Source organism: Rattus rattus, chromosome 8, assembly GCF_011064425.1.
Source record: "Rattus rattus isolate New Zealand chromosome 8, Rrattus_CSIRO_v1, whole genome shotgun sequence".
Classification (NCBI taxonomy): domain Eukaryota; kingdom Metazoa; phylum Chordata; class Mammalia; order Rodentia; family Muridae; genus Rattus; species Rattus rattus.
Window position 1 is genome coordinate 23,180,894 of NC_046161.1, and position 70,115 is coordinate 23,251,008.

General features: G+C 50.0%; 1 protein-coding gene across 2 annotated transcripts; it reads left to right on the forward strand.

Moving 5' to 3' along the window:
* The first annotated feature begins 10,013 nt into the window (after positions 1 to 10,013).
* Positions 10,014 to 56,481, forward strand: Igsf9b (immunoglobulin superfamily member 9B). Of its 2 annotated transcripts, none has more exons than XM_032909441.1 (20): positions 10,014 to 10,311; positions 20,444 to 20,641; positions 22,521 to 22,667; positions 27,557 to 27,708; positions 28,010 to 28,127; positions 29,393 to 29,534; positions 29,712 to 29,857; positions 32,224 to 32,366; positions 32,667 to 32,807; positions 32,898 to 33,014; positions 33,261 to 33,411; positions 34,300 to 34,423; positions 37,049 to 37,224; positions 38,642 to 38,868; positions 39,639 to 39,723; positions 41,797 to 41,958; positions 42,659 to 42,704; positions 43,242 to 44,897; positions 52,535 to 52,656; positions 55,850 to 56,481. In XM_032909441.1, the coding sequence occupies exons 1-20, from the start codon at positions 10,248 to 10,250 to the stop codon at positions 56,056 to 56,058; spliced, it is 4,326 nt and encodes a 1,441-aa protein (XP_032765332.1). In that variant the 5' UTR covers positions 10,014 to 10,247; the 3' UTR covers positions 56,059 to 56,481. The 2 variants fall into 2 exon arrangements, with proteins under 2 accessions (XP_032765332.1, XP_032765333.1); XM_032909442.1 differs by having other exon boundaries at positions 34,300 to 34,411.
* Positions 56,482 to 70,115: the final 13,634 nt, after the last annotated feature.

The window sequence follows — 70,115 nt, forward strand, 5'->3', positions numbered from 1 at the left end:
CTCAATCTCCTACCAGGCAGCTGTGCCCACACAAGTCCACAGGCTTTTACTAAAAAAGTAAAACTTGATTTCCTAGAAAGGGATTGAGTTTCTCTGTCTCTGTTCACCCCCTCTCTTCCTTTTCTTTTTCTCTCCCTCCACCTCTCCCTTTCTCCCTCCCTCTGTATACAGGCACCTACCTTCTTACCTCTCAGGAGTCAGAGCTCTGGATAAAATTCTTCCCCGTTTCCAAATGCATTGTACCACTATTTATCTTTCTCTTCATCCTACCCACAAGAATATGCCTCACATAGACCACTGTGTCTACAGCTAGGCTTTCATGGGTCCAGCAAACTGTCACCTATGTGGATGAGTCTGCACTCTCCTGCTGTCCCTTGTTTCTAATTACTCAGAATAGATATTGCCTATAGGCAAGCTTTGGGATCTAGCGCTATCCTCTTACTTTCAACTGGAGCTGAAACAGTTACATTCCATGGAGCATTCAGAGCCCACACTGTGTCCTCCTTCTGTGGCATCTGATATGCGTTGGGAACATAGTAGTCCTTGAACTGTGAAACTAGACTGGCTTTCTGTAAATGGCTGAATTTGCACCGTCTTCTGAGCAGCCCTGCTGCTATTAACTGCAAGTTGTGTGAAGGCAGGGACTGTGTGGAGGGGTGGTACACCACAGGCGCCCTGTGTGCTCTTGGTGTGCAAGCTGCTGAATGGGCATTGCAAATTTCAATGACGGTGACTGAATGATGGTCACTGACAGAATTCTTAGCATGCTTTGGGAGCCTAAAAGTCTTACTTAAGGATGTCTAGTTGATGGGGAATGAGACTCAGGGCATGCGACTCTGAGGCCAGCAATCTCTCTCTAGACCTCATTTGCCTTGTGTCCAAGCACCATGGAAACTTGTTGCTGTGGTATGTTTTGTCCTGGATGTTTGCCAAGATTAAATCGGGCTCTGTCTCTAGGTTCCACTGACTCTGCAGCCCAGCAAGAGAAGGACAGAGAGGGAGAGAAGGAAGGGACTGAGAAGAGGGACTCGTGTTAGAAGGGCCATGGAAGGGGAGCAGGGAGAGAGGAGTAGGAGCAGGCAGGAGGATACTGAGGGGAGGGTTGGCGAAAAGGCTTGGGGGAGAGAGGGACTGCTGCTTCCCTCTGCCCTCTGGCTCCTGTCTGGTGCCCAGCCCCTCCCTTCCTGTCTCCCGCACCTGGTGGAGCTCTGTTCATGCCAAGGCTCTGGGGAGGGGAGGCAATGATATAAAGATGCATTGCATCTACTGGCACTCCCACACAAGGCCCTTTTGTGTGGAGTTGAGAGCTAAGCGTGGAAGGGTCCGGGAATGAGAGGTCTGGGGACGAATGGGTGCCAAAAATAGACCCCTGCAAACTCTCCAGCTGTGGCTTCGGGGCCTTTTCTCCTCCCCCCATCCCCAGCCCGTCCATCTGTGGGTCCACAGCAGAATCACAGACTCCTCCTCACACCATTGCAGGGCCCTCTTTGACTCCCAGCCTCTGTGCCTTTGGTTTCATTGGAAAAAAAAGTGACAAGTGACACTGTCTTCTGTGCCCTTGCAGAGGACCAGACCTTATTAGTCATCTCCATAAGCCCTATACTCATCCATTTTATTCTCGTTTACCTAAGTCCTTGGTCTTGCCCTCCCCAGCTGTCCAGGTTTGTCATTTCCTCAACGACTGCTCTATTCTTAACATGGAGGCTTCTTTGCGTTAACAGCTGGCTAGACAGGTCAATTTCTTATTACCTCCACACATTCGCTTGCCATGAACATTTACTGAATGCCCACTCTGAGGTGGACAGTGAGGATGCTCACCATAGGAGCTCCTGCCCCCAACAGCTTACTCCTCAGTAGACTCTTGCTCCCCTCTCTCTCTTTATGGAAGACCGAGCTCAGACCTCCGTCACCTGTACTGTCACATTCTTGGAGCTCTATGGCTGTTTGAGCTTGAGCACTGATGTATGGATGAGGCTTGTTCTTGAAAGGTTCAGGTATTGAATCCTGGCCATGACTGGGCACTATGGAGAGCTGGCGGAACCTTTAAGGTAACACATCCGTGAGAGGAACCAGATCATTGAATGAGTTACCTTGGAAGGGACAAAGGTAGTTCTTGCAGGACCCTGGGCTTTCATGATAGTGTGTTGACTCGCTCTCTGGCCTCTTGTCTTGGAATGTGACCTTTCACTTCTATTCCGACACTATCCAGAATTAGGTCCTGCAAACTTTCACCCAAAAACCGTTTTTAGATTTATATCTCTAAATCAGAGCTAACCAACTCTCTTTTTCAAATAGATTTATTATTATTTTTTATTTATGTGGATGTGTGTATATATGCCACGTGTTTGCTGGTACCAGAAGACATTGGAAGACTGTCAGATCCTCTGGAGCTGGAGTTACTGGTGTCTGTGAGCATCTGATGTGGGTGCTAGAGTTTGGTCTCTAGACGAGCAGTAAGTGCTGTTAACTACTGGACCATCTCTCTGGCCCCCAAGTGTCTCATAGCAGGTGGGACTGAATAGGGAGTAAAATTGCTTGCCAACAAGCTGATGACCAGAGTTCAAGTTCCAGACTCCATGAGGGTGGGAGAGAATTGACCCTTGAAGGTTGTCCTCTATTTTCCACATGTATGTAGTGGCATGTGCTCATACTCATACACACTACACATATGTGCTCTCAATAATAATAATAATAATAATAATAATCACAATAATAACAATAATAACTACAATAATAACAAAACCACTACCCACATTTGCATATTCTGTTATAGTAACCAAAATGGACCAGGCCTCTATCTTTCTTGTGGTGTTGTATTGAGAGGTACTTATAAGAATTGTTCACATGGTCAGACTCTAGTGTCCGGATGCCAAATGGTTTGCCCCTGCTGTGTTCTCCTTATTGCCTAGTGCAGTGTTGATTGGAGATTAGTGTTCAGGGTCTATTTGGCCACTGGGAAGTTATTTCTGCTGATACTTCTGGAGCCCAAGTCCTTGGTCTCGCTATTGCTGGCACTAACCATGACCTGATGGTTTTGTATACTTTTCTGATCCCTGGCTTCCAGAAACCTTTTATTGGTTTCACAATACCAAGTTCTTGAATCCACTGCCCATTGTACTTCTGGGAAAACTTGTTTGTTATGTTTGAATCCCTCATCTTGCAATCCTTTAGGGGGAAAACTCCAGATCCCGTTTGCTTCCTGTACAGTATCACAGGGGGATGGGATTGGGTTATGGAGGAGTCTGTGGATGAGGTACTGCCTGTAACAACACTCAAGTCTTCTCCTGCAGGCTTCAGTGCCTACCACCTTCTACTTTCCCTTCTCTGGTTAGAAGAAGGATAACTTAAATGAAAGGGGATAATCCAAAAACCACAACCTCTTGTAGCCACATCTTGAGCATTCCAGTAGACACTGTATGTTTTGCTGTCTTTTAGACTTCTACATACTAGGGTGTGGAAGTAGCCCATGTCTGCCAGCACCTTACGACCAGATCCTTTAGCCCTAAGCAGCCCAGCCACAGAACACCTAGGAGTACCAGAGTCATCCCCAGGGGCCAAAAATTCGTAAACACCTCACATAATGCAACCTTTAGCAAGATGAGAAATTATTGAAGGGTGATCGTGACATACTCTGGGGGACTGTCCACAGAGAAGGCTATCACTTATATCCCGAGTTCGGTGGGACAAACATCATGTAGAACAGCAAGCAAGTGTTAGTATGGTTGAGGATGCTAGAAACCCCAGTTATAGATGCCGCCCCCTTTCTCTATGGACAGGTAAGAAATGAATACAGCTAGTCTAAAGTTCCACATATTGCTTTCTACTGCACTGCTACAAACATGTTTAAGAACTGTTACTTTACGTTCACCATACAAGCACCTATGCTTGGTTGCATGCCTGGTTATACCTGTTGTGCACATGTGAGGTATGTAAGAGTATCCTATGCATCTGTATTGTGTGCCACACTCACCAACTCTGTCCAAGATAGAACGAGAACATCGAAGAAGCAAATGAAATAGATGGGCTTTGAGCGGACCCTCCTCCTGGGCTCTGGGCTCATCTGCATGGTACAGCGCAGAGTAGTCCCTTAATGGTCAGGACAGGAATGTTTTGCCTGGACAAGTTAGCACCACCTAACTGGGCTGTGACCTTTAGGGTAATTGCAGCTGAGGAGCACAACTCTGGATAGCTGGAGAAGCTTGAGTCATAATCAAGTTTGAGAATATAGAGAAAAGTTGTCAAGGAGACGAAACCTTGTTTTTGAAGAGGCAAAGATGGACAGGTAAGATAGCTACTCTAATCCGTAGAAAGAACTGACCAGAGGCCACAGCCCAAGAGACAAGTGGACAGTGGAAGAGAAAGAAACCAAACAAAGCCTATGTAGTGTGCTGTTTGCATTTTAGTGAAGTGGACATGCCTTATGAACTGAGGGTTTGAGAACCTTGCAGGACTTTTCTTCAATGACCTTAAGATTAGATATTAGAAGTCCAATTTCTTTTATGTTCAGTTCCTCCCCTCCTCCCCCTCTTCTTCCTCCTCTCCTTCCTTTTTTCCCTCTTTTCTTCCTCTCTTTCTTCCCTCCCCCCGTCTCCTCTCTCTCTCTCTCTCTCTCTCTCTCTCTCTCTCTCTCTCTCTCCTCCCTCCCTCCCCCTTCCTGAGACAGATATAACCCTAGTTGGCTTCCAACTAACAGAAATCTACCTGTGTCTGCCTCCCAAATGCCGGAATTAAAGGCACGCTCCAGCAGGCTTTGATACTAGTCTTCTAAAACATTCTGTCTCTCTGTCTCATTTCAAAAAAACAAGGAAGCACCATTGGCTTCTCAAACTGGCTAGATTTTTTTTTTTGCAAGTGTCAAGGGTATAACCCTGGGACTAAGAAACATTGTAGCAGTTTGAATTAGAATGAGAACATTCTTAGAGCCAGATATTGTATGCCAAACCCTTTTGTGATAGTTCATTTTAGGTTATCAGCTCTATTGGCCTAAAGCAGTGGTTTTCAACCTCCCTAATGCTGCAACCCTTCAATATAGTACCTCAAGTTGTGGTGACCTCAACCATAAAATTATTTCATTGCTACTTAATAATTAATTTAGCTACTGTTATGAATCATAATGTAAATATCGGCTATCTGATATGCAACCCCTAAAACAGTCATGGCCCTCAGATTGAGAACTGCTAGGCTAAAGGGTACTCAGATAGCTGCTAAAAAGGTGGTGTGTCTGTGAAGGTATTTCCCAAAGAAATTAGTACTGGGGCTACAGGCTGAGTGAATGTTTGCCTGCAGCACTACGAGTGGGCATCATGTACCCTGTTGAGAGCAAGACCGAAGAACAAGGGTGAATTGCCCCTTTCTCGAGCTGGATTACCCCCTGCCCTTCAGCATGGGAATTTGAGGCTCTCAGGGCTTCAGAGTCCATAACCCACACCTGCTTTTAGACTTACGCTGAATCACACCACCAGCTCTGGTTCTCCGGCTTTTAGACAGCATATTGTTAGACTTCTCAGCTTCCATAATTGCATGAGACAATTTCCATAATATAATTTCTCCAAGAGATTTTTTTTCTAGAGTTCATTTTTTTTTTGCTTTTATTTTGAAGACTGTTTTCACAGCAAATTGTACCATTCCAAAAATGTCTGCCATGCTACCTCCATTCCACAAGCTCATCTCAAGAGTGTGGTGCACACTTAATTACACAGAGAGGCAGAGATCTACACGGTTTCCTTTTTAGCAGGACGGGTAGTCCACATCCGTGGCCGTGAAGCTGTTTTATCCAGGACAGGGGGATTGAAGGGTATTTTTACTTGGTTATGTTGGGACGCTGGCTCTTGGAACCCAGCCGCCAAGCTGTGAGGAAGCCCAGGCTAGTCAATAGAGAAGTCTGTATAATGAGACAGGAAACGTTACCAATAAGCCTGACTAATAACTAGCTAAGAGCCAGGTGTGTGAGCCTCTTGAAAGTACACTGCCCATGCTTCTCCGGAGCTCTGCTCACATAAGTGACTCTTGTTATTTTAAGACATTGTATCATTTTGGAATTTTTTTTTAAACATGGCAAGATAATTAGAACAGTTTTCAAACTGTATAAATGCCAAACACTTTCAAACTTATTTTGAATAAATTCCTTTGCTTTACATCCTCTCCTCTCCTTGTAAGGAGATGCTGCAGCCATTGTCCTACCCCAAATCTTACCCGAGCCCTGAAGAAAGTAAACACAAGCTGCTGTTTTCAGTTTGATTGCTCAGTGGGTGTATAGGGAAACCTTGGTTGCCACTGACTGACTATCTTTTATACATGTCCTCTGAGGGCCTTTGAGCGTGTCAGAGTAAGGAGCTAGTGTGTTTTTATTCTAGGAATAACTGATATGAGGAAAGTTATGTGCTTCCAAAAGAGAAGCTTTTGATGAAGCTAAAAGAGGACAGATAATCTGATACCCAGCATATATAGTGTTAGATAGCTATATTCGTTAGGGGTATCCACAATGAACCAGGTAGGTACACCTATTCAAGGGGATTGTTTTGTGTTTCTCTTTCATTTGCCTCTTGGAAGGGGTCCATGCTGCCTTTGAGTATTCGGAGGCTAGGGATGGAGGGGTTGCCATTCGTTCTGAATCAAACGCTCAGTCATACGTCAAGAGGAAAAGATCTGACTGGCCTCTTTCCTCTCTGCCAGTTGCTACAGCACGTGTCTCTTGAGCTGTTCTGAAGTGAACCGACACATGTCGTATGATAATGGTCATGATGCTAATTTTTCCCTCTTCAATTCAATTTTTCTTCCCTCTCTGTCTTCACTCCTGTGTCCTGTATTTCCAGTAGAGTTCTCCAGATGAGATACATTCTTTTTAGTTTCCTTTGAACATCTCTCTAGTTCAGTTTATTCTTTTAAGTTCTGATGTTCTTTTTTTTTTTTTTTTTTTTGCCTTTCTGATCTGATATACAGATCTAACTTCCTAGCAGAAACTACCATTCTCCTGAAGACAAGCTGGGTGGCCAAGCAAGGATAGCAGGGATGGCTGGTGGGGGTTGGTGGGAGTTGCTTTATCTTTCTCTCAACTTTTGGGAAGAGATTTTCTCTAAGTCGTTGTTCCATAGGTGTTAAATAGATATGTCTCTTCTACCTCAAGGATTCAAGGATTTGGGGCTAGACTAGGGACTCGACATTGCTTATACCCCAGCCTCAGAAGACACAGAACATCATTCCTCATGACTGCTATGAGCTTATGAAAGGAGATACATCCTGTGGTCATACTGCTGTATCAACCAGGTTTCTGTTTGTTTGTTTGTTTTGATATCATGAAATATTCAAGGAGGTAGACTCATGGAGAAGAAAAAGATTTACTTAGCACACAATTCTGCATGCTCACGACTGTGATACCTGCACTGGTTTATTTCTGTTCAAAGTCCCAAGACAGATGGAAGCCGGCAACAGTGTTCACATGTGCTGGTAAGCGGCTGGATTTCAAGTCAGGGAGCAGGTAGAGAGAAGGAGGGGCCAGCCTTTCTCCCTTCATAACAGCACTCTGCCCTTTGTTTTCTCTTTCCATTTTTGGCATAGGGTCTCTTGTAGCTTAGGGTGACCTTTGGTTTTGTGTGTAGCTAAGGATGATCTTGTACTCCTGACCTTCCACATGCTAGGATAACTGGCATAGGCCACCAAGTCCAGCTCTGCTCATGACACCCTTCTCATGAGAACTACCAGGGAGATCCCAGGAGAATTACCTTGCAATGGCATGCCTCCCTCCCAGTGACTTAAGGACTTCTCAGTAGAACTCACGTCTTTTTTTTTTAAATTAAAAAAAAAGATTTGTTTATTTATGTATATGAACACACTATTGCTGACACACCAGAAGAGGGCTTTAGATCCAATTACAGATGGCTGTGAGCCACCATGTGGCTGCTGGGAATTGAACTCATGACCTCTGGAAGAGCAGCTAGCGCTCTTAACCCTTGAGCCATCTCTCCAGCCTGGAACTCACATCTTTATATTAAACTCTGTGTGTGTGTGTGTGTGTGTGTGTGTGTGTGTGTGTGTGTGTGTTGTGCACATAAGTGCAGTTCAGGTAAAGGGATGTTAGATCCTTTAGAGCTGTAATTACGGGTTGTGGAGAGCCACCTAATGAGAATGTTGGAAACCAAACTGTGTGTTTTCTTAACTGCCAATGTCTTTCCAGCCCTTAGGACTTACCTCTTGAAGGCTCCATTCTCCCAATACTGCCACCTTGGGGATCAAGTTTCCAACAACATGAACGTTTCTGAGGTCAAAATTAAACCACATCCTAGCCACAGTACCCAGTCTGCAAATGGGTCCCAGTAAGTCTTGATAGAGCAAGGACCTAGAGAAAGCACGTGTGGGTGTGTGTAAATGCAAACCTGTTTACGGGTAGCCATGCATATGCGTGTGTTGGAGGTAGAACTGGTACATGTTGCCTAAAAATTGGTGCATCAATGAGATCTAGTGTGTGTAGCTTTCACCAAAGCCCCAGGAAAGGAATGTCAGTCCAGAAAGAACCTAGAGCAGTGGCCCCATGTGAATCTACCCACGGAGTGATAAATCATGAGTGTGTTCATGTGAGCAGAGCGAGTGGGCAAGCAGGAGGTATTCAGAAGTCCAGTTCTCCAGATTTTATTCAGATGACAAAAGTTTATCAGTGGGCTTGCGCCTCCACTTAGGGTCCCCAGACTTTCATCTCCTAGACAGCAATGAGAGTGGAGTTCTCTAAAAAGGATGGCCCTCATCACTCAAGGCCACTTTCTACGTGAGATGCGTGAGTCTATGTGCCCAGGTTGGCTTTTTCAGCAGCAAGCTGTTGGTCTATAGGGAGCTTCGTGCTCCCGAGTGGGGCTTTGAGCTTGCCTTCATTGCCTCTCCATTTCCTTCCATGGCCAACAGCCCCTCCTAGGCAGCTGTGTCTTTCCACGCTGCTTCAGATGCTTGAAAGAATAAACATCTCCACGGCAGCCTCAGAACGCTCATTTATTTCTTGTGTAAACACAATTGTATTGGGGGAGGAGATGAAGGGATGCTGGAGTAGGAAGCCTGGAATACAGGACGCTCTTCCATCTTCCCTATTGACTATCTTCCGCGGGAATGAGAAGAACCTTTCCCTTTTCTTTGATTCTCTACCCTGACCCCCTGATCGCTCACCAACTCCACTTGGACTTTATGCTGCTGAAATGGGGCTGGGCTCTGAGTAAGGTAGGAGGGGAAGAGGCATTTTTGTGTGCAGGAGACGCAGCATTTATTTAGAAAGAGGAGGAAAAAGTTTAATTGCTTTAGTAATCATGAGCAACGATGACCAGCAGTGGTGGGGGTGGCAGTACGTGTGCACATGTGTTCCAGAGGGGTCTGTGACTCGCCGCAGCTGAGCCAATGACTCATTCCAAATTTAGCGACTTCTAGAGGTCATTTTAGTCATCCTCCTGGCTTTGGGCTGGATGGAACCTAACTTAATATAACGATTGATGGAGGTAGTGTGTTCTGAGGGAAGAGTGTGCAAAGGAGTAGGGGGGTGGGGAGGCATCACGTGGTCTCTTTGAACCGTTCTCCAGAAAAGGACGTTCCCTAGTTTCCTCAGGATGCTTGGGTTTCCCCATCCCTGTATCAGCGTGGTCCTCCCGGGAACTGCTTTTTTTTTTCTTGATAGAAACCGGATGTTGGATTCTCAAGGTGGGCGGGGGCTCCATCCCCTCGGACCTGTCAAGGGTTATTGAGACTCTTAGGGTCCCATTAGCCAGTACTAGAAGCTATCATTTATTTAATCAGAAACTTGCCATGCAGTCTGAGCTGAGAACAGAATAGAGCAAAGACCTTACAACGCCTTTTCTCAGGCAATGCGCATGATTCTGCGGCTCTGTGCTCGCTACACTTCAACGCACCTTGAAATGGGCTCGCCTCCTTCGCGCAGTGACGGACAAGGAGTTCAACCAATCAGTACCCTGACTCGTGGGCACTGTCCAATAAGTAGGCGTCAGGGGCGGGCCACAGGACAGGCTCAGCTAGGCTTCACCGTGGACCTGGCTGCGCTCTGCCTCCGTTGGCAGTGCAGGTGCCGCTGCGCCGGGGCCCGGGAGGCTGCGCGCGCCGAGACGAGAAGAGCCAGGGAGGGATGGAGAGCGGGCCGCCCGGGCTACAGAAGCACCGGCAAGGGGCGTAGGCGGGCGAGAAGCGGGCATTGAGGCACCAGAAGTGTGCAGACGCAGGAGCACTTTGCGATAGGATGAGGCTCTTGGCTGGCGCGCGGTAGTACTATGATTTGGTATGTGGCCACTTTGATAGCAAGTGTGATCAGCACCCGAGGTCTTGTGGCTCAAGGTGAGTTGAAGTGCAGCATCCGTCCTCCAACCCTCCTGTTATTCTCAGACCTTTGCTCCAGGCTTTGGTTCCCGAACCCCGGGGGCGAGGCTCAGGCTCCGGCCAGGCGCACCTCCGGGCACTGGCCCGAGTGAGGGCCGGGGAACTGCGGGTGGGAGGAACTCGGCGGGAAGCTGCAGGAACCCATGGGCTGCGAACGCCTTAGAATCTAAGTGGACTTGGTTTACCTTGGGCCCCTTGGTCCACAACCGCACGTTGAATCTGAGCTTTGGGGAACCCCTAGTGCTCTAACTCTGGCTGCTGGGGACTTTGATGGTCTTTAAGGAAGGATTCCGCGCGTCCCAGCCCGGCACAGCACCACTGGATGGAGGAGCTCTTGAAGGGAGGCGCGATTAAGAGCTTGGGAGTTCCCGCAGCCGCCTCTAAGGGTCTCGGTTCTCCGCTCCGCGCCCTTCTTTTCCATACATCTTGGCCGCGGAGGTCGGATCCCGTTGGCAGGTGACAAGCAGAATTGACCTAGAGACTCCGAGCAGCATCTGCTCTTCTTGATCCTGGCGGCCGCCCGCGCCCACCCTGCCTGCATCTGGGCCCGGGCCAGGCAAAAGTTCTCTGGGAGGCGCCGTCACTGCGCTCCAGCGGCCTGGGGGCGAAGGCCGCGAGGGAGGGGTCTGCCCCACAGAGTCTCAGAGTGGAGCGGGGTTTTTATTTTTGCCCTCTCCGGTCTGAGCCCAAGAAAAAGCTAGGGAGAAGCCAAGGCGCGGGGTGCATACTTGAGCGTGAGGGCTTTCGCTTTGGAGATGGCAGAGCTCTGGATGGCACCAGGCTCTCGGCCCTTGTATGGAAGTCAGAGCCGAGCCTGGAAGCTGCCAGGACTCTGAGCTCACGGTTTCTGCGCGCCGAACCGACCCGGCTGTAGGCAAGTTCGCGAAGCAGGGAGGAGATGGCGGCGGGAGAGGAACGGTCTGTGGGTGGAAGGCGACCGGGTGGCGAGGACCTGCGGACTAGGGAGCCTTTAAGAAGGGCTCTGCAGGAGGCGCGGGCTTCCCCGGCTTCTTTGCACCTTGCCTCGGGGCGTGTGGGGGGGAGTGGTTTGAGAAAGTTTCCGGATTGGAATGTATCTCCTCTGCTACTTGAGAGGGGGTTCTGAAACCAGAGAGGAGGGCGAAGGGTAGGGCAGTTTTCCATCAAGCACTGCGATGGTCGGAATGGTTATAAAGCTTTTCATTTGTCAGGTGGGAAAACCGAGACAGGGTGACCTCAGAAGCTTATGGAAAAAAGGTGGATCTTGCTGTGCCTCTCCCCTCCCCCTTTCCATGCAGTCTTTCAGTGACCTCCTCCTCCTCCCCTCTAGGTTTTGGTATATTCTGCTGTGGGGCTGTCTCTGAAAGCATGAAAGGCTTTGCTAGGATCCCAATGGTAGAGACACTGAAGGAGGGCTCTTGAACTAGCCTCCCAACTTCAGCGAGGGTATAGGCATAGGGACAGATTTTTTTTTTTTTTTTAATATTTAAACACAGACTAAAGGAAATCGGGTTTATAGTGCAGAAATTCGCAGAATGGCTAGACCGAAGGAGGAACTTCCCAGTGTTGAAGGTTGTTGGACATGAAGGTTATTGGTCCTTTTGTCTGGAACTCCTGCTTCAATCTGGGTGCAAAGGTGACCTGATCGGTCTTCGGTTCTTTTTAGTCTAAAATGGCTCAACGAGGCAATTACAGACATAGGCTTACTGATAAATGGACAGGATTCAAAACCTGACTGTCCTACTTGCTGACCCTGTGACCTTGGACAAATTCCTCAGCTTATCTAAATGTCACTTACCTTGGTGGAAAGTGGGTTAGCTGTAGGAATTTGTAGAGGCGTGGAGTACATGGGCAGTTCTGTGATGAAGTGGCTGGGTGCCTGTTGGGAAGTGTGTGCGCATCAGACATCAATGTTAGTATTTCAGCGTCTGTGGGATTCCTAGCTCCTATTCCGTTTCTGCCCAGTGGGCTATTTGGGGAGCTGAGAGTTAGGAGTGGGTTGGGGGAACATTCAGAAGATTGCCTCTGAGGAAGCTAGACCCTCTCATGGGCTGACCTTGTCTGGTAGAACCTCTCTTTCCTGCATCCCAGGGAAGTGTGGGTGGGGCATGCAGAATGGCTTGGAAGTCCTTTACAAGGTCTGCAAAGCTGAAGTATTGCTGGCTGCCAGATGCTACAGGAAGGATGCACAGCCCAGCCTACAGTGGGGGAAGGGCACCTGCTTGCGGGTGAGGCCAGGGTCACCGGTGCCGATGAGAGGCCTTATGGGATCCAGATGTTCTGTGAGTGGCAAAGGTGACTTTGGAGAAATCCTTCAACCCCAGGGACTGGGAGTTGCTTCTTCTAGAATTGTCTGAAGCAGGAACTGCTCTAGGTGAAAAGGATCAGGCTCATCCAAACTGTTAGCTTGCAAGTCTGGGATAGAGGTGGGCATGGACTCCTCTTTTTGACTCTAGTCAGGCATCTTGGAAATAACTGAGATCTGGGATCCAGTTGGGAGGGTAAAGAAAAGAGAAAGGCAGAGGCAGGTGGATCCCTGTTGTACAGAGAGAGTTTCAGGACAGCCATGGTTACATGGAGAAACCCTGTGGCGGGTGGGAGAGAGAAGCAGAAGAAGAAGCAGAAGAAGCAGAAGAAGCAGAAGAAGCAGAAGAAGAAGAAGAAGAGGAGGAGGAGGAGGAGGAGGAGGAGGAGGGAGAGGAAGAGGAGGAGGAAGAGGAGGAGGAGGAGGAGGAAGAGGAGGAGGAGGAGGAGGAGGAGAGGAGGGCTATTGATGTAGTAGTCTTTGCACCACAGACATCTGCCCAGCAATCTGGGGGAGTTTCCACACTATGTGGAAATCCTGAGCGAGGTATAACTGACATTCAACCTCTTGTAAGGGAGGGTAATCTGTTCTTCATTCACAGACCTCCTCCTCTGCCTGCCACAGAGTCTCCCTGGCTCCTGTGTGCCCAGGCAAATTAAGGTCTGATTCAGATTCTGCTTGTGGTTGGAGCAGCAGTGCCCTCCGTCCTCTCTGGCTTAGTAGATGGAGATGGGAAGGCTACCCCAGGGCAGCCTCTCAGCTGGGAAGGACTTGGTGCAGGAAGTGGGTAGTGAGGGCTGGTATGAGTGTGTCTCGGGACATTTACATGGAGGCGGGGGTGTGTCTGGTAGGAGGCCCCCCTGCCAGAAGCTAGAGTGGGTATGTGTGGGAGGAGGCTTGATGCTGAGTACTGGAAAGAGTCAGCTGGAAGCCGCAGGCCCATGCCCCAGCACACACCAGTCTCTGGAGTTGCCAGGTCCCAGGTTCAGGGGGTTTCATGTTCGGATCTGAGGCAGAAAGCCGGGATCTGGTTTCTGAAGGAGCAAAGGTTGCTTGGTTAGATGTTGAGAGCTGGTATCCCTCCCTCCTTTGCTGTACCTGGCACTTTCTAGGCTTCCTCTCTGTCCTCAGCAGGGAAGCCCCTAGCTCTCCGAGTTGGCCAGCATGGATGTGTTTGCTTTTTTTCCCCTCCATGCTGCTGGGTGCTCATTAGGTCTCCCTGCAGCCCTCCAGTTTGCACTGAAAGTGCGGGGGTGGGAGGTGAGGCCCAGTTAGGAAAGCACCGGGAGCAGTGAGATTTAACTGATTCTTGTCTCCACGAGAGCTGTTCCCTTCTGGAGGCGTCTCAGCTGTCCCTCCTCCCCGACTCTGGAGTGACCCCTTCCCTCTGCTTCCAAGGATGGGTTGGACAGTTTGAGTGAAGAGTGGATCTTGATGAGCTGTGATTGGTGAGAGCTTAGAAGAGTGTGCATGTGTATGTGTGTGCATGTGTGCATACATATATGAGCCCCAGGATGTGTTATGTATGTTCCTATATGCCTGTGTGAGTGTGCATGTTTTTAAACGTGTGCACACACATGTATATCCCTGCATGTATGTATGCATGCCTCTGGAACTGGTGTTTCCACTTAGTTAGATGTGTAGCACGCACTTGCAAGCACTGGTGTGTTTGTGTGCACTTGCATGGAGCACATCGGGACAGGAACATTTATGTACAAGTTTGAGGTAGGAGCCCCTCATTTGAGGACTTCGGGATGCGGGGAGACTACAGTAAGCTGCTAGCTTCCCTGTTCATTGCTCTGCACCTGCATCCCCGTAGCCCAGATGTTCTGAGAGCTGGAGGCTCCAGCCCAAAGCTGGGACGAAAGACTGCCTGAGGCTCAATAGAGAACGCCGGAGTAGCAGGGTAGAGGCTTGGCTCATCGGGAAGCTGACCGTGTCTCTTGCTAGGAGCCGTGGGTTGCCATCAGCCTGGCACAGTCCAGGGTAGGTAAAGAAAGCTCTGGGTGCCTGGGAAGATGGGAGAGGATTGGAGCTGAAGGAGCAGCTTGCAGTCAGGCATCTGCCCCAGGGGCACTGCCCATGGGTGTGGTCTGGTCTGCCTGAGGCAACTGACCTATTTTTCTTAGAAATCTTCCTGCTTTCCTATTCGCTCTTGCATGAGTAACCGGGAGAGTGGTGAGTGGAGATGGGGCCTCCTCGAGGGCTTTGTAAGGTTTTGTAAGTTCCATGGGGTCAGGGCTGGAACCTGCCTGCCGCACCTTCTGACAGAGAAGGGATTGATAACCTGTCTAGCCTTCTGCCTTCTTTGCTGACTCCTTATCTTCTTTCTGGCCCCTAGATGTGGGGATGTGGCATAAAACTTGTTCATGAGCACAGATTGTACCAGTGATTCATTGCCCTCATCCTGGTTCAGAGCAGGGATGCTCTACCAGGAGTAATCGCTCACTCATTTCCTATGCCTGTCTGACCTGCGGTGCCCTCACTGGCTAGCCTTGCAGCGTACACACCAGGATGCCCTGTGGGGTGCACAGGCTACATGAGGACAGGCTTCTGCCCAGGTGGTAAGGCTAGGTTGTGGGTGCAGGGAGTGGGGTCTGGCTTCACTTTTCTGCTGAGGAGCCATGAACTGAGATTGAATTACAGACTTCCTTCCTGCCCGTGGCTCCTGGGAAAGGGCTCTTGGAAGGATAATCTGGCCCAGCAAATTAAGGTCACTAATGGCACTGGCAGCACCCATGCTATTGGAGGCGGTGGTGGTGGGGCAGCCCCAAGTCCACCTTGCTGTTCCTAAAGTTGGAGCTTATTCAACTTTAGCCCTGGGCCTCCTGGGAGGGGTGCAGAAAGGCTGTTGGATACTGGTCGAGAGGCACAGCAAGGTAGGGCTTTTCTAGAATGTGAGAGTCCTTTCTAGGTAGGAGGATAGAGGCCATAGATTGCCTCAAACCCACCCAACCTGTGTGTGCAGAGAATGGGACACCCTCCTCCTGTCCCGGGTACCAACTGGTCTCCTCTCCAGGCTAGAGTCTGTGTGCTCCTTACCTGGCGCTGGGTGGCAGGAGCCAACTTTCTGCTGTCCTCAGGTCCTCCTCTGGGTGTGTACCTCCCACGTGGTGAGAGCTCAAGTCTGCCGGCTTCCTGGAATCTCCTGGAGCCTCCTGGCCTGTCGAGGAGGAGGGATTGGGGGACTATTGGGGGCTGTGTCTTTTTTGGACTCAGCAGGGATTATTTTTAGGCTGGCAGATGGAGGTGGCGGTGGCTGTCGCTGGTATTATTAGACAACAGGCTTGTGGTTTGAGAGTCTGGTGCCCAGAGGAGGAGGAAGAGGAGGCTGCCACAAGAAACCATGGAGGCCGGTAGTCTGTGTCTTCCCTCCCCTTAGCCATGGTCCAATGCAGCAGGGCTCTCAGGACCAGGTGGAGTGACCTTCACCAGAACCAGTCAGTGATGCTGTATCTGTTCTAACTGCTTCTAGGAGGAGGGCCTCTCCTGTAATCCATCTGTGGTCTTGGGATGTGGAGTCTGGACTCTCAGAACCTGTGTTGACTGTGGGTAGAAGCTCTGACTCTGTATAGGAGAGGGAGGCTTTGGTCCCTGGGTTCTGGAAGGTACTCTTGACCCACTGTTTGTTACATAGGTAACTTGTGGGAAGCCATATACTGTGCCCACTTGCAAGACAGAGCTAGGAGAACTGTGTCAGGGGCCACCCTGTAGACGTGTAGCATCATGCTCCTAGTACAGACTCTGCGTGTGGTGGGGCTGGGTAGTGTATTCTGCTTGCCTCCCAGTTGCAGTGGGGCTTTCTCCACCTGCCTCTCGTCTCCTCTCCTGGTACCTGAAAGTCGTTTTCTCTCCTCAGGACCCTTTCTTCCCAGCCCTTTCCTGGCTCCAGGCTGTGACTGTTGGATGTGGGTCTCTGCCAAGCCTTGGATGCTCTGTAGTTCTGTGCACCCAGGGCGTCCTCTGGCAGCTTTGGACTCAGCTACCCACCGGGTACCACCTGGCCCAGAGAATGGGAGATTTGTATCCTATGGGCTTCCCAAAAGGTCAGCCAACCTGTAGGGGCCTGTTCCATCCACCTGCCCACTTGCTTTCTCTTTCCTGCCAGGGTGGCAATAGCCCTAAAGTCGCCTGGGCAGCCACTCAGGATTCAGGTTTGCTGGGCATACAAGACCACACTCTTGCCCTCTTGAAAATGCTGCGTGAGGCTCAGGGCATTTTCCAGCCTTCCTGATGTGCCCACCCCCTGCCAAAGCCAGTCTAAGGGAGGTTCTGTGGTCGTTATTTCTAAGTTTTGTCTTTCCCTTCCTCCTTCCCCTGCCTTCCAGCTGTTCTAGCGGCCCTACTGGGGACAAATATGTCCATCTGCCTTATGTAGGCTCTGCTCTGATTCTTAGTCCTGGGGTACTTTGAGTTCCAATGTCTCTTTGTCACAGGGGTTGTCTGAGTGACTTCCTGGTTGGGTTGGACATGCATAGGATACATTTGTGCCCCTCCCCCCTAATTTCCTGACCTGAGTGTCTTTCACTCCTGGATGGGGGTTCGCTTGCCCTTATGTTTGATTTCCCAATTTCTCCCTTTGAAGCCCCTCATTAACCAGGCTAATGACACACACACACTCATTGAGATTTTCTGGAGATAAGTTTGTTAGATGTGTTTTGGCTCAGAGAATATGAGGCCTAGAGAAAAGTATCTGTGGGCGATAGAGTGAGGGAACATAACGTACGTGTGTGTGTGTGTGTGTGTGTGTGTGTGTGTGTGTGTGTGTGTGTGTTTAAGGTGTGTAAGAAGGGGAAGAGAAGATGACTATTTTCAGATCCAGAAACCCAGGAGAGCTTGTGCCAAGTGTGGAGGCTGAGGCATGGCTTCCCCCTCGTCTTCTTTGTGGAGAAACCTGTCTCATTTCGTCTTGTGTGTCCTCTCTGGGATGCACCCACTCTGTGGTCACTTGTCTGTGTCGGGATCACCCTGGAGAAGAGACGCTGACGGGAGAGTGCTTGCCCTGTTATTTTGGGGTGTGCTTCGTGCTTGGGACGCAGGGCCCAGTCCAGGGCTGGCTGAGGCCAGCGGTGTGAGCCTACAGCCTTCCTTCCAGGGCTGGGAAGGAGGGTGTGAAGGGGCTGCCTTATTGAGATGCAGCGAGAACCAGGCAGTGCGGGGCGCAAATGAACAGCCGGCACTGCAGGGACCCATGCCAAAGGTGACCTACCTCTGGGCATTGCCCTCCGGAGCCTTGGACTTGGCAGCCTGTTGTCCAGAGCAGAAGTTGACTAGTGGAACTTCCTGATGTTCTCCAGCTCTCGTCCTTCTGCCCAGACTCTAGGGGCAAAGTCGCTACCTTCAGTGAGCCTCTTTGCCCACCTCCAGGTAATCTGGCCCCGGGGAAAAGTCCCCTTTGCTTTCCCAGGCTTTTACAGTTTCTCTCCTAATCTCCCCCACAGGCTGTGCTGCAGGTAGTTTTTGCATGTGTGCACATACATGCACATACACACATGTCTACCCCCTCCCCTCACCCCCATCATTCTGGCTCATGGATTCTGCTGGGAATTCATTCCTTTTGGTCCAGTTCTGGTCTTTGTACGCCTGGATTCAGTAGCGCCCCCCCCCTCCCGTGTGTCCTATGGGATGTGGGGGATGCTGGGTGGCACTCCCTGCAGCTGGTCTCTCTTCTTTTCTGGAGGGCCTGGGCTGCAAACAGCCTGCAGCCAGGTTGGGGGAGGGGAGGCTAGGAAACCTGCCTGGGCCTCTGGCAGGTGAGTGCAGCACTCTGCTTTGCTCCAAAAATACTCAGTGATCTTAGCTCTTTCTCTAGAAAACAGTGATGTCACTGAGAGCCAATAGGCTTCTGCAAGGGCTTGCTTCCCTCTCTGCCTCCTCCTTCCGCAAGTTGCAGAGAAGGGGGGGGGAGAAGGAGACACAGGCGACACACACTGACTCCTTGGAGAGGTACAGACAAGAAGCACACATGCACATAGAAAAGCTCCCCATTTCTGACAATCGGGCAAAGCCCCCTTTTCTGTCATAGAGTAGCAGGAATCCACAGGCCTCATCCACAACACACACACACACACACACACACACCGAGACAGAGAGAGAGAGAGAGAGAGAGAGAGAGAGAGAGAGAGAGAGAGGCAGGTAGACAGAATCACCCACATAGAGTGGGAGTAAGAGAAAGAAACAGAGATGGAGGCTTGACAGAGAGACATGAGGAAGGAGCAGGAAAGGGGGTGGAGAGAGAGAGAGAGAGAGAGAGAGAGAGAGAGAGAGAGAGAGAGAGAACACACACACACACACACACACACACACACACACACACACACACACACACACACATGCCAGAAAGAGACAAAGACAGACACCCGAGAAGGAGTCAGAAGGAGAAAAACGAGACCGGAGAAAGGAAAGAAGCTGGTACAGAGGTAGACAGTGATCAGAAAAACACACACACACACACACACACACACACACACACACACACACACACACACACACACGCACGCACTCAGAGCTAGGCACACAGATGTGAAGGACAGGCAGAGGCATAGCCCACAAGGTGGGCCCACAAAGCTCTCTTGCTCTCCGGCGGGCATCTTTGGGTGGGAGGGCCCATCAGGCTTCTGGCTGGTAGCCTCCCACTGGAGGCTGCTGTCCTTGGTACTGCCCTGGAGAGCTGGGCTTGGAGGGTGGTAAAGGGAAAGTGTAGTTAGCTTGGGGGAGCCCTGGGCAGTCGAAGGAAGGCAGGGGTGAGGCTGTCCTTCTCTGTGGAAGAAATGATCAAGGTCACCTTGTCATCTCCCTCTCCCTTTCTGATGTGAGGAGGGTGTGCGGCTGGAGGTGTTCTCCAGGTTCTGTTTGCCCTGGTGTGTGGACAGTATCCCCAGAGGTAGCCTCTTTCCTGGCTCCTCAAGCCTGCAGTTTGGATAGGGTGGAGGCCTCTCCTGCTAGCCTCCCTCCCTGACACTCTTTCCCACATGGGTGTGCCCTCGATAGCTCCCTGATTCTGATGTCCTCTGTGAAAGATAGGGGATTGCTCCAGTTCCCCTCCTTTGTCACCACCATCCTTCTCCCTTAACAGTGATGTCTGTCTGGGGCTACTGTGAGAGTCTAATAGATTCAAAGCCTGGGAATTAGAGGGCTGCAGTGCCTCCTGCTCCCCTCTGCAGCAAAGCTGGCGCAGTGGGTTGGAGGAGGGGCTGGAGAGACCGCTCAGGCCCACGGGGCTTTCCCTCTGGTGCTGCCAAGCAGCCTCCTTAGCTTGTTAGGGATTCCCCGCTCCTGTATGGAGCCCTCTTGTTTAGTGCTGCAACACCAGGCTGAGCTGGGGGTGGGGCAGAGGAGGAGGAGGCTGGCCCTGCCTTCGCCCACCAGGCTCCAGCGGGAAGTGCCCTGCTTTGGAAAGATTGCAGAATGTTCCTAGGGACTACAGCTAGGCAGGATCCCAAGGGCTGAAAGCCCTTCATCCCCTGTGTCTGTAGCTCCTGATGCTTCTTGGAAGTGCAGGGGATACCTGAGGAGGGCAGGCCAGGCATGTAATGCCTGCTGCTTTTGGATCTTTGGATGGGAAGTCTTGCTTGTAAGACTAGAGAAAAATGGGACACCCCCTCCTTTCTTCTTCTTATGCTACACACGAAGCTTGAGTGTCCTCAGGGCAGAGGGAGGAATGCATTAAGAGGTGGGTGTCCTGGGTGTACTAGGGACTGTTGGGGAGGGAAGGGGTAGCTCCAGAATTGTGTGTTGGGGGGAGGGTCGGGTCGGATATCATCATCATGCCAGTTCCTCATGTGTCACCTTGGCTGTCCTTGTTAGTTGCCCACGGCCTGCGAGAGGAACCCGAGTTTGTGACCGCTCGTGCCGGCGAAGGTGTGGTTCTGCGATGCGACGTCATCCACCCAGTGACAGGACAGCCCCCACCCTATGTCGTAGAGTGGTTCAAGTTTGGGGTCCCCATCCCTATCTTCATCAAGTTTGGCTACTATCCCCCGCATGTGGACCCTGAGTATGCAGGTAAGCTGTGAGCGAGGAGAGCTGTCCCCCGTTTCTCCCCACCACCCCCTAGGTTTTGGCTGTTACACCTCCCTTTCAGGGCTCAGCGGCATCCACCAAGCCCCAGCTACTCTCCATTTTTCTCTGCCACTTTTGATCTTTCTCTCGACTGGGCCTATTATCTCTGTTCTTCATGGTCTTTGCCTTTTCCCTTCTCTCTTTGCCCTCTAGTGGGTTTTCATCATAAGCAGGAGAGGAAGTAGAGGGGGCAGCCGTGAAGCTGTGTCTTCATCCTGCAGATGCAGTGAGGTCCAGGACTCCAGGGCAAACTAGAAAGAGGGCCCTCTTGGAGGAAGCAAGGGGCAGAGGGGGGGCAAGGGAGCCAGACAGCTCCTCCCTTCCCTGAGTATGGTACAGCTTGGACTGCAGGATCAGCCCACTCTCCTGGCTCTGAAGTTGGGGTGTCCTATGCAGGGCCTGGTATGCATCTTCACTCCTTGCTGTCTGTGGTCCTGGCAGACATCCGATCTCACCTCCTCTGCCACCCCCCCTCCCCTTTTCCCTGGCCCCATTTATGTCTTGCTCTGTAATTATTCTGCCAGCGTGGTCTCCCCTCCCTGTGACTCACTGCTGCCGCCCCGCCAGCCTGCCAGTGAAGAGGGCGCAGGGTGTGTGCGTGCATGTGTCTCTGAGCGCGAGCGTGTGCTGGCGCTGAAAGGAAGTCAGGAGACGGGCAGGGCCCTGCTTTTACCTTTCTTCTTCCTGTGGCTTCTGAAGTCTGAATTACCTTCGCTGAGAACGCATGCATTCTTTTTCCTTTCCCTCCCCCCATCCCTCCTCCCTCCCTCAATCCCTCCCTCCCCCCTCCATCTCCACCTCCTTCTCTCTCTCTCCTTCCTTCCTTCCTTTGGGACTGACGATGGAACTCAAAGCTTTGTGCTTTCCATGCCATCGCTATACCTTTGTTCCATCCCAGTCTCTATGACTTGGGCTATCACTAGACTGCCCCCTCCAGCTTCTTACCCACAGTCTTCCTGCTTTACCCTCTTGAGCAGCAGGGATTACAGGGCCTGTACTGTGTCAGGCCCTTTCCTGTTTGGCTCTCTTTGAAGTCTGTGTCCCCCACCCTCCCTTTGGTCAGGATTAACTTTGATAGTCTATTTTCCGGCTGACTGGCATCAGAGTTCCTACAAGGAAGGCTTGACCCTGAGGCAGGGAGGCTAACAGAGGAAGAAGTGGGTTGGGTTTGGATGAGTGTGGGCTAGAGTAGAAGATGAGGAAAGAGGGGTTGCTTTGTCCACTGCAGTGTGGGCAGGACTCTGCTATGCCCTACATATCACAGAGGTAGCTAAAGGCTAAGGAAGAACCCCCAACCTTGCTTTGCCTGCCCCTTTTAGGCTGGGGGGATATGTCACCTTGTTATTAGTCCAGGAGTGGGAGGGACTGAGCGTATGGGCCTGGCCTGTCTTAACTGCCTGTTCAGAGAAACCAGACAAGGAAGTTGGGTCAGAAGTCCTTGGTACCCAGCTGAGACAGAGATATTATGGGTCCTGCTGGGCTCCAATCCTTTTCCATTTCTCTCTCTCTCTTCTCATCTCTGCACCCATCATGCCTTTCTTTTGCCCTAGATCTCCAAAAGAATGGGCACATTTGAAGGAGCAGAGGCTGTCGTCAATGCCACACACAGCAAACTGCCCTCGTAGGCTGGTGTAGGGCTACTTGGGGAGGGGTTGTGACTCCATGACCAAGGCGGTTTGCCTTTCCTTTTTGTCTATAATGGGTGCTGACTGCCATTTGGTTACAGTGTCATGGGAAGTGTTCTGAAGGTTATGATGGGTTGGTTCTTTTGTCTTTGGCTTTACCTGATGGTTCACTGGGCTTTGTCCACTGTGTTCTCCAGGCCGGGCCAGTCTTCATGATAAAGCATCTCTGCGGCTGGAGCAGGTGCGCTCTGAGGACCAGGGTTGGTACGAGTGCAAAGTGCTCATGCTGGATCAGCAGTATGACACATTCCACAATGGCAGCTGGGTCCATCTCACCATTAACGGTACGTAAGCCTTTCCTGGGAATGGCCAAATAAGGTAGCCTCTGTGGCCTCCTCTGGAGGAAGCTCCTCTACTGAGAGGAGCCCCAACAAACCCTGGTCCCGTAAGATCTTGGTTAGTGTCTCCTTTACACCTCTTCCATATGTTCCTGGAGTTGGTGGGTCAGTTGAGTGAGTGGAAGCAGCAGGTCCCCTGTGTGCAGGGTCCCATCAGGGTTCCTCGGGGGAAGGCTCAAATCTGCTTCTGGGAATGGTCAGTGTTGGTGCCATTTTCTAGCCTTGGATGATTCTGCTAGCCCAGGATGTGCCTCTTCTCAAGGTGGAGTTCCTTGAATAACAGCCTGAATCTTTCTAGGCTGCTCACTCAGTTTCTCGCTGAGTGCATTTATTTGGTAATAAGTGCCAAGGGTCTGTTAACTTCCTAGCCCTACACCAGCTGATAGGTAAATACTGTTGAGTAAACTCAGACCCATTTCCTGCTTGAACAGGGTTTACCAGCTAATAAAATGTGAGAATCCTGGGAAGAGGAACTGTTTTAATGGCTGTCAGTTATTTATAGCTCACATTAAATGGATTGTGCTATGCACAGATACTTTTCAAGTGTCTGACTAGGGCAGGGAGGCCTGGATGAGCTTGCTGAACTCCAGACTTGGTCTAGGCTGGGGAATCCTGGGTCCACAGTGGCAGTGGTCTGAGGGTCTTCACATAGGGTGAGGTTTTAATAGCGTACATGCTGAGATGTGTTGCATTTAGTGTAAGCCTGGGGTTATAGAGGCCATAGCCAGAAAAGAAGAATCGATGCTCCTAGACTAGAAATTTCTCTCAATGGTTTTACCCTGAAGAATGGTTCAGTCTCCCTTTTCCAGTGGGGTTGGGTGAGGCTTATACACTCTCTCTGGATCTGGGAGCCTGTCCATAGTCTGCAGGAGAACAGAGTATTTTAGTTTTTTCTTAAAAAAAAATATATTTTCAGAGTTGGGAAATCAAATCCAGGGTCTTGTGCAGATCAGGCTCACGCCAGAGTTACATTCTCAGCCCCAGGAAAGATTATTTCTTCAAGAGTGTTGGCCTATAGTGCAGGACACTTTAAAGTCAGTGGCCCAGGTCAGAGGTGGGGCAGTCACTATGTGCTTGTTGGGTTTAATGTCGAAGGCAGATTTTAAATCTTGTGTGGCTTTTCTCCAGCAGCAGCCAGCTTTCGAGGGACCATTTGAGCCAGTTGTTGTGTGCTCAGGGAAAACTCCTGTCACCGGGAACCCAAGCAAATCATAACTTAGAAGGGAGATTTGCTGTACAGGGCATCATTCATGACTGAGCACCAAGCCAGGAGATCCTCTGCTTCATCACATCCTCTTCGTTTCTGTCTCTGTCTCTGTCTCTGTCTCTGTCTCTGTCTCTGTCTCTGTCTCTGTCTGTCTCTGTCTCTGGCGCTCGCTCGCTCTCTCTCTCTCTCTCTCTCTCTGTGTGTGTGTGTGTGTGTGTGTGTGTGTGTGTGTGTGTGCGCGTGTGCGTGCGTGCCTTTTCTTATTGCCTGAAATCGCCTTGAGGTGTGGCCTATCTCCCACATCATCCTGATTGATAGTATCTATTCCAGGAACCCAGACGCCAGCTACGCAGCCAAGAATCATGCTCAGGGGGGCTGGGAGCTCATGTTCTACAGACTATTGTCTTCATTTGTATGAGTTGATTCCTTAGGCATTTTTAATTTATCACAGTGGAACAGATGCGGATCAAGACCTGCCAAAGATGTGGCTCATTTCTTGAACCCACTGCATATTAAGTCACAGGGGGACAGTTAAGCTGAAACTCTGTGAGTTTTCAGTTTCTTCAGAAAGAGTCTGCTTGTAGGGTGTTGCAAGGTTCCATGGACTGCTGTGTGAGATTGTGTCTTGAGCACTAATTATCTGAGGGTAGTTATGGGCAGGACAGCAGCCACATTTTTCACAGCAGGGGGAAAGGCAAGCAGATCAAAACGTGGGTGGCAGGAAGAGCTAGCTAGAAGGCACCGAGGACTCTGGTCCTTAAAAGTCCTCATGAATCTAACCAAAATTATCCACACAAGACATAGTTCCCGATATCTTCTCTGTGGAAGGTTCTGGATGTCAGGCAGGGGACATGACCTAAGCTTGGTGTTTCTGTCTTCTAATCATGTCAAGAAATGATTGCCTTGTGTCTTTAGGAGCACAAAGGAAGAAGAGCATTTCCGAGGACATGGCTTCTATCTAGAATCCTGGTCAGAGAAGGACTTAGGCAAAAGCGGGGAGTGAGGTGGCAAGGGACCTTCACTGGAGGAACCAGCAAATCTGGGAGCCCAAAGGAGGAGCACACCTTAGTTAGGGGGCACAGGTAGGCTGTGGACATGCAAGGGCTGGGCAGAGTGCTGAGGCTAGGTATCTGCTCCAGTGCTTGAGAAGGAGGCCTTACTTGAGAAGGAGAGCAGGTTGCCCTTACTCAGGAGCAGACCTGGAAGATGCAGACCAGAATTCTGCGTGAGAGAGAGAGACCTCCCACCCTGCCCCCATCTCTACTCTTCCATAATTTCTTCCTGTGAAAAATATTTCCATTCTGGACAGAAAGAGGCAGGGGCTAGCCCTTTGTCAGTCAGAACAGGATGTATAGTGTTGGGCGTTTCGTGACAGGGGTACCTTTGGAAATGAAAGGCCAGTGCAAAAATAGGAGTTAGAACACATTATCTCATTCTCCTCCTGTGTTGTTTTTTTTGAAGACTGGTTGGGTGGAGACAATCCCAATTATCCCTCTATCGCATGTAAAATACCTCCGAAGTCCAAGCCAAGTCTCGCTTTAGGCCTGGTGTATGGCTTGGAGGAGAGGCCAGCTTATTTCTAACCTGCGCTATTAATTATAGGGAGCTTGCGAGAGGAATTAAGCCGGGAAATGCAGCTGGCAAGCTAACACCTAATTCAGTAAATAATTGAGAGTCAAACCATTATTTTCCTGAAAACTTGAAATTGTTCAAAGTACGTTCCTGATTAGCACCTAAATAATAAAGTAATTATGTAATTAGTAATTAATTTGTCACTTCAGGACATAATTTAATTTATTATCTTTTCTTTTAAGCTTGACACGGAGGTAATAGAGGCTGTGGTTGAGTTAACTGACTTTCGGGGGGCAGGGTGGGTGAATGTGGGCTCTGGTACGAGTATACATTCTCAGTGCCTGGAGGCTGGAGTCCCAGGACGCCTTTACACAGACTTGGGAGGGCTTGTCTAGTGTCTTTCTGAACACGGACTTTCTTGAGAATGTGTGCTTTATGTGAAGAAGTCTACTTCTTTATTTATCCTGTAGTTCCAAATGTCCTTGCATACCCACCAGTTATGGGCATTGGAGATTAGAGGCCAAGGTGGCCCTACAAGGTCTTGCCTCTAAGAGGATGTGTGTACTTGCATTTGTATTAGACTATAGATGTGGATGCCTAGGCCTTCATTCATTTGTTTATTTCACTCATTCTTCCATTCAAGAAATGTTCATTGCGAACTCTACGTCCGGGAACTACAGGACACTTGAGTATTCAGCGATACTAGGGAAAGTGACCTGCTTGCGTGAAGCACAGAAATAGGATCTGCATGTAGAGTTCCGGGCCGAGTGAGAGTTGAGGTTGGAAGCTCTGGCTGCAGAGGAGACACAGAAGGGCAGTGTTGTTGGAGTCAGCAGGAGAAAGCAGCTGGGAGGTGCAGCCAGCACAGACAGGGACCCATCCTAGTGCCCTCTGACTTGACTCTGGCAGCGTGGCTTCATGGAGGGGGAAGGAACCTTTCTGAGGCTTTTCCTTAGTCTTCAGACCAAAGCTCCTAGGGATGTCAACGATGCTACTGGTGGCAGAAAAATCAGAGTTTTTGTGAGCATTAGTCTGCGTTTTTCATAAGGTCTTTCAATAAACCTCATTGCATTTACTACCTACATCAGTTCTAGAGGGCAGAGGATTTAAAGAAAGCCCAGAGAGTCTGAGGAACCTGTCTGAGATTATATGTCAGGCTAGTACTTGAGCATGTGTCCTTGGGCAGAGCCAAGAATAGGTTATCCTGGTATTTTTGGCTTTAGTGTTGATATTCAGAATAGCCATTTTGGAAGACCGTGGAACCAACAATCTAACAGGTTAAAGTTGACCAGTCTCTGCCAGCAGCTCAGCAGAGGCAAAGAGTTTCGTAAAAGCTGATTATCCAAACAGGATAGAACGTTAATCACACCTTCAGTGCATGGGAGAGGATAACCTCTCACGTAATCGGGGGAGAATTAAGAAGGGAGAAGCCTGTAGAATTCACTACTCATCTTTATCCACAGACGCCAAAGACGAGGCAGGCAGGTGGGAGAGTTTTTTTTCCCTGTCTGTAGAATGAGGTAAATGTAAGACTGCACCCTTAGCCTGGGCCCTGTATTAGGCCTTGATGGGCCTGTCAGGGACTCTGCAAATGAATGGGCTTGGTGGAACTGGGATACAGGAAGTGGGAGGCTCTGTGCAGCATGATAATCCCGAAGGGAGGTGGGAAATTCTTCCGTCTTGTTTATGTCTTGTTCCTAGCGCTGAGTGTGGCAGTTTCCCAAAAGTGGGCCGCTTCACTGGGTGGGAGCTAAGTTCAGCCAGATGAGTACAGAATCCGGAGCTAGCCAGAATGAGAGGAGGTCCGAGGTTGACCAGATAGCCTTTGCAAGCGGCTCAGGCACAGGGTGCTGGTGCTTTTAAAAGCTGAGGCTCTAAACAGGACGGGCTGTTATTTGGACTTCGATTTGTGGGAGAGGATAATCAGTAGGTTCTAGGTCTCCCCATCTCCGTGATATTACGGGTGGGAGTCTCCACGCTCCTTTATCCTTGCATGCGGCAGAGTTCTGCACAGGTAGATGGAGCGCATCTCTCATTCTCCTGCTGTCCTTTGCAGCCCCTCCCACCTTTACAGAAACACCCCCCCAGTACATCGAGGCCAAGGAAGGTGGGAGTATTACCATGACTTGCACGGCTTTTGGGAACCCTAAACCCATCGTCACCTGGCTCAAGGAAGGGACCCTCCTCAGTGCTAGTGGAAAGTATCAGGTGAGTGCAGCTCTCACTTGGCGACCCAAGTCACTCTTCCTCATCCTCTCTCCCCGCCCATCTCCCCTTGAATGCGGCTGGCCACTGATGGGATGGGTCAGGCCCAGGGTGGAGGCAATCTCATGGCCTGACTTGGACTACAGACATTCCGTTGCCTCTTGTAGGGAACCCCTTGTCCCCCCACCGTCTCTGTACATGAACCCCTGAGGACCTTTCCAGATTCTCAGAGCTCATTCTTTTCACTTAAGAGGCATCCTGGTGAGGCCCACAGGTTGATACTGAGTTCTTTCTGTGCCCCCAGGTGAGTGACGGTAGCCTAACGGTGACGTCAGTCAGTCGGGAGGACAGAGGCGCCTATACCTGTCGAGCATATAGCATCCAGGGTGAGGCTGTGCACACAACCCATCTGCTTGTTCAAGGTAGGGGACTTTTCAGCCTCTTTATCCATGGAGCCCTGTTGGAGGCTTCCAGGGAGGACATTTTTCTCATGGCACAGCCTGCCCAATTGGGGGTGGGTAGAGGAGCTGTGTGGGGACTGTCTCACGTATGTCACTTACCATGTCTCTCACCTTGGTCAACTGGTCTCATGGTGTGGCAGGGAGATGGGGACCAGACTGAGCCATTTTTGATTTCCCATTGAGAGAGTGTTTCTAAAACCCACGTCTCCACCTTCCTCAGAGAGGAAACACCCTTGGGTCATCTGTCCATCAGTGACAACACCTATTTGTAAAGACTATAATCCAAGCACCTAACATTGTTTTTCACATTTTTTTTTTTAAGATTTATTTTTACGTGCATTGGTGTTTTGCCCGCATGTGTGTCTGTCTGTGTGAGGATGTCAGAAGTTTCATAACTAGAGTTACAGACGGGTGTGAGCTCTCATGTGGTTGCTGGAATTGAACCCAGGTCCTCTGGAAGAGCAGTCAGTGCTCTTAACCACGGAGCCATCTCTCCAGCCCCCAGGCCTCTGACATTTAAACAATATCAGGGACATTGAGTAGACCTGACTTCTGTGGTCAGCTGTGAGATGTTGACCTGTTCTGTCTGGTACCAGAGTGCTCTAAAAAGGGATGGGCATTCACTGCCCAGGATGGGCAGGGTGCCAGGAAGGGGTCTCTGCCTCCTCACCCTCTGTATTCTGAAGTGACAGTGGCAGTTAAGGGCAGTTGTGTCTAGTTGGCAGAGCCACTGTGGTGAGCCTCTGTCCAGTGGCTTCTGATTTCCTGCTGAGCAGGAGCAGAGGCAGATGGTGGCTGGCAGCCTCTGAGGGAGGGCCAAAGCCCAGTTGTGCTGAGGTCTGGCTTAGTAGTCCCAAGGCTTGCTAGAATTTGCTCCTTTCTTCTCCAGTCTCCGCTCCCGAGTGGCCTTCTGAACCTCTGACTGGGGGAACAGTACATGGTTCTGTCCACTTCAGAGACAAGATCAGGCCTTGTGCCTTCTGGCCTGAGCTCTGTTGGAGAGAGTTGGACAGTAATGGTGTATGGAGTTATAGATGGCTGGTCTGGAGATCATGGAGCAGTTACAGATGTGGTACAGAGTCTCACAGCAGCTGGAAGCCTCTCCGTAATACTGCCTGGGCTCTGCTGCCTGGACTCCCCATCTTGAGCATCCCAGAGCTTCCTGGGAGGCCTGCATGGTAGCCCTCCCAGTCAGGAGAGGTGATGTTTATTCCTGTTCTCCCCAGGGCCTCCCTTCATTGTTTCCCCTCCTGAGAACATCACCGTCAACATCTCCCAGGATGCTCTGCTTACCTGCAGGGCAGAGGCGTATCCCGGCAACCTCACCTACACCTGGTACTGGCAGGATGAGAACGTCTACTTCCAGAAGTGAGCAGCTCCCTGCTCCAACCTTCTCACACGGGTCCCCACAGGCCCCTGCATTGAGAGAGGGGCCCTGGCAGTGCCTGGGAACCCTCTAGGGGAGGTGAAGGGACTCCTTGATGCTTTGCTTGTGTTTCTGCCAACATCCCCTCTTCTCCTTGTCTGCTTGTCACTGTTTTGCAGTGACCTGAAGCTAAGGGTGCGGATCCTGATTGATGGGACACTGATCATCTTCCGAGTGAAGCCAGAGGATGCTGGGAAGTATACCTGTGTCCCTAGCAACAGCCTGGGGCGTTCCCCCTCTGCCTCAGCATACCTGACTGTGCAGTGTGAGTAGGGATGAGGGAAGAGGGTTCTGGGCATTCTTGTAGGTGTGAGCTAGAGTTGAGGTCGAAGACCCAACATTTTTCTGAGGTTTGGATGAACCCTTGAGGGAGGACTAGGGATGACTCCAGGGGAGGCCATGACCAGCCTGGCCCATAGAGTCAGCTGTCATCGGCAGAGGTCTTCTGTGGGCTGGTCTTCACTGAGTGTTAGCCTGTTCATTGATTCAAGCTTAGATCAGGTTCAAGGATAAATAGACCTTAGCTCTGAACATTTATCATTCTGAATGGTGGTCCTTATGTTATCGAGTACTGGTTTATACCTGGACCTTGAACTAGTTTCTGCTGGGCACTTTTTCCTGGGTGTCTGAGGGTACAAGATTAGCTTCTTTTCCCGTTGCACTCTACCTTTGTGCATGTAAACATTGTGCACTGAATTGGAACAAGACCTTTCTGGGTGGTTTGTTCTGCTTTCATACTTGGCTCCTTCTGGCTACCTAGTCCCTCTGCCCTGGGCTGCGAGGCTCGAATGAACGAACAGTTGTTCAGCCAGACCCATAAAGGGCTCCTGTGTGAGCCCCAGATTCCACCTGTTAATACTTGGGTGCCGTTGGTTTCTTTCCCACCCACTCTGTGACAAGCTGGACATTCTGACAGAGTCAGATGGGAAGATGGGTAATGAAGATTAATGTCTTCCTTTTGATTTATGGATGGCCCCGTCACTCAGGCAACGAGGGCTGCAGGTTTGTCGCTCTAGGTGACAGACCTCCACTATTAGAACGCTGGTGTGGGAGAATGACATACACCCGAGGACATGGAGTAGCATGGTGATCTAAGCCAGGCTCTGAGCTGAGGACAAGTAGAAGAACAACTGGTGGCTATGGGAATGCTCCCCAATGGCTGTTACAGGTCTGAGTGTCTGCAGGGGTCTGTTGTGTACAGGCAAGGCCACAGAGTAGAGCTGAGTCGAGCTCACTGTGTCCCACTTTGCTCCTCACGCCATGTGCTTTCTCATTTCTGTCGGATGACTTTGCTGGTGGAGTCAGCAAAGGCCTCAGTTCTCTTGCACTCCCGACAACTCACAAGGATCTGTAGCACGCCGTGGTGGTGCAAGCTCTTGCCTTATGAGCTGGGAAGCCCAGCATGTTGGGTATATCCTCCTAGAGCTGTAGTAGGAAAAGCAGGAGACCGGACATGCTCTTTTGGCACTGGGACGGAAGGGCTACAGGGAGGGGCAGCTTCACCTTGCAGTTGTGCCTCTGTCTCTGGGCTGGGGGCAGGCGGTGCTGTGTGAGCTAAAAGGTGGCTGCGATGCAGGAGGGATCAAGCCAACAGGGACCAGCCTTCCGGAGGATGGCAGACCAACCGAGATGAAGGCTTCATCCTTGGAGCTGTGGGAACTGTTCTCTTGCAGAGGTGTTTTGGTTTCTCTGGCTCTCCTCAGCACCAGCACCCACTCCCACTTGTCCCTCTTTACATGCCCCCCCCTTTCCTTCCTCCCTTCAAAGAGAATCCAGGGAGTTGAGATTTATAGGTGGGTGAGACAAGGATCTTATTTCTGCTAAAGAGCGGTGTTCAGAGTATTTCCCATTCATAAACCCTTTGAAAACCTTGGAGGAATTTAAAAGAGAGAGAGAGAGAGAGACTATCATACAAAAGTAGGAAGCTACATCTAAATATATAACTGGGCCTGGTATTTATGTAAGGCTGTTCTCTGAAGAGCTCAGAATGCTTGAAAGGTACCAACCGTCTCATTCATCACAGCCTCCCTAGCTCTGGATCTTTCTCCTTTGTAGCCTAGGTGTCCTGGGGAGAAATGAGAAGAGATGACTTAACTTTCAGCCCAGGGCTACAGGGCCTCTCCCATCTGTTCTGGGGCCATGATAGGTTTTCACTTTCAACTGCAGAGATGGGTGGGAGACTGAGGCCAAGGGAGGTGAGACACCCAGCACCAGGAATACCTACCATTATGCTTGGGACAGCACTGTGCACAGAACTGACATGGCACTTTTGGTTTAGGATACAAAATAGTTGGAGAAGTGCATGGTCATTGTTGGCTTGGCAGGGCTGGGGAAAAGACTGCGGTGAGCGACATTTCCATATTCTGAAGACCAGGGCAGTTTGAAATATGCCTCTGAATGCCTCCAAGCATTCTTCAACATCCCAAGGTTCTTAAAAGCATAGTAAACCAGACAGGTGAGCATGGTGCTAGAGAGCTGGTCTTACCACGCTGTCCCTGGCTCCTAGCACCGCGTTGAACATTGAGAATCTCAACTAGTAGGTGTGAAGGTTCTTTGCAAAGGAATGGGGTCGCCCTCTGCCTTGATTGCTCACCTGGCTTCTCACGTTTCCCCACGCTACCCCTTTCACAGACCCAGCCCGTGTCCTCAACATGCCCCCTGTAATTTATGTGCCCGTGGGAATCCATGGCTATATCCGCTGTCCTGTGGATGCAGAGCCGCCTGCTACTGTGGTGAAGTGGAATAAGGATGGCCGGCCCCTGCAGGTAGAGAAGGTATGAGTGAGGTGCATGATGGGATTCCGAAGGAGCAGCATCTTCTGACAATGAAGATGCTGCCTCTGGGCTCTGGTTCTCTGCCAGCCCCACTCCTCCTAAAAAGCCTAGGCAGACAAAGAGCAACGATCTGGCAGGAGTTTGGCTGTGTTCCATGCCCACAGGGGATGCCAACACCCGCTGAGCTGCTATTCTGTCCTGTGCTTGGTCTAGCCCAGCTCAAACCCTGCCTGGATGTGGCTGGGATGCAGTGCCTGTGTCCTGACCATGGCTCCCTGCTCTTTGATCTGTGTCTGGCAGAACTTGGGTTGGACCTTGATGGACGATGGCTCTATTCGCATTGAGGAGGCCACAGAGGAGGCTCTTGGCACTTACACCTGTGTGCCTTACAACACTTTGGGGACCATGGGCCAGTCTGCCCCTGCCCGGCTCGTCCTGAAGGTGAGTCCCCAGGGCCGTGTGTGGCCCCTGTGGTAGGCAGTGTTTCTGTGGCCAACCTTTTATACGTACCCACCTCTGTGCTTCCATTAGGACCCCCCGTATTTCACGGTGCTACCCGGCTGGGAGTACAGGCAGGAGGCTGGCCGGGAGCTGCTCATCCCCTGTGCAGCTGCAGGGGACCCCTTCCCTGTCATCACCTGGAGGAAGGTACCTGGGCTTTGAAGCTCTCGCCCTGTGGGGGAGTCAGGGAAGAGCCACTGGGGTTCTACTTGGACCTGTGTGGACAGATCAGATGTTAGGAGGAGAGCGACACTATCGGATAGTGGAGGGGTTGGCAGTGGGCTCAGGGGTTGGCCCAACATCTTCGTCCTCCTTAGGCTCCTGAGTGTGAGCACTTGTACCTCAAACTGAATCCCTGCTCCTGTCCTCTTCCCTGCTCCTTGTTTGGCTAAGGTAGGGAAGCCCAGCAGAAGCAAGCACAACGCACTGCCCAGCGGGAGTCTGCAGTTTCGTGCCCTGAGTAAGGAGGACCACGGGGAGTGGGAATGTGTTGCCACCAACGTGGTCACAAGCATCACTGCCAGCACCCACCTCACTGTCATCGGTACGTGCTTGAGTAGGCCGACTGGAGTGATTGTTTTCACTCTGTAGGCGTCTTTCCTAAGCCAGACTTGGAATGACGGCTTAAAACCTTTGACCTCAGGAGGCTCTGGCAGGGAGGAGGGACAGGGTCCTTGTTTATCCTATCTTGGGGAAGTCAGAACTGGAAGGAGTAGAATGAAAGACAATCAGATTTTGTGGCACCTTAGACAGGCACTGAGCTGCCTGAGGGTCAGGGCGGTGTCCATAGCCTGGGGCATGAGGAAGCGACTAGTACTCCTTGTTCATATTATTCTGATTTGTCAGCCTGCCTTCTTGTAGTCTGTCCCTTTGGGGCTTGTCAGGCACAGGTGTATACAAGGTCAACAGAGCATCAGGCTAGGAATGAAGCGGTCTGCACATTGTCCCTGTCAGGGGAGCTCCTGGCCATTCTGCCCAGTCACATCCTTTATACCCAGTAGGGGCTGGCCTCATACCTGAGCCTACTGCTATCTGCTGTGTGGAGCATGGCCATCTCCTGTGCCTAGAGATTAGTAAGGAGGATGTGATTTTTTTTTTGTTTTTGTTTTTTTTGTTTGTTTCTCCCAGGACCTCAAGGGAATGCTTTTTAGCTCAAGGATGCATGGAAGTTTGATCAGGATGAGGAAGGTTCTGGTTTTTCCTCTGGCCTGTGCTCCTCTGGTGACACTAGCCTATGCAGTGGGCGGGCTTTCCTCTCTGAGCCCATCAGGACCAGGTTGGGCGTGGGACTCTGCCCTCTCTGCTGCCACCTCTTGTGATGCAACTTGGTACCCCTTGCTTCGTCTCCTCCTGGATCTCCTGCAAGGAGATGGTGGGGACCTAGCAAAGGGCTCCACTCTGTTTGGACTGAGCTGTCTTCCTTGTTCTCCAGGCACCAGTCCCCATGCCCCAGGCAGTGTCCGGGTCCATGTCTCCATGACAACTGCCAACGTGTCCTGGGAGCCAGGCTATGATGGAGGCTATGAGCAGACATTCTCAGTTTGGTACGGACCTCTGTGAGTCAGCCCCGCATGCTTTGCTCTCGGCTTCTCCCTCCCTTGCCCCACGCAGGGCATCCTGTCTGCCCCATCCTATACTGTCCTGGGGTGGGTGGTGGGCCCAAGGAGCCTAGGATCGGTACTCGCCAGCTCTCCAAATGGCAAAGCGGTCCACAGTGATTGAGGTCTTAAGGACGTTAGGTATTTCTATAAGGGAGTCAGTGCATCCTTCCGTTACCGCCCTGGAGGTTAGCATGCTGATTTGTACTTAATTCCACTCTTCCTTTGGCTTCTGTCAGTGGCCCCTCCTTTTAATGTCTCACCCCATTCTTTTTTCTACAGTCCTGATCTTCAGAGTATAGTGAATAGCACCCAAAGTGCAGGGTCTAGCTTTTAATTCTGTTCCTTGCCCAGAGATCCCAGGGACCATTTTGGCCCTTGCCTTCCGTGTCTGGATTTTCTCTGTAGGATCTTGTGCATGTGGGTTTCATGTCCGTTTGTGACCAGATCAGTAACTTAAGATATTTACCCAAACCCAGGCTAGGTAGATATCACAAATGTAAGGAAGGGGATGAGGCCCCCAGGCATAGAATGGCAGGAAGAGAAGCCGAGGGCACTCCCTGGCTTCCCAACACCCAAGGCTTTTCATTCCTGCTGTTCCTTCCTGTCTTGAGCTGGGAACTGCAGTCTCCAGATCCACAGACAGCATCCTCAAGGGAGGAAAATGCACATTCTATTTCCTTCTCCTTCAGCCTGACTTACCCTGTGTCTGGGGAGGAGGAACAAGCAGAGCATAGGCCTCAGAAAGAGACTTCAGTAGCATGGGGACAAGGGGGGCTTCCATTTCCCTAGCAGTTCTCAGGCTGGATGCATTTCCTGAAGGATTGAGTTTCTATGGGAGAAGTGTACCTAGATAATGGGAGATATAGTCAGAACAGTCTCTCAGGCCCTGTCTGTGTTCCTCTGGATGAGGAAAGGGCCCACTGCCTAGGGGATGTTGTAAGACGTGGGTCGGGAAGTGACCTCTGCTGTTGCCCTACACCGCTGCTGGTCTGCATTGCTTGTCTCACACTCCGCCCTCTTGCACTGGTAGGGAAGGGCGGTTGCCATGGTAGAAGACGCTTACTTCCCTTCTTTCTTTCTGAATGGCCCTAGCGCTCATTATACTTATACAGACATTTGGTTCCTGTAGTAGTTGTGTCGTTGTCGTCGTCGTCTTCTTCTTTTTCTTCTTCTTTTTCTTCTTCTTCTTCTTCTTCTTCTTCTTCTTCTTCTTCTTCTTCTTCTTCTTCTTCTTCTTCTTCCTTCTTCTTCTTCTTCTTCTTCTTCTTCTTCTTCTTCTTCTTCTTCTTCTTCTTCTTCCTCTTGTTTCCTCCCCTTCTTCTCTTTCCCCTTCTTCTTCCTCCCCTTTTCCTTCCTCTTCCTCTACTTCTCTTCCTCTTCCTCCCCCTCTTCCCCTCCTCCTCTTCCTCCTTCTCTTTCCTCTTCTTCCTCCTCCCCTTCTCCTTCTTTTTCCTCTTCCTCTACTTCTCTTCCTCTTCCTCCCTCTCTTCTTCCTCCTCCTCTTCCCCTCCTCCTCTTCCTCCTTCTCTTTCCTCTTCTTCCTCCTCCCCTTCTCCTTCTTTTTCCTCTTCCTCTACTTCTCTTCCTCTTCCTCCCCCTCTTCTTCCTCCTCTTCCTCTTTCTCCTCCTCCTTCTCTTCTTCCTCTTCCCCTTCTCCTTCCTTTTCCTCTCCCTCTACTTCTCTTCCTCTTCCTCCCCCTCTTCTTCCTCCTCTTCCTCCTCTTCACTTTCTTTTGCCTCAGCTTGCATTATTGGGCATACTTGCTAGTGGCAGTGAGTCTTAAAACCTAGAGGGGAACCTATGGGTATCAGTTGAGTACAGCTCAGGGATGAATAGAGCAGGCCAGTTGCCCAGGACAATGTCTCCTCCTCGTGGCGTCATCTGGAACTACACCTGTAGCAGGTGGCTTCCTCGCCTGTTGGAAGTAGAAGAGTGGAAAACCTCACGCCTAGATTCTTTACTCTCCGTCACCATAACTTTCCCCTTTGCTTGCGACTTCTAGCCTTCAAGGCATTAGGAGCCCTGGTCCTGCCACGGGGAGAACTCCTGGTCATTTTTGTTGAATGCCTTGGATATCCTCAGATGACCCAAGCTGGACTGGGTTGAGTGGAGCATCCTGTGATACTCTGGGCTTTACTCTCACCTCTCCCTGGTAGGGCAGATAGCCAAGGTCATCTGGGTTCTTTCTCTAGCCATGTCATTGCCCAGCTGCTCACCCTCATTTCCAGTGTCCCTATTCTAGCAAGACAGAGCCCATTTATACAGTAGTACTTGGAATGAGATCCTCTCACAGTGCGATGGGTAATGTGACCAGTATTTTCAGCATGATTTACACCTGGGAGACCCTTTTCACTCGGGAGGTACCACAATGGGGTGTGTCCTAGTGCCATGAAGGTTGGCATAGCCAGAGCCGGGCAGGTAACCCCACCTTGGCTCTCCCTCTTCCTGCCCTTGAACCCGGGAATGCTTGTACTTTCACTGCCTTTCCCTCGAAGACCTTGCATGCGTGCTGTTCTCTCCAGGGTGACCCACCCCACCCCTTCTCCCCCATCCTCTCTCTCTCTCTCTCTTTTGGCCAGGATGAAGCGGGCTCAGTTTGGGCCCCACGACTGGCTGTCCTTGTCAGTGCCACTGGGCCCCAGCTGGCTGCTGGTAGACAGCCTGGAGCCTGAGACCGCATACCAGTTCAGTGTCCTGGCCCAGAACAGGCTGGGGACCAGCGCCTTCAGTGAGGTGGTCACTGTGAACACTTTAGGTGAGGCCCTGGGCTGGCGCGTATCGGGGGCTCTTTCTTAGCTAGACAGAGCCGAAAGTAGGGACGGAACTAACTTTAGGGCTTAGTGGGTGCCGGCACCTTACAAAGTGGTCTCTGTTATAGTTTCTTGTATTTTCCAGTAAAGACTGGCCATGCACTTCTGTAAGGTTTGCCTGGTCCCATATCATGGCATTTTGATTGTATTCTGTTTGCACCCTTGCATGGAGAGGTTCAGTGATGTGTATGAGTGTTTGGCAGTTTTAACAAGGGGTCGGGGGCAATCTACAGGCAGAACGATCTACCAGTAGTTGCATGGGGCCCAAGGACAGCCTTGGCAAACCGACACTTCTCAGCCAGACTGGAGGTCATGACATCAGTACCCCCACCCCTCTGCCCTGTGGACAGCAGACGTAAAATGTTCACTCCAAACTTCAAAGTTCCTCTGATTAGGGTCTCACCTATTCAAATAGCCGCACCTGGCTTAGAATTCACTTTGTAGACCAAAGCTGACCTTGAACTCACAAAGATCTGGCTGTCTCTGCCTCCCAAGTGTTAGGATTAAAGGTGTATATCACCAAGTCTAGGCTGGGTCTCATCTTGAGCTCAGGGGCCCCAAATGGAGTCGAGAGTATGACTCATGTGTCGTGAGAAGATCTCACCAGTTCTTGGGATGAGAGCAAAAGATACAGCCATTGCCTCGTTAACAGTGGGGGAAACCATCAGAGGAACCACACCTGGGAAGTGTGTCATTAGGTAATGAGGCCATAGTGTAGATGGCGTGGCATTGTGAGAAAATGATGCAACCTTTAGATCAATGGAGCTGATGCTGCGGGAGCAAGGTGGGGGCTGTTTTCATCAGAAACCTTTTCTGTTGCTGGAGTATTCTCTAGCCATAAAAATATACAATGGAATAGATACATAGCCTGTAGCATGGTTGGATGTCACCATTGCTATGTAGTCTGCACTTTGCGTGACCGGCAGAGCCGCAGGTTTGTTCATACCAGTGTTACCTTGGATGTTCGAGGAACATGCTGTTCTGTATTATAGTGAATCCTCTCCTACTAGCCAATAGGACATTTTCAGCTCCGTAACTTCGTAGGGCATAGGAATGTTGCCGACAGAGCTGTTATGTGGCACATGACCTGTATCTTTCACTAGGTTCTTCTCTCTCCTCATAGTACCTACCTCTTCCCTTTTGAGGAGGTGCTTGGTCATTGTGCAGTTGTCTTGTTCTGCAGAGAGTCACAGATCTCTAGCTCACTAGCCCTGACTTCTCTTGACGAGGATCATGAGGGCTGTTGGAGGGACCTCTTGCTGTTCTGAAAAAAAAAAAAGAAATTCTTTCCATGTTAGGTTCTGCTTCCCACACTGGGTCGGAGTCTGTGGCCGTCATCTTTCGTCTCCCTTTTCCTCCTAGCATTCCCTGTTACAACTCCAGAACCCCTGGTGCTGGTGACCCCACCAAGGTGCCTCACAGCCAACCGGACCCAGCAGGGTGTGCTCCTGTCCTGGCTCCCTCCTGCCAACCACAGCTTCCCCATTGACCGCTACATCATGGAGTTCCGAGTTGGGGAGCGCTGGGAGATGCTAGATGATGCCATACCAGGCACCGATGGAGAATTTTTTGCCAAGGATCTGTCACAGGTGGGGACTTTAATTTTTTGCCTCTTATTCCCCGTCTCTGGAATTCGTCATGACGATTTGTAAAGTCACTGATCATTGAGAGACTCACCTCACAGCTTAGAGTCAAGCCCCAAACTGGTCTGCCTTACCTGCAAGTCTTAGACTCTCCCTAGTCTGCTACCAAAGGTTGAAGTTGGTCCCCAGACCAGAGCTGGCTTATCGGCATGGAGGACCAGTGCGACACAGATAGTTTTCCTCAAATATAAACACTAGCTAGGGTGAGGCAGGGAGAAGCCAGTATGCATCATCAGACTCAAGGCCCCAGTTTGTTGGGTTCTAGTCAGGGTAAACTGAGGAGGCTCTAGAAAAGTTGTCTTCTAGGCTGGCCAGAAGGACTCTTGTTTTAATAATTCAGAGTCCTGAGACAAAACACGTTCCCTTTTTATTTTCTGGGGGACATCTTTTAAGAAGGAACACCTCTCTTTCTTGAGAGAGAAAACAGCTCGTTTCATAGCTAGAAGAGCCGATGTTATCCTTCCAGCTCCCTTTTCCAGGGTCTCACTGAGCATCTATCTCTGCGGTCTTTCTCGGTGGCCTCATGTGCATAGCTCTCGGCCCATAGATTGAATACAGTGGGAAATATGTGCACTGTAACCTCGCCCAATGTGAGCAGTCACCATTAACACTCTCCGTGACCAGTGCTCTGGGTACCCTGTTCTGTGGGCTTCATGTACAGGGTCAGTGGTGGTCTTCAGCCCCTCCGCTGACTGGCTGTTGTCCCTGGATTGTAGGATACCTGGTATGAGTTCCGGGTTTTGGCTGTCATGCAGGATCTGATCAGCGAGCCCAGCAACATCGCCGGTGTCTCCAGCACAGGTACCTTGGGTTCTAAAATTGTCTAACAACAACCAGAACGCAAGCCTCAGAGCCACACGAGAGTCCTTTTGTGAAGCAGCTAGTCTGGGAGCACATGTCGGCTGGGTTGAAAGCTTAAGCAGGAGTCTAGTTGAAACCTTGTCCGTCTTACGGTTTCGGAAGAACATCAGATCTGTGTTTTCATGACACATGATGTTCGGTTCCACTGTGGAACTGGTGGAGCTTCTGATACATCTGTGAGATAGCCGAGGAAGGAAATGTATTGGACCTCGTTAGAGTGTGCTGGGCGCGATACATGCTGTGTTTGCGTGCTAGCTATGCTGTGTAAGGGGGCGGGCACCATGAATTAGAGGGGAGATACAGCAGGTCAACAAGTGTTTGTTGGATGCCTATTATAGGCTTCCTTATAATTATGTGGGTTTTATTTGGAAAATTGTTGTTTGGTGTTGTTTTCCTTCCTTCCTTCCTCTCCCTAGATTTTTTTTTCCCCCAGACTAAATAAAGCCAACCCCCGAGCATCTTCTCCATTTATCTTTCTTTTTCTTGGCACTGGTCCCATTTCCACAAGTCTTCCCTCTGTTCCAGAGTTTTCTGAAACACAGCAGAGACCCTCTCCAGGAGCGAGGTGTCTCGATGTGGACTTGCTTACTAAGGCACCATTTCCTTGGGTGCAGCATGTTCTGAGACCCCCTGAGATCTGTTTACGAGGGTCTTGGCCAGAAAGCTCTTGTAGGGAGCCTCTTGGCATTACAGAAGCTTTGGTGTGAGCTGAGGGGAGGAACGCGGAGCCGAGGGCACACGGGGAAGAGGAGAGTGTGATTTTTGTCTTATGTGTTAGGCACCCTGGGGCGTTTGTGTAAAATCAAGTTGTCTCTCATAGGCAGCAAAACTCAGCTGCTTCTGTCTTGGCTTCTCTCCAGGGAAGAGACACAGAGAGATGGAACAACATAGGGAAAAAAAAAACATTCCAGCCAGAGCCAAAGTAGACAACTTGAGCGTTTCGTGCGCTCAGTTCCGGGAACAGCTCTCGGTCCGTAGCTTTGCGTCTTCTTCCAAGAGTAAAGGAAGCCTGCCTCGCCAGGCAGCCCTGTTTGCTGAATGAGCTTCACCAGCAGCAGCCGTCCCTGTACTTAACTCCCCCGAGACTCTGGTCCCATCAGTGTAATATGGATTTTTTTTTCCATTATCGTTATCGATGTGGCATTGAACGCTGGCCAGCCATCTCACAACGTCTTGGCTTATTCTTTGATGTTCTTTAAGAGTGGCACTCATGGATCTCACTGCCCTGTGTGTAAAGTACAGTGCGCTGGCTCTGGCCCTGGCACTAACTGGCCTATGGATCTGTCACGAGGCGAAGCTTTTTCTCTAACTGGGGAAGGGAGAACTGAGCCCACCTCATCCTTTCTACAGCTCCAGCTTGCTGCTAGAGCTCGCATGACCAAGATGTACTAGTCCTTGCTGCGGGAAGCTGCCAGCCTGTCTGTCCTGTAAGGAGTCAGAAGACAGATTGCGCCTAGATTCTATTCTAATAGTTCCTCTCCCTGAGTAAGAACTTTATCTCCCAGGCGTCTTCACAGTGTAGAAGGCATAGGAGAAGGCAGAGAATTCTGACTGAAAGTCAGAACAGCTGTGCTTCTGTTAGGGTACCAAGAGCAGAGTGAGCCAGTCACTGATGTCTTCATTAAGAGAAGAGTGGAGCGTGTAGCTAGCTCACAGGGTTACTATGGGAGGGCCGGATGACATGCATGGAAGTGCTTCGCTATTCTCTCAGTGATAGACAAGACAGCTCCAGAGGATGACTGGTGATTATTCCCCCCCTCCCCCCAGGAAGATGCAGATATCGTACCCTACAAGGAAGTTACTTGACCGTCATAGACTGTCCCATTCTCAGCTTCCACACTGCTGCACCAAGCTCGTTACACTTCTCTAAAGGCTCGTGTTGGAACTGAGTGTGGAGGCCTGGCCCCAGCCTTGTCTGCTGGAGGGAAAAGTCGCTAGGGACCAAGTGTCAGAGGAGGTGGGGAAAACTTTGGGGAGCTCGGCACCCATGGGTGCTTCTGACCTTCCTTGCAGACATCTTCCCGCAGCCGGACCTGACCGATGATGGGCTGGCCCGGCCAGTGTTGGCTGGGATAGTGGCCACCATCTGCTTCCTGGCGGCTGCTATCCTCTTCAGCACTCTGGCTGCCTGCTTTGTCAACAAGCAGCGCAAACGCAAACTCAAGCGGAAGAAAGGTAGGTGCTCGTCTCCTCTGGAAACAGACGCTGGGATCTTGCAGGCAGAGCCGCCAGTGGGATTGGATTTCATCTTTAAAATATTTTTGTTCATTTCCGGAAAATTCCATATACATACACACACACACATATATATATAATATATAATGTATATATATATTATATACTGTATATATAAGTATTTTTATTTTACCCCTCACCACCTTTCTCCAACTTTCTTCAGGACCCACCAACCGCAGTCTCCTCCCACTTAATGTCCTCGTTTTAAATTTATTACTACTATGATCATTACCACTACTACTACTACTACTACTACTACTACTACTACTACTACTACTACTTCTTTGACAGACAGGATCTTGCTCTATTTATAGACCAGGCATGCTTCAAACTCGAGATTCTCTTGCCTCAGCCTCCCAAGTGCTTGTATCAGAGGCATGTGCCTCCATGCAATGGGACTTGATTTGAAAGGGGGAAAGAGAGACAAAGGGTACTGAAGGGAAGAGAATAGGGCCAGGGATACAGGGAGAGAGGGCCTGGTGGTTGTGTGACCTCTTAGCTGGGCATAGAGCTGCCAGGCAAGGGAAGCCTTTTCCTCTGTGACTTTATAATGGGCCCCTCTGTTGATCCTGGGGTACGGAGTCCTGTGTGTGTGTGTGTAGGGGCTGAGACCTCTCCCTTTTTTCTTGTTCCCTTCCAGATCCTCCGCTGTCCATCACTCACTGTAGGAAGAGTCTTGAGTCTCCGTAAGTGTCTCTGGCTGTCGGGGGGTCTGTAGGTAGAAGGGGGAGGCTAGACATCGTAAACTATTAGCTTGCGTTGATCCTATCTCCTTAGGGTATTTTATACCTGCTGATTTGGCTTGTCCGTTTTAAGTTGCCTACATGGATCGAGGGTGGGTAGTCTATAGATAATTCAAGCTCGCCGCGGCTCGTTTGTTTAGCCTTGCCCTGTTATTTCTGTAATGTTTTCTGGTCCTTTGCTGGAGTCAGCATTAATATTGGCTTGTATCTCTGAACAAGTAGAGAATAAAATTGGAATTGTGCACAGGCAGGATGTACCAAATTTAGGGGCAAGTCAGTAGAAAAGTAGCAGAGTGGATGTTCATTCTAAAAATGGACGGCATGTGTGTAGACAATGGAGAGAGTTGGCCAGAATTTCTGACCAAAATGTTCAGCCCATCCATGCTTGTTTCCCTTGGAGTCACTGTTAAAGACAAAGAGAAGAAGCTGGAGGCAGTGTGTATAGCACCCTTTATCATCTTCTGTTTCTTTCACGTATAGCTTGTCCTCTGGCAAGGTGAGTCCTGAGAGCATCCGCACACTCCGTGCCCCGTCTGAATCCTCTGACGACCAGGGCCAGCCAGCAGCCAAGAGGATGCTGAGCCCTACAAGGGAGAAAGAGCTGTCCCTGTACAAAAAAACCAAGAGGGCTATCAGCAGCAGGAAGTACAGCGTGGCCAAGGCTGAGGCCGAAGCAGAGGCCACCACACCCATTGAACTGATCAGTAGAGGCCCGGATGGCCGCTTCGTCATGGGCCCGTCGGAGATGGAGCCCTCTGTGAAGGGCCGGCGAATCGAAGGCTTCCCCTTCGCTGAGGAGACGGACATGTACCCTGAGTTCCGGCAGTCAGATGAGGAGAATGAAGACCCACTGGTGCCCACGTCTGTGGCTGCTCTGAAGCCTCAACTGACCCCTATGTCTTCCAGCCAGGACTCTTACCTGCCACCACCAGCATACAGCCCTCGGTTCCAGCCTCGAGGGCTCGAGGGCCCCAGTGGACTGGGAGGACGACTCCAGGCTACTGGCCAAGCGAGGCCTCCTGCCCCTCGGCCCTTCCAGCATGGCCAGTATTATGGGTACCTCAGCAGCAGCAGCCCTGGGGAGGTGGAGCCTCCACCCTTCTATATGCCAGAAGTGGGCAGCCCCTTGAGCTCAGTCATGTCGTCCCCACCCCTGCACACCGAGGGGCCTTTTGGCCACCCCACCATCCCTGAGGAAAACGGAGAGAATGCTTCTAACAGCACTTTGCCCTTGACTCAGACACCTACAGGAGGGCGCTCCCCTGAGCCCTGGGGCCGGCCAGAATTTCCCTTTGGGGGACTGGAGACCCCAGCTATGATGTTCCCCCACCAGCTGCACCCCTGTGATGTGGCCGAGAGTTTGCAGCCCAAGCCCTGCCTGCCCCGAGGACTGCCCCCAGCCCCGCTCCAGGTGCCTGCAGCCTATCCAGGCATGCTGTCTCTGGAGGCACCAAAGGGCTGGGTAGGCAAGTCACCTGGCAGGGGTCCCATCCCGGCGCCCCCTGCCACCAAGTGGCAGGAAAGACCTATGCAACCTCTGGTCAGCCAAGGGCAGCTAAGACATACCAGCCAAGGTATGGGGATACCGGTGTTGCCTTACCCGGAGCCAGCCGAGCCCGGGGGGCACGGTGGCCCCAGCACATTTGGCCTGGACACTCGGTGGTATGAGCCCCAGCCCCGGCCCCGGCCCAGCCCCCGGCAGGCCCGGCGTGCCGAGCCCAGTTTACATCAAGTGGTGCTACAGCCCTCCCGGCTCTCACCTCTGACCCAAAGCCCCCTTAGTTCCCGCACTGGCTCCCCTGAGCTCGCTGCTCGTGCCCGACCTCGACCAGGCCTCTTGCAGCAGGCAGAGATGTCAGAGATCACCCTGCAGCCGCCAGCCGCGGTCAGCTTCTCTCGCAAGTCAACACCATCATCCACGGGATCTCCTTCACAGAGCAGCCGCAGTGGGAGCCCCAGCTACAGGCCCACAATGGGCTTCACTACTCTGGCCACAGGCTACCCTTCTCCGCCACCTGGCCCTGCCCCTCCGGCGCCAGGGGACAACTTGGATGTGTTTGGACAGACGCCTTCCCCTCGGAGGATGGGGGAGGAGCCACTCCGGCCAGAGCCCCCAACAACCTTACCTACTTCAGGGTGAGTGTAAGCCACTGTCTCTGGCCTACTTCTGGCTAGTCTCCCCACGCCTTACCCTGTCCCCTACCTCCCCATCATCCCAATAATGGGGCTTGTTTGGGACCCGCTACGGCACCCCTGGGAGAGGAGTTCTGGCCACACATTGGCAGAGGATCTTCACTGGAATGGATGGTCTTACCTGCTGGTACCCTGCCAGGCACTTCCGGAGTCTCCTCACTCAACCCAGAGTTCTGTGAAGGCTCTTCATGTACCAGGAATGTGGGGAACGGGAAGGGAACAGCATAGCAGGCAGTGATGCCTGTGAAAGCTGCCCATGATGTCGAGGCTGGCCACATCCCTGTGATCCTGGTGTTGGATAGTGCTGCTTCCCTGCAGCTGCCTGCAGATCTTGTGTCTCCTCTTGTGTAGCCACTCCATACCAAGCAGGACCACTGATCTGAGGCCCCATGTACTCAAATACCTGCTCCTTAGCGTGCCTAGTAAGTGCTGGACTCCAGGCCCTGTCCTTAGTCTCTCCGGGAAGGTACCCCTGGAGGCTGAGAACAACTCAGACCTGTGTGTGGGGAGCCATATCCCCGCCCACCTATGTGCCTCACAGGAAGCTACAGAGAGACAGACAGACAGACAGACAAGCTCCCGAGATCTGCTCGTCTGAGAGAGCACACACTGTACTGTAGCAGCTGGTATTCCAGGTACCAGTCGGCCTGGACGCCTGTCTGTGCCTCTTCTGTCCGTCTGCACTCCCCTTTCCTCCTAGCCTTTGTTCCTTTCGAAGTCAGTCCGTCTTCCTCTTTTCTTTTTCCGTCGCCTTGAGGTTGACCCAGTTTGCTCTGAAGAGCCTGCCATGCCTCTGTTGTGCGCACCCCTACCCTCTTCCCCTGCCTTGCCCTCATCCTTTCTCCCTTCTCTTTCTCAGTCTTTTTCTTGGGTTCAGTCCTTTGGCCTCTTCTCTTGGTGTGACCAGAGGAGGCTGTCCTGGTGGGGATGGGGGTGGGGTGGGATGGGGATGGGAGGTAACTGGAGAGGAGGGAACCCAGCCTTCCCCCTCCCACTACCGTGGTCACTGGAAACTGCCAGCTTACCTCAGTGCCATGGTGGGCACTCTTGGAGGGCAGGCTGTGTGGGGATCCAAGAGGTTAGCGAAGACTCCCCGTCGTCTCTGTCTGCAGGAGATGTCATTGCATCCTGTCTGTGCCTTGTACAGCCTGCTCACCCTCTCTGTTCCATCTATGCCTTTGGTTCTCTGGTTCTCTCTTTTCCCTCACCCGTTCGCTGACCTCGCCTGCGGGTCTCTGCTCACTCTGTCCCCTCCTCCCCTCTGGGTGTGCGTGGGTGGTTCATCTGGCCGGTGTTGGTAACTGCTTTGTTTCTGATTATCTCAGCTATCTGGGCAGTGTTGTCGAGACAAGCCTCTCCTCAGCTCAATAGGTAAGGGAGCTCATCGGTGGGGCGGGGTGGGGTGGGCAGGTGGATGGGGCTTCGGCAGGGCCATTGCTTCCAAAAGAGGGGATCCAAAACATATCCCCTCATTGCCTCACTCGGGCAGCTGCTGCTCCCGGGCTCCCATGGCTTCTGGATTCCTCACATCGCATTGCTCTGCCGCTCCAGCCGCCCACCTGGCCATGCTGGGCACTGCCTAGCTGTAGCTTTTAACCTCCGAGCCCATACCAACCTCTCTAGAATGGGCTGCATTTGTTCTCACTCGGATCCTTGCCATCCTGCTGCCAACGCCCTCATAGACCTCCATAGCAGCTACAGGACCCTGCATGAACCCCAGGGAGCCAGAATTTCCATGGTCAGCTTTGCATCTCTATCCTCGGGGACCTGTTTGGGTCCGTGCGGGGATCCAGGGATCTCTCATCCCCCTCAGTTCAGTGCTCTGTTTCCCCAGTAGACTCAGGGTAGTGTCCTCCCTGCCAACCCCTCTCCCTAAACTCAGATCTCTTCCTAGGGTTGTTTTTTCCTTCCTGGGGATCTTAATGATAGAGGTCGCTCTTCCACATCCGACTGGGTCCTGAGGCTCAGGTGGCTTTCAGCTCTTCAAAGGTGAGAGTGCAGCCACTCTCCCATGGTCCTTGCACTCTGCAGCCCTTCTGTGGCTGTTGTAGGACTGGAATGTGACCTTGTCCTTAGAGCGACATCGCTTTCAGGGTCCCTGCAGTAGCCGGGCCCCTTAGGTCATGTTTTTGGGAGAATTCATGCTAGGAAGAAAGGTAAAAAGCTTAAAACCTTAGACATCAGCACTGCCCTTCCCCAGCCATTGGTGGCTCCTCCAGCATCCTTCCCGGTGGAACCCAGAAGAGGGGGCTCCCAGCGAAGGGGCCAGGTTTCTTTTAAAAATGCTCAGGAACTCAGAGCTCCATCCCTGTCAAGATGCTTGTTTTTATCCTAAGCTCCTTTGCTCATGCCTCAGGGCTGGCAATCTGCCCCAGCCCCCACCCCCTGGATGGAAGAGTGGGAGATTTTGTTTTGGTGCTTTGGCTTCCTAAAAGAAGAAACTGCATGCTTCCCCCCTCTCATATGCTGTGAGAGGCTGTTCCTCTTAACGCAGGACTATAAATCTCCTAAGAGAGGCCTCTCATGAGGAGACTGCACGGGACATTTCTTTATGACCTGCAGCTATAAAACTGTCATTATCCAAGAGGCCCTAGCATTGTGTATGAGGCTGAGTATCAGCCTGCAGCTACCCGCGTTGGCAGGATCATAGAGTGCTTGGGAGCTCACCTGCTTCTGGGCCTCTTGCGGCTCCTTGGATGGCTGTAGCAGAGCAGGGAGAATGATTAACTTCTCTGCCCTATGCCTGTCTTCCCCGCTGTTTGCTGGCATAGGTGCTTTGTTGCCCCCTGGGGTTTGGTAGCTGTGGGACAGCTCTTACCCAGTTCCTGCAAAGTGGCCAGCTCCTTTGTGATTTCCATTTTCCCCCAACTCCACCGACTCCGTCTTTCCCAGTGTCTTCCCCATGTCAGATCTGAGAGAACCGAGCCACATTATCCCTGTGGCAAACCCAGAAACCAGGGACAGCAGGGAGTGACAGTTGTTCCTCTCCTAGACTTGGATAGCATCCCTAGTGCAGAAGAAGTCCTCTATGTTGTCCAAGTTAGGTCTTTGTGGTGCTAGGCAACAGGAACCTCTGCTCATTCTTCTGCTTGCTGAAAGATTCCCTGGGGCACAGAAGCTGCCGGGCCATAGTGAAGCTATGGCCCCTCTGTAGATGCTGTCTTCACGCTGCACCTTTGCATGTGTCCCCTGGTCTTGCTTGGAGAAGCCGCGATGCATCCCGTCTGCGTTTGTCCTTGCTTTGTTTCTTCCCTCTTCATTCTCTCCCCTTTCCTTCTGCCCGTTCCTTTTGTCATTCCCCCACCCTGTCTCCCTTTCGTCCCTTCTCTCTTTATCCTCTTCCCAGCTTCCGTGGCAGAGTGGGAGCTGCAGTATGTGGATCTATTCTGTGGGTGCCTGGGGGCCCAGCCACTTACTCAATGCTCCTCCGATGCTGACAGTACTCTGTTGGCTCCATTTCCCCTTACTGTCTTCTGTGCTCTCTGTGATGTGGGAGGCTGGAAAGCCTAACACAGCCCCCTTTGATTAGGTATACTGTAGGGAGGAGTTCCCAGTTAGGCACAGGCCTTACCTGAGGCCCGAGGTAAAACACCGAGTCTGCATTCTGCCTCTATGAGCGAGGGATCCCTTTGAGATCGGGCTGGCTTAATGCTAGCTTGTGATTTCCTGGCTGTCTGTGGGGCACATAGAGAGTGCTATCCCCTATTCCCTGACTATGATATGAATTTGAATAGATTTCCCCATCCTTCCACCCACCCATGGTGAGGGGAGGCAGCCTCTGGGTTACTTCTTTCTACTACCTGGGGGAAATTATGGAGAACTGTGTTGTTCTAGTGGCCTTTGCTGTTGCTATAATAAATGCTTTAACCACAAGCAACTTTGGGGAGGAAAGGGTTTATTTGTCATGCAGGTTATAGTACATCCTTCTGGGAAGTCAAGTCAAAAGCTCAAGGGAGGAACCTGGAGGCAGGAACAGGGTGATGTTCAATGACTTTTCTTATAAAGGCCAGGCCTACATGCATAGGAATGGTGCCACCCACAGTGGACTGTACCTACCTTAGTAATCAAGAAAATGCCCTACAGACAAGCCTACAGGCTAGTCTAATGGAGGCAGTTCTTCAGTCCAGGTTCCTTCTTCCCAGATGTGTCAGGAGTTCCTGTCACATGTGTCTTTATGGATAGTTCTTAGGGCCCAAAACCAAAGAAATGGGCAGCTGGATTTTGACTTTCCTGGCCTAAGAAATTCCTGTGTTGTAAGTCTTCCACTTCTCTCCTCAGCTACGCTAGGGAGCAGGGTACCAGGCAGATAACACCTCTGGGGTTGAATGAGTGGGCTGGGAATTTTGTGTGGACTGGCATGAGAATTGATTTTAAAGTAAATGTTGGCAATTTTTGGTAATTCTGAGCTGCAAAGAACACCACTGGATCACAGAACTAGGATTTGCATGAAGTGAGAGACCAGAAAAGCTTGTAGGCTTGGAGGTCTCTGTCAGTAATATACTTGGGCCATCTAAGAGAAGGGAACTGAAGTTGGCAGCATTCCTGTATGTGGAGACAAGTTGAGACTGACCAGTGGGAGAACTGAGCCTTGCCTTGGGGACCAGGGTGGAGTCTCTTGTGATCACCTCTCCTCCAGATCAAGTTCAGGTTTACTGCTTCTTATGCCAAACACCAATACCAAAAGTTTCAAAGCTGGAACAGTGTCAGATACACTTAGTATTGACATGGGACACCGTTATCCTCCCTAAAAATGGGAGGCGGGCTGATACCAGAGGGCTCTCGAAGCTGTTCATAAAGACTACTGAACAATGTTTCGTGTCTTTTCTGTATAGCGCTCTCAAAACAGACCCATATGTCTTCCCTCTCTTCCCACCTGTCCTGCTAGAGACTTGCTTTTATTTGGGCCTCTGGCCTTAGGCAAGTATATCCTGGTGCCTCTAGGAGACATCATCTGCTGTGTTGTCGTGTCTTGAGGTGGGCAGCAGGGATCCTAGAAGGGCTGGAGCTTGACCGCCTCTCAAGTGAAAAGTTTTCTCTTCCTCTGTGTATCATTGTTGTTTGAGAATTTGTGCCTGAAGATGAAACTTTACCAGTTTGCTCCATGCCTGGTCTGTCTTATTTTGCCTGTGACACTGGAGCAGAGAGCGTCGTGGATCAGGAAAAGTCTGTTTTGTTTATAATAGCCTCTGTGCCTGTTTTACTTAAAGAGCAGTTTAGCCTAATACTGAAGAGTCTGTCTGATTATACCTGGCTAAGTTGCTCCCCTCACAAAAGTTGAGTGTCTCCATCTGGAATATGGCTAGTGCAGACTGTACCTCTTAGACTCCTTACAGACATGTGCCTGGCATGGGAAGTGATGAGCACGTGTTACATACGTGATAGTAGTAATAATATGTTAATTGTGCTGTTGGTATCTCACCCCCTGAACATTCCATCTGCCTTGAAGAGTCCTTGGGAATTCTCAGGGGTGCTCTGTACCAGCTTCTATAGCCTGCGCTCTGTCACCACGGCAGAGGAATCCCTTTGTGGCTGGCTAGAGTGGCACTGGCTTTTGAACTCACAGCTATTCTATAGGGCATATAGAATATATAGAAAGTGGTTTCACCTTTCCGCTGGCTGTAGCGTTAGGGAATTGTTTTCCCCATCCTACCCTTCACAGTAAAGGAGAGACAGCCCCCACGCTTCGTCTACTTCTGCCCGTTGGCTAGGGAATAAGGAAGAACGGTGCTGTAACTGTGGGTGTCAAGGGTTGTGTTGGCTGTTCGATGTCTCCTCTAACCACATCTCTCACCTCACATGGCCTTGCTGAATGCTGGCCAGGATCTGGAGTAGAGGTGGCAAATGGTGGTGAATTCATGTCCTTGGCTTTCTTTTCAGGCAACACAGAGAACATTGTCCAAGTTAAGAAGGGGTGATGAGGGCTCCCTCTAGCTGCTGCTTTTGGGGAAGAGCTGGGTTAGGAGAAGAGAAGGGGATTGGACACTGGCATATTGGGTTGTTGGGGGGACTTGTTTACACTGTGAACTAGACTGCTCTTCCACGGGACATGGGTACTCGTGTGGTGTATAGAGATGCTGTAGGGTCTGTGAAATGTTAAGGAGTTGCCTCTGACTTGAATTTGAGAGGGTTTCTTGATATTCGATGCACTGAAAGACTTTTGGGGCAAATGTCATCCATCAAGGAGGATGGAGGTTCCTTCACTGACAGTTCCTTCCAGAGACCAGAGGCTTACTAACTACGAGTCTGCAAGTGCCTTCCTCCCAGTGCTTGCAGAGGCCTTCCATGTTGGAGAAATGCTGTCTTTTTATTCCTTTCTCTTTACCTCCCGCACCCCCACCCCAGATAGCCTGTGGACCTCTGGGGACTTCTCGCAGGACTATCAGAGTGTCTTTTTTTTAAAACTAGGATCTGCTAAAACCTCACGTGGGGACTCGGGGAAGGGAGATGAGCAGCTGAGCAGCTTGGGGACAGAAGAGACTCCCCTTTGTCTACCTTGGCCCTAGAATGTCCTACCTTACCTGGTCTCATCCCAATACCGGTGTTTGTGGGGAGAAAGCCCCTCCTGTCTCTTGCCCTCTTTGTCCCTCAGGCTCCATGTTGTCTTACTTTGAGAAAAACTAAGACGGATAACATGTCTTCTCCGTTTTCTTCTTTTATGACTCTTGAATGCTCTCTCTGTAGGCCCGGTGCCACACACTGCGTGCGCTCTTCTCGGTTCATTTTGATTCCCGTTGTGACCTATGCTACACAGGCTCTGGTTAAATGGCGGACTTTATCCGTCCCATAACAGGGACGGAGAAAGAAGGGTCAGCATATAGGAGTCTCCTCTCCCAACCGTCTCAACATTTAGGTTGATGTAGAACTTGCTGGAGACCACTGACCCCACACAGCAAGGACTTTGTGGGGCCGTAAGATTTGAACACTCAATCCTGTCATAATCCACCTCTACTCTCTTCTGTTTTCCTATGAGACCGAGGAAATCCAAGCATTGTCTGCAGAGTGTTGGGCAGACATTGCCTGCTGGTGCTGATGTGTGACAACAGTTAGCTGTGAGGTTCTAGATGAATCTTGTAGCTGGAAGGAGTGGCCCTGTAAAGTTGGCTTCCACAGAGTCCACACCTTACTGGGGCATTGGCTACTTACTTGCCCCTTCCTGTCTTTGGACGTGGGAGGCAGGGACTGGAATCGCTCGCCTCCCGCTGTAATCTGCTCTTCAATTTTTACTTTAAGGTCTTGATGATGGTGAGTTCTAGGAACGGACTCTTCTTTGGCACTTGCTTGACCCAGCCTAAGTGATGTGTGGTTGGCTTACATTAAAGTCTCTCTCTCCTTTCCTAGGGTCTTCTGATTGCTCCCCAGGTTGGTTCCCACCTGAGATAGGCCTCCTGCTGCTGGAGCTTTCTATTGGGTTTCTCCTTTTAGAAGCAATAGGAGAGCAAGTGTCCAGGAATGATCGTGGACACCCCGGACTCCATCCCTGGCCTCCATCCTTCTATGGGCAGTCCTTTGGCTTTCTTCCAGCCCTCTTCAAAGGCTCCTTTCTGGGAGCTGACCTGTGCCTCTCTAATTGTTCCTTGCAGAATACTTCCACCTGCACCCGGGAACGCTGCTGTGCCTGAGAGGCTGGAGGCTCTGAGATACCAACGGATAAAGAAGCCCAAAAAGTCATCCAAGGGCTCTTCGAAGTCAAAGAAACGATCCGGTAAATGGTGGGAAGTGCCACTTGTCTTTCCACCGTGCTTTCCCCATTTGACGAGGACTGTGGGCCCAGGATCCCAACCTTGGGTGTTCTCTAGAAGCGCTACCAGCTTCTCTTGTTCTTGATTCCCCTTTAAACATTCATTTTCAATAGCACACAGATGATTTTCATGGGAAAACACAAGAAAGAGATCTGATTGCTTTCCCTTCCCAGTTCATCTCCTCCCACCTGGGGAGCCATTGCTCTGAGGGTACGCGTGCCCGTAGAGCCTTTTCTGTTACTCTGAGCTTTAGAAAGTACACCGTAATGTTTCAGCATGCTTTTTGAGCAACTTAAGGAGTATCCTGTTCTTTCCTGCTCTGCAGCACACCTTGCTGTTGTCCCTGTCCCCTTGTGTGATTCTCCTTCACCATTTCAAGCTCTTTAGTTGATCACAGGGCAGGCATGGGCTCATGTGGCATGGGCCAGGCCAGCCTCTGCAGTGACTAACCTTTTCTAAGGAGAGAGACTGAAATCTCCTTGTCTCTTAAAGGGTACTTCCACTGCAACATATCTGATGCAATGAGTGATGAGTAGCTTAGGAGATAGTGCATGAAGAATTGAGCATTTCTTTAGAAGAGCAGTTGACATTTATCAGACATTTTCTACCGGTGTTTGTAGGAAGGCTACAAGCCGGTCCAGGAAGAGTGTCCAGCAATTTCTTTGCAGATCTTTGGTGACCACTGCCGATCAATTGTCTTAATAAGTCAGGTGGTGGAAAAGTCTTCACAGAGGCTAAGCCCATGAACTCATTGATGACTTAGCCCTTGGCTGTGGCTGGTTTCCTGTCAGTTTGTGAATGGCAATACAAAGGCAGAGAAAAAGAAAATCATCTTGTTGTTGTTTTGAGACAGGTCCTGGCTAGATAGTTTAGGCTGGCCTGAAACTATCTCTGTAGCTTAGGCTGGCTCTGACCTTTTGGTCCTCTTACTTCTGCTTTTGGATGACTAGGATTACAGCCTGAAACTATCTATGTAGCTTAGGCTGGCTCTGACCTTTTGGTCCTCTTCTGTTTTTGGATGACTAGGATTACAGGTGGATGCTGCCATGTTTAGCAAAAATTAATTTTCTGAGACTTGGGATTTAAACGCATTCAATTTAATCACGTACATAATACGTTATATATGCATACAGACCTATTTCTTTTGTGTACGCACGCGTGTACCGTTACATGATTTGGGTACTGTGTGAACATTGCAGACAAGGCTTGTATTAGCCTGGACAGTCACTATGGGACTGCCATTGAATAGATGACCCTTCCTTGGTTAAAATACTGTTAGGAAGTGCATAACTGTAAATTTTAATGAATAAATTTCATCTAATTATTGTAGAATAGGCCACGTCAGCTTCCGTGCCCATTCTGTGTTCCTAGCTCTCAGGTGTCTGCCTTCAGCCTATGTGTTCTCCTGGAGTTAGCATCTTGTATTTCTAGTTGACTCCTACTCAGACTTGCATGCTTTATCACTCTCAAACTGATTTTTTTTATCATCCTCTTTAAACCTGCTCCTCCCTCCCTGTCTCCCACTCTGTAAATGGTGCTGTTTCCTTCATGCTTGGCTTCTGCCCAGACTCTTTCACTCTGTGACTCACACATGATCCTCGTGGGGAGGTACATCGGCTCAACCTTTGCAATATACCTGGCCGTCTCCGTCTTTGGTTGCTCTTACTGAAAAGTTGAAGCGCTGGTCCCTTTCTCTCCCTTTGGGTTGTTGCAGTGCCTTGCAGCTGCCCTCCTGCCCCATCTGCAGTCTTACAGTACCCCAAAGAGGTGACAGCCTGGCCCTTACCTAGAGAGGCAGCAATCACTCATTGATCCCTTAGCCTTCGTGGGTAACTGGTTTCCTATGAGTCCGCCAGTGGGAGTACTGAGGCAGGAAAGCAGAATGTTATGTCTTGCGGTGTAGCTCAGTCTGACCTGAAAGTACCCATGTCTGGGCTTGAATACTCCTTCTTCTTGCCCCCCTCTCTCTCGGCTGCCAGGAGAGCAGCCAGAGTGAGCTGTAAAGATTTTAGAGTTCTTATCCCCCATACGTGTTTATATACACATATGCACAAACACACACATACATTCTCACACAAAAATCTTGTAGAAGCTTTCTTTTCCTTGCAACAAGAAGTTTTAGATTTTGTTGACTTAACTGCCCCGTCTCTCTAGCACTTACTGTGTTTGCTCTTCTGTTCTGTTCTGTTCTGTTCTGTTCTGTTCTGTTCTGTTCTGTTCTGTTCTGTTCTGTTCTCTTCTCTTCTCTTCTTCTCTTCTCTTTTCTCTTCTCTTCTCTTCTTTCTTTTTTTAAAAGGCAGGGTCAATGTGTACACCCCAGGCTATCCTCAAACTCATAATCCTATTGCCTCAATCTTCCAAGTACGGGGATTACGGGGTGCCCCACCATAGTGGCTTACACCTGCTTTTAACTCGAGGTTTCTAACTGCCTGTTCTTGTTGATGGTAGTCATTCTCATTCAGCTCTGGGGAATAATCCTGGTTCAAGTCTCCAGCCAGATATTACCTCTTGGGGAGGCGGAAGCAGGGCCCTGGCCATTGGTGCATTCGTATCTCGTCTTTCTTTGTTATTGCACTTGCAACGCCTGAGAATCCAGTTTCTGTATCTTTCAAACCTTGACAGTTTGTCTCTTCCCGACTTCCCCCATGTGAAGTATAATCTAGAAAACAAAACCCTCCCACTGTATCCCTCAAAGGGCCATGAGGCAGAGGACTGGCCCTGGCAGTGGAAGAGGCGCGCAGACCTGACTGTCGCTCATGATTGAAGTCTCCTGTAATGTCTGTCATTGGTTGGAGTAGATGAGAGAGATATAGTGAAGCTCTGCTTCCTGCCACCTAGAGTGCCACCTGGTATCCAAGAGGCACAGCACAGCAAGTATTTGTGGATTGGTTGCTAAGACAGCTTGAATATTGAGGTCCATGAATTCATAGAAGAGAAAATACCTACCTTACTCCGTTGACTCCAGGATGGGTTTTGGTTGTTCCAGTGGGGAGAGAGCAGGTTCTCTGCAGATGTTTGGCCTTGGAGCCCATACATACAGATGCTCCCTTGGTTTCAGTGCCAACTTGGACTTCAGCCCTGGGAGATGCATGGAGCGCGTGAGGCTCTGGTCCACCTTTTCACTCCGTTTCTTTTGTGTGTCTGTCTCCTCTGTAGACGGTTCTGCCTCCCAGGATCAGCAGCTTCCCAACTCTCAGGTTCTGTGGCCCGACGAAGCTGTCTGCCTCAGAAAGAAGAAGAGACACTCTCGTCCTGATCCCTTTGCCCGGCTTTCAGACTTGTGCCACCGTCAGCTTCCAGAAGACCAGACGGCCATCCTCAACAGCGTGGATCATGATGACCCAGGCCACGCTACTCTGCTATGACTTGACACCATTCTAAATGTCCCCAGGGTGGGGTGCTGGGCTAAAGGGGGCAGAGAGGGACCATTGTACAGGGCCTCTGCCCATCATGGGATGGCTCAGGCCCCTGACCTGTATGTATTCCCTCATGCCACACACTATCTAGCCAGCTAGCCTTGCCCATGGGACAGAGGACTAGGGGAAGAGCTTTTAACTGTGGGTCAGAGTTGGGAGTATGTGGGGATAGAAGACATCTGTCTCTACGCCACCTCTCCCTCTTTACTAGATTGGTTCTTCTCACCTCTTCCAACGTCTTAGGAAGTGAGGAAACGGAAAGCAATGGCTTTTAGTAATGCATTTGTTTCACTTTTCCAAGTCCTGGGAGGGGGTTAGAGTTATATCCGACCCTCCTAACTCCACATATATATAGATATAGATACAAATGCACTTGTGTGTAGTTGGTGGGTTTCTCTATGTGTATATATATGTACATTGAAGCAAAGTGCTTTTTCTCCCTGTGGTCAGTGAGGGACTGAGGAAGATGCTGAACAGCAGGCTTGGTGAGCAGGGCCTGCTATGAACTGGTGGGTGTCCCCATGTCTGTGTTGGGAGATCATTCCAGTTGAAATAGGATTCATGCTTCCCAGCTGAGTTCACCATTGTTCTATCTAGCCTCTCCCATCTGGAGCAGAAATGGGGTCCTACCACGATTCCTAGCTCCGTGCTTGGCAGGTTAGCAACAAGTTAACACCTGAACTAAACCCGGGCCTTTGTTGCCTGCTTGTTAGGTGAAGAAAGCATGGCCAGGCTTAAAGCCCGACTGGTATCTTTCTCACGCAGTTTGGCACTCACCACAGATGTAGTGCTTGTTTAGCAGTGGGGCTGACCGGCAGGCCTGGTGTACAACCCCCTGCTCATGGGGTCATGCCTCAGTCTCTTCTGGTCCAGCTAGGGCTAGGAGCCCTGCAGCCAAAGGCCCTCCTGTTCTGTAGCCACCTGTGCTCAGCACTAAGCTGCCACAAGCTCTGTTTCTACCCATCTCTGCTCGGCACTCTGAGCTCCGCTCCCCTGCTGCCGATTGGCTCCTCCTTTCCTTTTGTGTCTGCTAATTCTCCAGATTGATTAATTGCCATTTGTGGGAGCTGCCTGTGGCTCCTTGGCATACTCTCTATGTGCTGCCTGCCAACTCTGCTCTGCCCTGGGGGTCCTTCTCCACCCCCTGGACCCAATCTCTAGTGCATGAGATGAAGAGATGGGGGTGCCTCGTAGTGTTGAGTTCTGGGGTGCTCTTTCCTCATTGCTTCTATGTGGAAATGACTGAGGCACAGGAATGAAGGTAGAAGGGGTAGCAGGCAGGCACCAGGGCCCTAATCCTTTCTCTGTCCAAATCTTGTACTGGTTCAAACTGTTAGTGCTCAGAAGTTTCCCTAATGACATTTGTAAATTCCGATGCTTGTCTCTGGTGGGTTATGGTGTTACTCAAGAGTAGAAAAGGGGGAGGGTGGGGACTACCCTCTCCTCCCCTCTCCTCCCCTCTGGCTTAGCCTAAAGTAGTGGGAACTGCCAGCTTCCTGGAAGTATTCCTTCTTGGTGCTGCTGTATCCATCCCTCTCCAGTGATTGCCTTGGGCATTAGCCATGCCTACTGGAAGGTTTCTGCTAGTCCCACAGAAGCTGCTGGTCACTTGGCCTAGTGACTTTGATGATGTCCCAGGGGCTGGGAAACTTCCTTTTCAGAGCTTCCATCTTGAGGGATTGACTGCATCTCTGCAGCCAGGCCTTGGTGCTCCCTTCTCTCTCCTAGTGAACTAGGGATGGACTCCACACTTGAGGCTTCACCATGCAAGCCACACCACCACAGCTTTCTTCTGGACATGGGAAAAAGAGGTGCTGAGGGCAGAGTTTCTTTTGCTCTGAGATTAGGGCCACATACCTTAGACTCCTCCAACTGATGTGGTTGTCAGAGATGTTGGAGACCACTGGCCCCTTGGACCTTAACTCTGATGAAGTAGAAGGGTTGAGTTGGAAGATTCCCGTTCTTTTTCAGAAGTGGCCCACTGTTTCTTCCACTGTGACACCATGGGCTGCTAATTCATCATCTCGGAGGCTACTGGGAACAAGGCTACCTGAAATAACTGGGGTAGCATTTGGAGACTCTTACGGGCCTAGCCTGTAGTGTTTGCTTGCTCTCTCACATTACGTGATTTCTGAACCATGGAATGCAAAAGTAGGGTGTCAGGGCAGTAGCTTTGTATTGAACTTGGACAACTATTCTGAGGACCCTCCTGGGAATTTTGGCCACTCTCTGGACCTTGAGGTTACAACCAAGAAGTTGCGGTCAAAGACTTTGTTTCTTTGGGGTGTTGTAGGGCCAAGAGCCAAACCTTGTGAGCTCAGATGCCTCAGCCCATGGCTAGGCTTGCAGGCCTGGCTTGCAGGCTGTGCTAACAAAGGTGCTGACTCCTTCCTTTTCTTGCCTCTGGCAGGGCCGTTTACCTCTGCCTTGCTGACCAAATGGTGGAAACTGCTTTTGATTGGCCACTGGGTGTGTGACAGCTGTGCTATTGTGTCCCCTGGGCTCAGAAGGGACACAAGGTCCTACCCATTCCAAAGTGGCCTCTCAGACAGTCTTCTCCTAAGAGGCCTTTCTTCTTGTGACTTTTCTTGGAGGCCAGCAGCATTCCTGAAGTTCAGGAAACTGTTTCAGCCCCTCCTTTGATTACTGCAAAGCCAACTGGTGGATACAATCCCCATGGTCAGTGCCTGACCAGGGTGTCATAGGCGTGGTCTCAATTGCTAGATTGGAGCACGTGTTTGACAATATGTTTAGAAATGTGTGATGTTGGGGTGTATCCACTTCTAGGGACCAATTACCTTTACACTCTTCCTCTGTACTTAGCAGTGACCACTATTGAGCTTCCTAGGACTTTCACCTTTCTTGCTGTGGGGGATCATGTCTTCCAAATCCTCCCCTTTGGGTCTGGTAGCCTTGCAGAAGTAACTCAGTTCAAAACCTATTCCTATACTTGGTAATTTTTGTGTGTGTCCTTCCTTCTGCACTGTCCCTGGAAGTGCTATCTCAGTGTTTAAGCCACCAGCCAGGAAGATCGTAAACTGGTTCTCTGAAGGCCCAGAAAGGCTGCAATTATTTGACGGGAAGAAGATGAAAAATAAGAAGTGAATCTTGTTTTTTTTGACTTGATGGCTGACTTACACAGATTTGCTTTCCAGTCTCTGAGTGGAGATCTATGCAACCATGGTTATTGGTGGCTGTTGGTCTAATGTCTAGTGCTGACTTCTGCTTAATGGCCAGCCCATCTCCTTCCCAGTTTTCTTAGAGGGACTAGGGCAGGAGAGAGATTACATCACACACTGTGAGCAAGATCTGTACTCTGTCTCCAGGGGCCTGGGTTATGTATTTGGGGGAGATTTCAGCAGGGTGTGTTAGAACAATTACTAATTGGTATTTTTTTTTCCACAGTGATCTTACCTATTTGAGGGTGAGCAGATTTTATTTTCTCATTCTTCTGCTCTTTTTATGCAGAGGAAGCTGGGTAAGGTTGAGATGTGGGATTCCTTTGTTTCCTCCTCCTGATGATATTGGCACACTGTAGCTTCAGGGGAGGTATCCCAGAACATTAGGGTACTGTAGTTGCTTCCTAGGACCTGAGTCTGAGACTGAGGTCATTTCTTCTAATTTTGGTAGAAAAACCCTTTAAGAAGGCGTGGGGTGGACTGGGGAAATTATATAGATAAGTACGGTTTGTTAGTATATAGAGAACTCTAGGAAGTGAACAGCTAATGGTTAGGCTTTGCTTTGCATGTAAAAGTGCTTTGGGGGGGCACTGCAGCGACTTGGGGGTGGGAGAATAGAGTCAAGAGCAGAGATACAGAGCATGGAGGTACTACTCATGCTTCCTCTGGGATCCTGTGCATTTTCACTAGTGTTCCTTGGCTGGGCCCTACCCTTTGTGCAAGCTCCAATACAACAGAGGCTCAGAGCCGTGCTGATTATCTTTGTCTCTTTGGGAACAGGCTCCGGATGTGTGTGGCAGCTCTTCTGCATTGACCACAGTAGGGCAAGGGATGATTGCGGAAAGGAAGTTAGACTGTTAGAGAGTGGAGGGAAGGCACAATGTGACACTTAGAAGGTTGGAGTCGTGAATCAGTCTGTAAAGCAAGGAATCCTGGGATGACAAGGTTAAGACTTACACAGGGTACCAAGCTTCTGGTTCTCTTTGGAGACTCTACCAGCTCAGACAGTACAGACGTCGGAGGCTCATCACAAGGAAATGAACGACTGGCAGGGAAGGCAGTGAGGGGCAGGCACCTCTGGTGTGGGAGGGATGTGGCCAGCAAGAACAGGTTGTGAGCAGACTGGATCTTGGGAGAAAGTTTGCTTAAGACAGGACTTTTCTGGTTATAGAACGAGTCTCTAACCCTGACTGACAACGCAGACTTCTTCAGTTTTTTTTTCTGTTTCTGGAGCTTCTTGCTGAAAAGTGGGAGATTGGTCTTCAAATGCCCACAACTCCTTGTCGGTGGAGAGGGAACAGTTGTTCTCGGGAACTTGGTCCTCAGTCTCATGGCTGCTGTGGCAGACTGTGTCTGAAAGTGCTCAGTGGACCTTTGTGCTGATGGTGGAGGGGAGGGGCTTCCGATCTTGTCAGTTTTCTTCTTGAGCTATAGAGAATGCCTTCAACTTGGAGGCTTCATAGTGGCCTTGTGACTAGAGGCTTTGTTTTTAATTTCTCTTCCTTTGATAGGTTAAAGATACCATACTATAGCTATCAGAGTAAAATAATTTCATCTGAAACCAGAGGTCATCTGTTGTGTACTCCTTACTCTATGGAACTTCCTCTTGGATCAAGAGGAAGAACTGAAGATCTCTTTAAGAGAAGTCACTAATCTGAGAATCAAAGCTCCAGTTGGATTCTAAGAGCTCTTCCCAACTCCTGCAACTTGGTGCAGTTATGGATCTGGCTTATAACGGCTTCACCTCTAATGTTGAACCAGCGTGGGTCCAGAGCCTTATGTCTGGGCTCCTGTCTATACTTCCAAATAAGCTTTCAGGAACAAATATGCTATCTGCACCAGATGTTTGGTGTCTTGGATTGCCAAGAGGGTAAACATTTTTCATGACCTCATTTAAAATAATAATAATCCCTAATCAATTGAATCTGGTTTAAAGACACTCCTAGATCATTCTGAATTCTGTGTAGATTAAAAAAAAATGCATTAGTGCAAATCTTTTTCGTGGCTGGCCATGTCTTAGGAGGGGGAAGAGTTGGGGTATCCTAACTGCTAAATAGATGGGTAGATCAGCAGCGGGCCATTGAACCACTCAGACTTTCTCTTCTGTAGTGGGTCAACTACAGCAGTTAGGGATTCTTAGGAGCTCTGGTGAAGAGCGATCGGCTGTGCACCGCTGGCATTGGAATTCAACCAAAGCAGCACAAGAGACTCAGCTTGCAGCCGGGGCCTCCACTGTCTACCTTTCCTTCCCAGCTTAACTACATGGTAACATGAATGAGTGGGCTTGCTGTTCTTTTGGGTCTTGAAGAAATGTGTCCCACCAATCCCATCTCCCACCGGTATTGACTTCCTGGATCTGTTTTAAGGAAGTGCAGAGCCAGCTCTCCCTCCACCCACATTCATACCATCCAGACTCTCTTTCCTTCTTGCCTCCACTTGGGTGTGGCTCCAGGACCTCTGGCTTGTGCATGGTTTACACTAGGGAGGTGGTTGGGTTAGGGAGAGAATTGGGGAGGGTCTAGGGGTTGGACTGGGGAAGGGGATTTGCATTTTCAACCTTAAAATACTGAAAGCATGCTTTGGGGTGACCTCTGGGATTTTCACATAAACTATGGTTAGGGAAAATGCCTGTTGCTCCTCATATGGGAGGTGGGGACTTGGGAGACATTTGCCTTCCTTTTGGCTTAGGAACCTATTCTATTCGGTAGAGGACGATAAGCCTCCTTATAGTTACCTTTGCAAACCCTGGAAGGGAAACTTACTTATTCTATCACCGAGTATTTATATTGCCTACTGAGAACAACTGAGCAGTCTGTCGTGGGTTGACATTGCCCTGGCTGGGTCAGAGAAATGGAATAATCTCACCTGTTTCTCTGTGGGTGTCAGGTTATCTGCCTGGTCATGAACCCCTAGCCAACTGATTATTCCAGTGTTCAGAATTAAGTATATTAGATGGGTCTGAGTATCCGTGAGGTGTGTGATGTATATGTGTGGGCGGCGTGTGCAGTGTGTGTGTGTTGTACGGGTATGCTTTGGATGTGTGTTTGATGAGAGTATGGGTGTGAGGGAATTGTAGTAGAGACACCGCTTTGCCTGGGTAGCATCAGGCCTAGTTATGGCTGACTCTTTCTTTGCTAGACTTAACTTCTGCTTTGGCAGGAGGGTCGTACTCATAATATACCACCTTGAGTGTATTTTTTATGGAGATTGTACATAAAATTATATAAATATATATAACTTGTTCTATTTTAAGGCAAAAGGAGACTTACTGGGGAGGGGGGCAAGACTCAGATGCAATAGTGGTGGCTAACAGTGGGAGCTTCAGGTAAGTTGTCCACACGGGGAGTGGGGGGTGTGGGGGGGAAGCGATGTAAGCCGGGCAGGAGTGGGCCTCATGCCCTCTGCACATATATATAAATATAAAGAAAACTTATATAAAGCTATCTATCTAGCATATCTATATATCTATATATCTATATGAAGTCATAGTTTGCTTTATTTTTGTACCTGTGCTTTAGAGACACTTTGAGCAGTATCGCCTCCCCCAGGTGGTCCGGGGTGTTCGCTCATGCCTTGATCCCACCTATTTCTCCATCCTCCTTGAGACAGACCGTGTTGGAAGCTGCTTGAGTCTTTCTGGTAGATAATGTGTATATATGAAAAAAGCTAAAGTCACTTGTAGAAAGGACAAGCGAGCTGAAGACGCAAAGCTACCGGATCTGTGTGTTTCCTGTCAGGAGGGTTCCCTAACTCATGCTGTTTGGTAGATGTGCTCAGTGTACAAAGGATGACGGAGAGCTTAGCATGAATCCATACCCCATGGCTAAAGTTGGTACTCAGTTGCTTGGAAACGATCTAGCTCAGCATCTTGGGCAGAGAGAGTAGTTCGGATTCTCTAGGTCTTCTGGTAACACCTCTCCTGCTTTGTAGCACCTAGGCTCAAGCAGCCCCCATGAAAGGTGGTAGTGAGGTTTTTGAAGCTGACTGCGTGGGCTCAGTCTTGGAGAAGATACACCCTGGTAATTACTGCTGTAGAGTCTTGGAACCAGCGTGAATGTGATATCTAGTATAAATATAGCATCTGTGCTTTTTCATTTATTTTTAATTGGAAAATAAACTGTTGTCAGAAATGGGGCAGTCTAGTCCCAGAACACTGAATGGAAGATGAGGCATGAGGGACTGACATTGGTCATGATGTAAGGAATGAGCCCCATTGCTATCTTCCTTGCCCGGGACGCGGATACTAAATAATGTATCGGAACGATGTGGTGTGGATGGGAGATTTTGGGAGGAGTTCACTTGCGTTTGGGAGGGAAACTCTGTGCTCTGAAGAATACCTCTTTGAGAATTCAAGACCTCACATATGCTGTTAGGGCCACATGCCCTGCAGCCTTAGCTGGCGTCCCCTGGTGCTAGCTCTTTCTTCTCATGTGCCAAGTGATCAGAGTGATGTGCTTGAAGCTGATACAGATGCCAGGGGAGACTCAAGACTGTAGTCTCTCCAGTCTTCCTGCTGCTCATGTAAGAAAAGGCAAAAGTGCCCCCCTCTGCCTCAACAAAACATAATGCTAGCCAAGAGCTCTTATTCCAGATGCCTCAACCGTGGGATAGGCAAAGTAGGGTGGAGAAGAGCTTGACTCTAACTCCTGACCCTTATGGAGACCTATGATTCCCTTGATGATCTGTTTAAAATATTCAAAAATGTCCAAGGATATTGTGAGAAAATGGACTCTTGTGGTTCAGGAAGTACTGGATGGATGGCAGCGCTGGGTTTAATTGGCAGTGTGTCCTGCCTTACTTGAGGCCTCCTCAGGAGGCCAAGGGAGGAGAGCCAGGTGTTTCTTGTAGATTTCCTGAGAGGCTGGGCAAGAGGAAGAACAGCACATTCTTAGTCCCTTTCTAGCTTGAGTCCTCTCCTCACTTAGCAGAGAGGGGATCCCATTGCTGTTGTTTTGACTCTTAGAGCCCACCTCGTTTCTTTTGTCTCACTTCCTGTCCTAAGATCCGAGCAGAGCAGATCTTGTCAGCATCGCAGGGCTCGTACTCCATGAAGCCCAGGTTTGCTCTGACTCTACTGAGAATCTACTCCACGTTGATTCTCAGAAACCCCAGCAGCACCAAGGTACCTGAGATTACCCTCCTATTTCATGACCTCCAGTTGGACCCTTCTCTGGAAATGGGAAGACGGACATGTCCTTCATCTTGAAGCTTTAGGGCTTCGGGAATGTTACTGTTACCCTTTCTATGACCCAGACCTCATCAAGATGGTGCAAGGCGGGCACTGGAGGAGAATCGAGTGGAGGCCCAGCGTCCGTCACCTGTTCTACAGAAGAGCCAGCTTTCCGTAAGAGAACACAGAGCTAAGAAGGCCAGGGTCTGATTATGTGTGGAAGGAGTAAGCTGCCTTAACTTTGAATCTTTCAGTTAATGGGACTGGTGTTTGGGAAGGGAGCTCTGAGAAAGCCACTGCCAGGATTCTGAGCTGTTTCATATCCTTACGATTCACCTTGGTCCCTAGGTCATGGGAGGTTTGCTGAATTGTGATGCTTTTTCTTCTTAGTAGGAGATAGAGGAAATCTATGGAGACTTAGTTTGGCTACCTCTGTCTGTTCTATGGAACCAATGTGGAAACAGATCTGGAAATTGCTCTCCCCAGGGTCGATGCAGCTCTGTCCTTTCTCCACTGTCCTTAACCAGGAGCCTTGGGGAAAGGGACACCTCCACCATGCGTCAGTTTTGCCTGGGCCTCACCTTGTGCTGTAGGTCTGTGTGGAAACATTTTGGGTAATACAAAGGCATGAGGTGAGGGACAGGACACAGGCCCCTCCTGTGGCTGAGGGCTAGATCACGATGCTGGATTAGGGAGTATTTTGGAGGGGGTTGTTCTGTTGCTGAGGAAGTGACTGAAAGGAGGTGCTCTGTGGAATGAATGACCTTGACGCGGGAACTGGAAACTGAGATGTCACTAAGGGAGCAGCCGATCAGCGTTCTCTTCACTGAGCCCTGCATGCACTGTCAGGAAGTCTTAAAGCTCCATTCAGATTTAGTTTCCTGACTGCCATTTGTGGGGCCAGAGACTGAGGGCAGGAGAGGGACATGCTTTCCCAAGTTACCTGTCCTTATACAGCCCTTGACCGAGCACAGGGTGTCCTGCTTTGGTCAGCAACTCTGGGGCCCCCGTCATCTCTAACTTTTCTCTCGTTCATGAGGAAGAACTGTCTCATCTTGGACATAGTTTTTTGGTCTGAATTCCTTCCCTCCTGTGGTCCCATTAGTGTGTAGACGCACAGCAGTGGGGAGGTGAAGGATCCTGGTGCTCCCTGCCAGGCTCCCTCACAGACAGCACACCTCTTGCCCATGGCAACCTCCTGGCTGTTAGTCTTAACGTACCTGGACAGGACTATCGATATTGTCATGACATTTCTTGCTCTCATTTCAAACCTTTATTCTTCCTTTGGCTTTCGTTGGGTCTCTTCCCACTCACGCCTAGTCTTCTCACGAAGATGGTTCAGACCTCATTCCTATTTCTTGAATGTTGAGTATTACATCACAGCGCTAGGGTGCTTCATGGTGCTGCTCCTGAAGAGGCCAGCCGGACGGGAGCAGTACGCTTCGTCCCACTGGTTCCTGAGAGCTTGCTGTGTTTTGTCTCTATTAGATGTTTTTCCTTAGTGGGTTGGGGTGGGAGATGTAGGGGTAGCTTTTGTGTTCTCTCTCTCTCTCTCTCTCTCTCTCTCTCTCTCTCTCTCTCTCTCTTCCTTTTTCTGTATGTATGTATGGATTGGTTAAAGTCAGTTATCATGGGCAGCTGACTTTGACTCCAAATTAAAGTTAAACAACATATTGTACAGCTGTGCACAGAACACCTTTGAGTGTCAATTTGGATGGCAACTAGAGGCATACTTTTTGAACTTCAGGTATGTAACCGAAAAGTAAATAAAACACTATTTTTTCAGTAACCTTTTTTTTTCTTCTAAAAGATAACTTAAAAATCAAACTATACGAACATTAAATTGGTGCTGTACCAAAGCCTTATGACATATTCTCCACTCTGTATATTCTGTCTCCGGGGAGCTCCCTGCTTTATTCCTCTTCTCAAAAGCCTGGGAATGCCAGTGCGTGTCAAGCCTGGGGCTGGGTGCTTGGGACCTGTGGGCTGAAGGGACTCTTGGGTGCAGAAGATGATGGTGAAGGTGGGGTACCCATCTTCTGCCTGAGCAGATACCGAAGGGAAGGCGGGTGTTGGTGTGTGTGGCATGCATGTGCGTGCATGTGTGTGTGCGTGCATGCACGTGTGCATGAGCTCATCAGTGCATAGTGCCGAAGTGCATGCACTACCTGGGGATTGAAAGGGAGACCCAGGTTGGCCTGGGTGTGGGGTGGACTGGGAGTGAGGGGCACGCCCCTTCCTTTTTCCCATTTCCCCTTTCTTGTAGGTTAGTAATGGAGGTGTATCAGAAACAGCTACACTCTCAAAACAGGTGCTTTTCCCCCTCAAAAAAAAAAAAAAATCTCCAAACTAAGTATCTATCTGTGAAGGGCCTGTCCCTGGGGCAGGCACCTCAGCTACCAAATCCTAACCGCCTAAGGCTGAGAGGAACCCTCTTTCTCTCTAGCCCCTGCCTAGTTTCTTGGGGACAAAGGTTCCTCCCGGGATCTCTCCATCTCCTGTTCCTTGGCCTGGGTGGGCTTCTTAGCCCATTGAGAGGGCCTCACTGTGGCAGACCCATAGCTGTACCTGCTCCGTGGTCCTAATCAATAATGCCTGCCCTGCCTGCTGAGGACAGTGATTCCTTTGGCCTCAGACTTGTCAGTGTAAAGTTGAGCACCAGCCCGGTTTACTTGGGAGGAAACCTGCAGTCGGCCTTGACCTAGACTGCGACTCTAGGCTCCACCTGCTGGTGCTTTCAGGCTTGCCGAAACTGACCAACTCATCACCAGTTAACACTGCATGTCCATATCCGCAAACAACAACAGTACATAAGCAAACACAGGGAAAGAGAGAGAAAGAAGACACATCCGGTAACTAGATGTGTGGTCAGCGAAGGTACCCCTGGGAACATTGCAAGCTAAGCTGATTACAAAACGTTTAGTATTTAATTACTCCTCATGTACCATTACTCTGCTTCAGAAATGTTTTGTATTTTGATATAAATAAAAATTTGCTTAAAAAAGTTCGTTTCCTGTATGGTTTTTTTTTTACATCTAGAAGTAGCTGCTAGTGGTATCTAATTTCAATACTGGCCCTAGCTCTCCCTTACCAGCTCATTCTGATATCTCGACGTGACGTTGAGCTAGCGGCTCCCCATTTCACCAGTCAGGTGTGTTCTGAGGAGATGTTCTGCGAGAGTCAAGCCTGCTTGAACCTGGGAACCACCAGGGGTAAAAGCCTGCCTGTCCTCTAGGTTGAGGAACTTAGCTTGTCGTGGTGTACAGGCAGCGATGATGGTGGTAAGAGCAGCACAGGCTGTCATAGAGTCATTAGTGACTGGGAAAAGATGGGGTATACATGGGTGCGGAAAGTGGGGGTAAGGCACAACTCAAGGGTGGAAAGAAAAGAGTCACTTGCAACTCAGAAAGGTGTTCGGAGGTTTCGTAAGAAAGATGATATTAGAACAAGGCCTGAAAGGGAAGCTTTATCTCTACCCAAGGCCCATAAACTTCTTTTACTTTTGTCTGAAGTCTTTTTTTTTTTAAGATTTATTTTATTTATTATATATAAATACACTGTCACTGGCTTCAGACACACCAGAAGAGGGCATCACATCCCATTACAGATGGTTGTGAGCCACCATGTGGTGGCTGGGATTTGACCTCAGGACCTCTGGAAGAGCAGTCAGTGCTCTTAACCACTGAGCCATCTCTCCAGCCCTTGTCTGAAGTCTTATGTGCCAATGGTCACTTTCTGGTTTGACTCGACCTTCAAGAGTCTACAGTCATAAGGAGCTTCGTCTCAGCCTATTATGAGAGTCATATTTATGAAAGTCAAGGACTCGGGGACCAGCAGGCTTGGACGTTCACACTCATCTCCAGGGTTATTTTGGTGTATATGCCTGACATCCTTCTTTGCTAGGCGATGTCCCTCCTTAGGGTGTCAACTGTATGCATATGAAGTTTTGTTTTTGTCTTTTGAGACAGACACTTGCTCTGTAGCCTAGGTTAGTCTTGAACTCAAAAGTGTCCTCCTGCCCTTTAAGCTTTATTTGGCACTTAGTGGATGGCAAATACCAAAATGTGAGCTTTTTAAAAAAAAATCTGTGCCCATTGTTCTGGGTGCAGACAGCAATCAACTAACTATGTCAGTCACCATCCCAACTCAGTGACAAAATGACCAAGAAGATGAGAAGTAAAGAAGGTTTTCTTTTTACTCATAATTTCAGCCATTTCAATCTATGGCTGGGAAAAATTCCAATATTCTCTTAAGTTCTACTACCTAAGCCCTTTAAGGGCTTATTCCAAGCCTCAGCACTGGCCAACCAGTCCCCAAACATAGGTTCATCTATAAATTCAAAACCTCGGTGTAGTTTTAAAGTTGACAGGTAAGCGATGCAGTCGGGATCTGGCATCCAGACAGCTGTCCTTTGTCTCCACAATCTGCTGCAGTTCTCATGCCTGCTTGGTTTCCATGTCCTCTGTCATCTCTCTCTCTGTTGGCAGGGTCTAATGAAATGTTTTGATATTTTTATACGCACTGGTTTTAACTTTTAAAACAGACACATAGTTATTTTCTGCCTCTTTATATAAACGAACAGAGCCAAGAGGACCTATTCTATGTCAAATAGTGTTTATGGGATTTTTTTTTAACCCTTCACATACTTGTGTATAAGTGTTTGCCTGCATGTTTTTTTTATGTGTGAACGAATGCAGGAACCCATGGAGGTCCGAAGAGGGTGTCAGATGCCCTGGAACTGGGGTTAACAGGCAGCTGTGGGCTTCCATGTGGATGCTGGAAACCCATCCTGAGTCCTCTGCAAGAGCAGGAAGTGCTCGAATGGTTGAACGATCTCTCTAGCTCCTTAGCCTACACTTCTTCTTTTTTTAAGTTCCACTGACTCTATACTTTCGGATTTATTTTATTTTTTGAGCTCACCGTAACCTCGTGTGCTAAGAAAATGTATCTTTATCCTCTACCAACCGGAGAAGGATCTTGTCAGTGGCCTCTCGTTCCCTTTTCTCCTGTTCCTTGGTCCACGCCTTTAGCCTTGTTTCACATCAGCTTCGTTGCCTGTGAAAGAAAAGTGAGATTCTAGCATTTTTTTTTTTTGCTTGGACCTCCTTCATACAGACATGGCACTGTCTAAGGACACCTATGTTTCCCAAATTAGGACACGGAGCTCCTGGAAACCCAATAGTATTGAGCAATGTTATACTTCTTTCATGGAAATTCAGATTAATTACTGTGATAAAGATAAGGCTAGGTGGAGATCACGTGACCACAAACTTCATGGACTTTACAGACTAAGGCGATTTTGCTTTGGGGCTAGACTATTTGCTGAGGAGGCCAGCGATCACCAAAAAAAGCCCCACGTAAAGAGCATAGCTTTTAAATGAAGAAGCTATAGTGGAGATAAAGACAGATCAGACCAACGCAGACATGCTCCTAAGAGACTTTTGCCACACTTACTGAGAGACTTGCCATCAGCGGAGCAGGAAGGGAAACCAGGGGAAAAAAAAGAAAAGCCCAGGTATTTATCTGCCAACCTAGAATGAGAGGACAAGGGAGAAGAAGAGAGGGGGAGGGGGAGGGAGTCCGGAGTCACGAGGTTTGAAGGATTGATAGATGTCCAGGGGAGATACCACTGGATACCAGTCTGGAGCTCTAATGGG

What these genes read in the sequence shown, in the direction of transcription:
- Igsf9b (XM_032909441.1), top strand. Translation starts at nt 10,248, where the DNA reads ATGATTTGGTATGTGGCCACTTTGATAGCAAGTGTGATCAGCACCCGA. An exon ending in TCAGTTTGGTACGGACCTCT is followed by an intron (nt 34,424 to 37,048) that starts GTGAGTCAGCCC and finishes TCTTTTGGCCAG; the next exon opens with GATGAAGCGGGCTCAGTTTG. An exon ending in TTGCCAAGGATCTGTCACAG is followed by an intron (nt 38,869 to 39,638) that starts GTGGGGACTTTA and finishes CCTGGATTGTAG; the next exon opens with GATACCTGGTATGAGTTCCG.